The sequence below is a fragment of the Podarcis raffonei genome, chromosome 2 (assembly GCF_027172205.1).
Source record: "Podarcis raffonei isolate rPodRaf1 chromosome 2, rPodRaf1.pri, whole genome shotgun sequence".
Classification (NCBI taxonomy): domain Eukaryota; kingdom Metazoa; phylum Chordata; class Lepidosauria; order Squamata; family Lacertidae; genus Podarcis; species Podarcis raffonei.
This window is the reverse complement of record NC_070603.1, coordinates 118,124,977-118,194,581: the sequence shown is the minus strand read 5'-3', so window position 1 is coordinate 118,194,581 and position 69,605 is coordinate 118,124,977. Positions and strand designations below refer to the sequence as shown.

The window sequence follows — 69,605 nt, the reverse complement described above, 5'->3', positions numbered from 1 at the left end:
GCCCTGCAGGGCCACCCAAGATGGACAGGTCATAGTGGAGAGTTTTGACCAAACGTGATCCACCTGGAGCAGGAACCGGCAAGCCACTCCAGTATCCCTGCCAAGAAACTCCATGGACAAAGACAACAGGCATATAAAAGTTATGACGCTGGAAGATGAGCCCCTCAGGTCGGAAGGCGTCCAACATGCTACTGAGGAAGAGCGGAGGACAAGTACAAGTAGATTCAGAGCTGATGAAGCAGCTGGCCAAAGCCGAAAGGATGCTCAGTTGCGGATATGCCTGGAAGCGAAAGGAAAGTCCAATGCTGTAAAGAAAAATATGTAAAGAAAAGGAAATGCAAGAAAGCAAAGTGGCTGTCCAACGAGGCCTTACAAATAGCGGGGGAGAGAAGGCAAGCAAAATGCGAGGGAGATAGTGAAAGATGCAGGAAATTGAATGCAGATTTCCAAAAAATAGCAAGGAGAGACAAGAAGGCCTTCTTAAACGAGCAATGCAAAGAAATAGAGGAAAACAATAGAATGGGAAAAACCAGAGATCTGTTCAAGAAAATTGGAAATATGAAAGGAACATTTCGTACAAAGATTTCCATAATAAAAGACAAAAGTGGAAAGGACCTAACAGAAGCAGGAGACATCAAGAAGAGGTGGCAAGAATACACAGAGGAACTATACCAGAAAGAAATGGATGTCTCGTATATCCCAGGTAGTGTGGTTGCTGACCTTGAGCCAGACATCCTGGAGAGTGAAGTCAAATGGGCCTTAGAAAGCACTGCTAATAACAAGGCCAGTGGAAGTGATAGTATTCCAGCTGAACTATTTAAAATTTTAAAAGATGATGCTGTTAAAGTGCTACACTCAATATGCCAGCAAATTTGGAAAACTCAGCAGTGGCCAGAGGATTGGAGAAGATCAGTCTACATTCCAATCCCAAAGAAGGGAAGTGCCAAAGAATGCTCCAACTACCGCACAATTGCACTCATTTCACACGCTAGCAAGGTTATGCTTAAAATTCTACAAGGCAGGCTTAAGCAGTATGTGGACCAAGAACTTCCAGAAGTGCAAGCTGGATTTCGAAGGGGCTGAGGAACCAGAGACCAAATTGCAAACATGTGCTGGATTATGGAGAAAGCTAGAGAGTTCCAGAAAGACATCTACTTCTGCTTCATTGACTATGCAAAAGCCTTTGACTATGTCGACCACAGCAAACTATGGCAAGTTCTTAAAGAAATGGGAGTGCCTGATCACCTCATCTGTCTCCTGAGAAATCTCTATGTGGGACAAGAAGCTACAGTTAGAACTGGATATGGAACAACTCATTGGTTCAAAATTGGGAAAGGAGTACGGCAAGGCTGTATATTGTCACCCTGCTTATTTAACTTATATGCAGAATTCATCATGCGAAAGGCTGGGCTGGATGAATCCCAAGCCGGAATTAAGATTGCCGGAAGAAATATCAACAACCTCAGATATGCAGATGACACAACCTTGATGGAAGAAAGTGAGGAGGAATTAAAGAACCTTTTAATGAGGGTGAAAAAGGAGAGCGCAAAATATGGTCTGAAGCTCAACATCAAAAAAACGAAGATCATGGCCACTGGGACTCTCAAGAGTCTCCTCCTGAACCATAATTCAAAAGCATCAATTCTTCGGCGATCAGCCTCTTTATGGTCCAGCTCTCACTTCCATACATCACCACAGGGAAAGCCATAGCTTTTACTATACGGACCTTTATTGACAAGGTGATGTCTCTGCTTTTTAAGATGCTGTCTAGGTTTGTCATTGCTTTTCTCCCAAGAAGCAGGCGTCTTTTAATTTCGTGGCTGCTGTCACCATCTGCAGTGATCATGGAGCCCAAGACGCCTTCTGACCTGAGGGGCTCATCTTCCAGCATCATAACTTTTATATGCCTGTTGTCTTTGTCCATGGAGTTTTCTTGGCAGGGATACTGGAGTGGCTTGCCGGTTCCTGCTCCAGGTGGATCACGTTTGGTCAAAATTCTCCACTATGATCTATCCATCTTGGGTACCCTGCACAGCATAGTTCATAGCTTCTCTGAGTTATTCAAGCCCCTTCGCCACGGCAAGGCAGTGATCCATGAAGGGGCCTTTAGGCTGTAGCTCTCTGCAAAATAGAAGTCAATAGAAACAGCAATGGAGAGGGCCTCCCCTCAAAATAAAGGTTTACTTCTTTAGTAACTGGAGATTTCATGTCTATGAAAAATCAGAAGTGTCGTCCCTGTGGAATTCTCACTATTCTCTTCCTCATGTTTTGAAGGCTGAGCACCTTCCACACTCAGACCTCCTCTTTTCCTGCAGAAATTAACAGAAACGGAGAGGCTGAAGGCCGTGGAGAAGTTCAGAGAACTGCGCCGGTTCCTGGAAGAACAAGAAAAACGTCTGCTGACTCACGTGGAAGAGGTGGAGAAGGAGATTGCAGGGAGAAGGGATGAGCAGCTGGCCAGACTCTCCAGGAAACTCTCCTCTCTTGAGAGGATCATCCAGGAGATGGAGGAGAAGCGTCAGCAGCCAGCGAGTGAACTCCTGCAGGTAAGACGGAGGCAGGAACAGCCCAAGGCTCCAGGAAAAGGCTGCCCCTTTCATGTATGCAAGGAGTGCAGGGGCTGAGATGATGGAGCCTCTAGTCAGGTTTGTAATGGACTGGAAGACCCAAGAGACCTGGGATGCTGAACTCACCTGAATGCAGAGTAGAGATTCATCTGTGTTCTTGATGGAACGGGAGGTGATCTTCCGCTCTTTGCTGATGCTTTGTCTCCAAATGCCTTTCAGCTGTGGGGGGCTTCGTCTAGGATGCGTTCAGGCCTCCTTCTGACATGAGCCAGTCTTTTGACCAAGCTTCTCTTCCCGTTTCCTGCACAACTTCTGGGTTGATCTCCTTCCCCATGGATACAGATTGGCCCAAAATGGTGCTCAGTCACAGTGACCAAAGAGCAAGAGAGGGACTCATCCAGACTGCTGCTTGTCCCACCCCTTTCCTCCAGGAAAACCCACTGTTTACTGCTGAATTAGAGCAAACCAGGTTTTCTCTGGATTGACGTTTGCTTTGATGTTGCACTAAGGAGCAGGTTTTTCCTGGGGGAAAGCGGCAGGCCAAAGATAAAACCACTTGGACTTGTGTTTTCTGGGCACAGGAAAAGCAGAAGTGTGGATGAGCCCAAAGAAACACGGAATTGTTTTATTACCCCCTGGGAGGCATTTTATGCTGCAGGTGCTTTTTTTACTTCCAGATGGAAAATAGTATTTGAAATTTGGGGAGTGGGACAGTGCCCTGGCAGGATTATCCTGTAGGCTTACGTTTGTCTGAATAGCACAATGCAAACTGGATTAAAGTTATTAAAATATGGAAATGTGGAGAACTTGAAATCGGAACAATTAATAATTTCAGATTGGAAAAATAAAAGCTGTGAGAAACGAAAACTGGCTGATTCCGCCATCCCTACCCCAAACCTTGGCATGGTGCCAGGGAGACTGACATCTGAGGGGCAGGGTCTGAGGGGGTCTTCCTAGTGTGGCCTGTGGTGTGCAGTGAATTCCCTTCTCTTTTTCCCTCTAGGATGTGAGAAGGACCTTGCAGAGGTAAGTGGATCTGGCTCATTTCCATTAGCATCACTCTTTGAAGCTGAGATGCAAGAACCTCAGACATGGCCCTCCAGGGGCTGCAGGGGGGAGACTGGAGGACTCACTCCCTGCAGCACCTCACAGGTAAAAGTAGAGCCCCCTCTTCTGAACTTGTAGCCCCCCAATTCTCTCTCTAAGGTTCAAGGTCAACTGCCTCCTCCCTCTCTCCCCACATCACTTCACAAAGGGATGGGGGCTCTTTTCTTTCTCTTGCACTTTCTGTTCATGGACTTTTTGGTAATTTCAAACATCTAGAAGAGAAAGTCCCAAAGGTGCTTCGGAAGAGCTTAGGATGTACCAACAGATTTCAATGTCCAACTAGAAGCCCCCCAACTCTGCAGACTCAGCCCCTTTGAGGCACTGAGGGAGGGAAGGTCTGTTGGTCTAGAATGGGAGGGTTCTTTTTCTTGGGAGCGTTTCCAGCATGAGAGGCTGAAGGTGGTCTTGAGTGGGGGGTGAAAGTCTAGTTGTTGATGCCTCTGGAGGGAGAGTCCAATTGGGCATGGAGTTGTGCCCTTCCTGGGTGAGAGAGGGGGTGAAGGGAGGGTGGAGGTGGTTCTCCTTGACCACTGGGCAGTTTTGGACATCACTCACATCCTCTGGAGAAGCTCAGGGAGGGAGGGGTTGCAGGCATTCCACCTCAGGGGTTTGCTTCTTAAGTCCTGGGACCTTCCCAGAAAGTTGTTATGGGGCAGCATTTTTGGAAGCCATGGGGGCCCTCCGGTGGTGTCGCTTGGGGTTACATCTTGTCCCTTGTGCTGTTTAGCATCCTTACGAAGCCACTGACCAGGGCTTGGAGGTGGGTGTCAAGAGATGAAGCTGAATCCTGAAAATTACCTGGTGGGAAATGAACTTCAACTTTGTTCATGTTATTGAGATCTCCTCCAATAATCAGGGAGATGGGGCCACAACGGGGCCATTCATTGTTTTTCTTTTCACCAGGTATGAGAAAAGAGAGAGTCGAGAGAAGCCACTGGCTTTCCCTCCAGAGCTGAGGAACAGGATCTTGGAATCCTGTGATCTAAATCACCTTGTGGAGGATGCAATGAAACAATTTAAAGGTAATGAAAAATGGCTGCCAGGATTTCACCCTGGGAATTCTGTTTCTTCTTCAGAACTGAACATGTTGTTGTTGTTGTTTAGTCGTTTAGTCGTGTCCGACTCTTCATGACCCCATGGACCAGAGCACGCCAGGCACCTCTGTCCTCCACTACCTCCCGCAGGCTCTTATTATTATTATGTTTATTAACTGCACATACCAGGCTCTTATTGCATGGAATTGAGCAATCCCAGGTTACCTTCCTTCTTGGTGCTCCAGCCTTCATTTCCTGTCCCCCAGAATGGCCCATGTATATTGTGATGCTGGATCCTGTAAAGAAAGCCTGAACCAGAGTGTAGAGCAAAGTCAGGATTTTTTCCTCCCATGTGCATCTGTTTACAGTTATACAAAACCTCCTTTTCCTTGTGGTTCCCTGTCTGCACAATCTGGGGTTGTCCTTTTGGAGGTTCTCCTTCTCTGAATGGAGTCAAAGGGCATTGAGAAGCCCCCAGTTCCCCCTCTGCCTCCTGCTCAGGCTTGTTTCTCAGCTGTGGAGCCAAGACCTGAGCCGTCTCCTCCTCAGACGTCCCCCTGCAGCTGCCATATCTAGGGGGTCAGCCTTCAAGATCTCCTGAGAGTTCCCCCATTGAGAGTGGAAGCAAGAGCACATGAGCCTCAAAGGGCACAATTATGCTTGTTAACAACCTTAAAGATTTGTAGAAGGTTTGTGAGGAAGGGTTTCCTTTTGCCTGAGAGCTCTGCCAATCCTTCCTCACCAAACTATGCTTCTCCTTATGTTTCACAATTTTGGCTTTAATGATCCCCCCCCCACTTGGGGAAGATGTTAAGGCTGCCTCCATCTCCCCTTTAAAGCTTTAGTTATTTTCATAGATTCTTCCTATGATTTTCTTGTTTTTAATTATTTTTTGTACAGTTTAATTAATATTTAATAATTGTGCTTGAATTTAAGGATGCCACGTTATGAAGTGTTACTTTTGTATGGAGATTTATTTCAGGTGGAAGAGTGTTGCCCTTACACTTTATATCTTTCTGCTTCCTCAGATGCTCTGTTATACAGAAAACCGATTCAGAAAGGTAAATTTCCAGGGGAGGAACAATTTCACAGGAGGGATGGGGACTGATATTTCATGGGTGTTGAGCAGTCTGTTCTGCAGACTTTGGGACCCCCATCAATGGCGTCACTCTGGGTAACAGTCCTCTAGTGGTGTTTGGGTTCTTTGTCTGTCCCATGAATGAACTGGGAGGGAGGTTGAAGCCTTGGATTGGGGGCAAAGCGTGTCCCTGCGAAGAACCTGCACACCACTGGTAAATTTCACATGGAGACCCCAATTCACAGGATGGGAGGGACTAGTATTTCATGGGGGTCAAGAGTCTCTTCTGTACAGCTTGACTCTGGCCCTGCTGTTTGTACCACAAAGGCAGAGAGGGTGGACTTGAAGGTGCGGAAGGGGGGGAGAGAAACTGCCCAGAAGGTTCAGATAAAAGAGGGAAGAGTTTCATTCCTGCCTAGAGAGAGTTGGGTTGCTTTTCCATGTGACCTTTTTCTCAGACAGGTCCTCTATTTTCATGATTAAAATTTCTCCCCTGGGCGGATTTTTAAAATTTGGCAAAATGTCTCAAGTTGCTTGGTTTGGTTTACAGTAACCCGTGAAAATATTTCTAGTGCATTAGACTCAGATCTAAGGCACCCAGCTAAGCTAGCCTAGAGCAGAGAATCGCAACAGAGCAGCATCTTAAGCTAGCCACATCCTGTATAAAACCCTTCTCTTGTGGCTGAACTAAAAGGACGCTGGCTCAGCTACAAGATCTTGGAGGAGGAATCTGGGAGGCCAAGAGTTAACACCCCCCTGCCCTTAAGGAAAGTCCATATGTACGGCAACCCCACACTTGCCTGTCATGACTGTCTAAGCTCCTAACTGGTAACTTTTTGAGTTATTCCCTCTTCCCTCCATGGAATTAGTCTTATGTTATATATTACATCCAAAAGAGAAGCATGGAATAAGCAGTCCTTTGTAAAATTGCTGTGCCACCTGCCTTTTATTTTCCCCAGACTTCCAAGATGGTGGGGAGGAAGGCAAAGACAGGCCAAGTGGGTGAGAGCGATGGAGAGCAGGAATAAACAGGCTCCCCACTTAGCACTATTTTCACTTTAGGCACAAGGGCCCAGAACGTGATCCCCGTGAAAGTGAGGGGAGGCTTATATGTGGTTTTATGTTGTATTTTTATGCTGTGAACCACCCTGAGACCTATGGATGAAGGGCAGTATGCAAATATTATTATTATTATTATTATTATTATTATTATTATTATTATTATTACAGGGGGGTCCTCATATCCCAACCCAAAGCTCCCCAAAGGCCAATCCTCTCCTGCCTCCTCCAATTCTCCTCTCTTTCTCCTTAGATAACACGGAAAAGCTGATTAAAAGGTTTCCTGGGTGGTTTTTCCTCTTAGAAAATGCCTGGGTTGAGAGGAGGGCAGGAATAATACACATCGGATATAAGAAAGTGAAGGGAACTTATTTAAAAACCAACAAGGAAGATATTTATTCTGATGAGAATCTGCAAGGAGGAGTCTCAGTCTAGCATGCAATGCAAAGAAATCCCCTTGATCTGAAAGGGAATCTGGGTTTTTTGGGTGTTATTTATTTATTTATCAAGGTGTCCATTTCTGTCACTCGGCTGACTCTGCATATTCTTCCCTTTCCCTCATTTTCTCCCCAACAGCAAATGTCACTCTGGATCCAGACACAGCCCATCCTGAACTCATCCTGTCCGAGGATCAGAAAAGCCTGAGATGGGGAGACAAACCTCAAGCCCTGCCTGATAATCCTGAGAGATTCAGTGACCGGCCTTGTGTGTTGGGACGTGAGGGATTCACAGCAGGCAGACATTTCTGGGAAGTCACTGTGGGAAGTGGGGGATGGTGGGCTTTGGGGGTCGCCAGGAAGTCTGTGGAGAGAAAGGGCAGCTTCTCCTTAAGCTTTGTCGACTTCTGTCCTGAGAGAGGGATCTGGGCTGTGGGGAAGTGGGAAAGCGAGTACTGTGCCTGCACCTTCCCTGATGACTCTCCTCTGTCCCTGAGTGAGAAGCCCAGGAGGATCCGGGTGACTCTGGACTATGAAGGGGGACGTGTGTCTTTTTCTGACGCTGACTCAGGAGCCGAACTCTACACGTTCTCAGGTGCCTCGTTTTCTGGAGAGACCCTCCTCGCTTTCTTTGATCTGTGGGAAAATAAAACCCACCTCAGTATCTCCTGAGGAGACTAAATCTGCCTCTCAGGCCCAGCAGGAGTTTCTCTCCAGACCAGAGTGACTGACATAAAAAAGAGCAGGTTGGGCAGTTTTCCAAGGGCCATTTGAGAGGATTCATTCCAGTCAAAATCAGCAGAAATAACCAAACAAAAATGGGTTGCTCTTGCTTTGCATTTTCCTTCCTTTTCCCAGAATTCCCTCTGCAGCTTCTTAAAGAGACAGTCACACTTTTAGGAGTCCTAATAAATTTTCTCACCTTCAATCTTGTTTTCCATTTGAGATGTCTGATTTGGCAGAGGACCAGACTCTTAATCCCAGGGTTGTGGGTCTGAGCCCCACGTTGGGCAACTGTTTCCTGCACTGCAGGGGGTGGGACTAGATGACCCTCAGGGTCCCTCACAACTCTGTAATTCTAGGAAACCTTCCTCTCCCCACAAGACCTTATGCAGTTGTGAAAATGCATGCATCGTTGGAGTAATAGATGAGTATAAAATGAACCCCTTGACCCATGTCAGGTAGGATAGCTTCTTGCTCTAGAGGCTTCAGACGGCAAGAAAAATAAAAAGAAATTGAACAGGGCATCATCTTCAAATGCCCTCTGCAAATACAGCCTCGCTATCTCCACACATTGTCAATGCAACCTTATTGCATTGAGTGGGGCTTCTGCTCAGTTAAATGTGTTTTGAGTGGATGCATTAATGTTCCTTATTTACAGGCTGGATTCTGTCTATCGGGGGCATCAAATGGGGTGTCCTCTGGATAATGCTGGACTCCAACTCCCCTCTGACCCATCCAGCATGGCCAGGGGTCAGAGAGGATGAGAGTTGCAATCTGGCAGCTTCCAGAAGGTGCCCCATGGGCTGTGCTGCCCCATACATTATGCAGGGCACCTTCCCTTTACTCCTCAGCCCCGCCCCAAATACACAGTGCTCCCCCAAGGAGCGTCATTTCGGCAGCAGGTGCATCTGATTTCTATCCTGGGATACTAACAGCTGGAATAACACATGCCTGTGGAATTGACCCCTCTCAAAGATCAGGCAGGACTCACTCTGGCTCCACTATCAGGGCCACTGACTACTGACTGGTGCAGCCTGCTCTCCTTTCCCTGCGTTTCCCACGGGGTGGTAGCACATGATGGAATAAATAAACCTTCCCCCCCCCCCTGCCTAAGGGCTGCCTCCCCTTGCTCCATCCCCTACATGATGTTGGCCTCCTTTGTGTGTCATCATAAGTTCCCTGTGAGCCTCCACTCTCACCACGTGGAAAGACACAAAAGTGTCCCATTTGGTCCAGCGCCCAAGAGGGGCCACCCAGACGCCTGTGCAAAACCTGCAAGGAGGACCAGAGAGCAAAAGCAGCCTTGCCCCCCCTGCAGCCTCCAGCAAACCGATCTTTACAAGCATGGGAGCCAAATTGAATAAAAACATTATTGGCAAGGGGAGCAGATAATCCCCTCCACCTTCAGCTTGGTTTTATCCCTCGCCCTCGGTCCCCTCCAGCACCTTCCCCTGCTCCCTGGCGGTGGCACGCACCCCTTGCCCCGGGCACCCTGAGCTGGGGGTCTGGCCCAATGCCCACCCCCACTGCTGACAGGCAACACCACGCAGCCCCTTCCACACCACCCTTGGTCAAAAAAGCAGCCCTCATTACAAATGGGAGGGGCCAAAGGCCACGCTGGGAACCCCAGGGAGAAGCTGACTGGAGTGGCCATTTTGACTAGAATGGACAATGCCCCCCAAAACACACTCACACACACACAAATGTTGGCTGTGTCCCTAACACATTTCTCTTGCATTGGCAGTCAGAATGCAGAAAAACAATGGGAGCACTAAGCATGTTCAAGAATGCTGTTTGAAGGCGCACAACACAGTGCGACTTAAACTGACAGAATGGATGAAACATCAGGGCTTAGACTGGACCCTTTTTAAAGTAGGCCATGCTGGGAATAGGCATACATAGAACTCAACAAATGCCAATATTGCATGAGGTTGCAGAGCAGAGAGAGAGAAACCAATAAGGGTTATTCTGTCACTGTGGCTCAGAGCTGCCTTGGGCTCTTATGCAACTGTCACCTGGTAACAGTCACTCCATCACTGTTTCTATCCCAACTGGTCATTATAACTTTAAGAACTAGTACCTGAGCTTGTTCCTTTCCTCCTCCCTCCTCATTCCCCTTTCCTTTTATGTCACCTATTTTAGCTTGTTTTTCATTGATCTGTGAAACTGCATTCTTATTTCACCACAAACAGATGCTTATGTTCAAAGAAAGTGGTTTGAGAAGCACATTCACACTAAATCAAGCATTGCTGCAACCAGCAAGATTTCAAACCGTAGTGATGCGTGGAGAAGAGAAACAAACTGCTCTGACTGTAAAAACACAGTTTAAATCATGGCAAGGTGTTGTGAGGAGGTGCTAGCAACATGGGTCCCTAGTGCTGGTGAAATGGCTTATTCCCCCCTCACCCCACTTTTTATCCCCAAAACAGCTCAGTGAGGTTGACTGGTATCAGGAAGAGCAACTGGTCCAGGGGACTCTGAATTCCTAAAGCTAAAAAGGGACTTGAACCCAACTCTCCCCAAGCCCAAGTTTCTAGGCATATAGTTGTCCCCCCCCTCTCTGCCGCCCAAAGTCAACGAGGGCCAGCTGAAAAAAGTTATGCATTTACCTGCTTGCACATATTGTTGCTGTTTAGTCGTGTCCGACTCTTCGTGACCCCCTGGACCAGAGCACGCCAGGCACTCCTGTCTTCCACTGCCTCCCACAGTTTGGTCAAACTCATGTTAGTAGCTTTGAGAACACTGTCCAACCATCTTGTCCTCTGTCATCCCCTTCTCCTTGTGCCCTCCATCTTTCCCAGCATCAGGGTCTTTTCCAGGGAGTCTTCTCTTCTCATGAGGTGGCCAAAGTACTGGAGCCTTAGCTTCAGGATCTGCCCTTCCAGTGAGCACTCAGGGCTGATTTCCTTCAGAATGGAGAGGTTTGATCTTCTTGCAGTCCATGGGACCCACCTTATTTTGGTGACAGTAAGTTGTTTTAAATTTCTTTTAATTACTGTCTTTAATGGTTGTAACCGGGGGGTAAAGGGCTAATTCATAGCAAGAATAAGAATAAGTGGGGAGCTTTATCCTCCAAGTTACACTCCAAATTTAATTTCTTAACATGCTAAGCAACTGGGAGCTGCTTCTCTCGCCCAGTGGAGCAAGCAGTTTGCATTCTTTTCTCCATTTTCTCTCTGCTCAAATCACAAAGGCTTCGTTTTCTGTTGTTCTCTTAAGTTGCACAAATGGTCGGAGATTCTCCCACCATTGGGGCTTTAGCATGGCTCTAACACCGATCAGATGTTTGGAAGCTGTCGCTGGATGGTTACGTGGGAGCCGGTTGAAGTTAAATCCTTCGAAGACAGAGGTCCTCTGGCTGGGACAGGATGATATGGGATTGAAGGGGCAACTCCCATCTCTTGCGGGGGTGCAATTAGTGCCAGCACCGTCCATTATGAGTTTGGGTGTAATCTTCGATAGCTCCTGTTGTGACGTGGGGTTTGTGATTTCAGCTCTCTTGACATAATATGCTGGAGACAGTTCTGTAGTAACACTTCTTTATTAAAGCAAACAAGACTGAGAACTGAGGAGGGGAGAGCTACATTTATAGGGACAGGGAAAGGATACATTTTGGAGGGAACAATATCAGGCAATCACAGTCCTGCCTTTTGGAGGAAACCAGTAAGACAGAGGATCCAAATACAGCAGCTTAAATGAACCAATAGTAGCTGTCCCCTCTGGAACCAAAAGGCAGTTACTTTACCCTAATGCAAATACAGACAATAATAATACAGATACAAAATCCTTTGACTCAATACACAACACCCCTCCCCCCCAGTGAGCACCGCAGACGTAATCTCTCAGGTACTGTGGGGTCCTACAACTTCTACTTGATCTCCTGACAACAGGTGTTGCCGGTTCTGGATTGGATGTTACCTGTGGTAGGGGGGGGTGCTATAGGGGTTTCGTCAGAAACAGATGGAGTCCCAGACATCGCAGGGTCCCCTACCTGTACCTCGTCATCCTGAGGACTAGCAGACCCTGGTTCATTTGCTGAAGCCCCTGGTGACTGCACCTCTGGGCCATTTTCACTCTGGTCTTGCAGCTCTGCGTCGTTAGCCAGGGATGAATTATCTGACCCCTCCCTGCTGAGCGCCCGGCGCCTCAGCTAATCTATATGTCTCTTCCAAACTTGCCCATTTTCCAAGGTCACATAATAGGACACAGGTCCACTAGTCCGGGTGACCACACCAGCCACCCACCGCGAACCTCGTGAATAGTTCCTCACCCAGACCAGATCTTCAGGGGCAAGATACCTTGTTGTGTCAGTCTCAGCCTGGGGGGTTGCTCTTGAATTACGGTTTGGCATTTTATCCGGGTGGACATAATCCAGCACCGTTACCAGTCTTCTACCCAAGAGCAGCTCAGCTGGCGACTTGCCCGTCGCAGTACACGGCGTCGCATGCTGCAAAAATAACATTCGCGCAATGCGAGCTGACCAGTTACCCTCCATTAAGCGCACAATGGATTCTTTGGCTGTTCTTACCATGCGCTCAGCCTGCCCATTGGAGGATGGGTGAAAGGGCGCGGATGTGACCCCTCTTATGAAGTTATCAGCCAAGAATGCCCTGAATTCTTGGGATACAAAAGCTGCCCCATTATCTGATACAATGGTCTCAGGTAACCCGTGGGTTGTAAACAGCTGCCTCAACACCTTGATTACGGCAGCTGATGCCATGCTAGGGACCATCGCCACTTCTAACCACTTGAAATATGCATCGACGATAACCAAAAAGACCTTCCCCTGGAATGGCCCAGCAAAATCTAAGTGCAGCCGGCTCCAGGGAGATCTGGACTGCTCCCACCAGTGAACTGGTGCTCTGGCCACTTCTGGCCGCACCTCTTGGCATGCGTTGCATGTTCGTACCCATTGTTCTATGTTCTGGTCCATTCCAGGCCACCACACATAACATCGGGCTAGCGACTTCATCCTGACCATTCCCGGGTGTCCCATGTGAAGCGTCTCAAGAACCCTGTTTCTCAGTGGTGCTGGGATGATCACCCTATCTCCCCACAGGAGACAACCCTTATGCATGGACAACTCGTGCTGCCTTGTCGCATAAGGCCTGAATTTGTCTTCATGCGGACCACCTGGCCACCCCCTCCCCACCCAAGTGAGCACACGGGAGAGAACAGCATCTTTCCTCGTTTTCTCAGCTATATCAGTAGCCGTTACAGGAGCCCCCGGAAGTGTTTCCAGCATCATTATGTGCTCCGCTGGAGCAGGATCCTCATTGCTCCCGCCAGGAAGAGGCAATCGACTCAGCGCATCAGCGTGGCACAACCGTTTCCCTGGCACATGGGTCAAGGTGTACTGGAACCCGTTCAGGAATATAGACCAACGCAACATTCTGGGGGAGAGAATTTGTGGCGTTTGTTTGTTCAGGTTGAACAACCCTAACAGTGGTTTGTGGTCCGTTTCAATGGAGAAATGGCGACCATACACATAATCATGGAACTTTTTGATTCCTGCCACAATTGCAAGCGCCTCTTTGTCAATTTGAGCATAGTTGCGCTCCGTGGGCGACAACGTACGGGAATAAAAAGAGATGGGCTTTTCCGACCCATCCGGTTCCCTATGACTCAGCACCGCCCCCAGGCCGTATTGAGAGGCATCACATGCCAGGACCAGCGGCTTCGACTCATCATAATGAGCAAGAACGCTCCTGCTACTCAGCATTCCGCGCAAGGAGTCAAAAGCCTTCTGCTGCCCCTGCCCCCATCGCCACACATTCTTTTTCTGCAACAGTCGATGTAATGGTTCAGCTACCGAAGCTTTTTGGGGTAAGAACGAATGATAAAAGTTAATAAGTCCCAGGAATGACTGCAACTCCGTCTTGTTCTGTGGTCGTGGTGCCTCGATGATGGCCTTAATCTTAGCATCTGTGGGGTGGATGCCTGATGCATCAATTTTAAACCCCAAGAAATCCACAGTTGGCACCCCAAAACTGCATTTTTCCTTTTTCAGTTGCAACCCCACCTCCTTGAACTTGAGCAACACTGCACGGACACGCGCAACCAGTTCCTGTGGGTCTTTTCCAGCAATCAAAACGTCATCAAAAAATGGCAAGACCCCCGGCAGACCTCTTAACAGGCGTTCCATGAGCCCTTGAAAAATCCCTGGGGCCACACAAACTCCAAATTGTAATCTGTTAACTCTGAACGCCCCTTTATGTGTGACAATAGTCTGTGCTTCCGCTGATTGTGGGGTTACTGGCAGCTGTTGGTAAGCTTGTGCCAGGTCAATTTTGGCGAACACCTTGCCCCCAGCCAGTTTAGCCAACAGATGTGATACGACTGGAATGGGGTATGAGTTTCCCCTGAGTGCCTTATTGATAGTACATTTGTAATCTGCACAGATCCTGACTTCCCCATTTGCTTTAAGGGGCGTGACGATTGGAGTCTCCCACTTAGCAGAGTCCACGGGTGAGAGAACTCCCTGCTTGACCAATTTATCCAGCTCTGCTTCGATCTTGGGTTGCAGTGCAAATGGCACTCGCCTTGGTTTGAGTCGGATTGGGGCCACCCCAGGGTCCAATTCGAAGTCAACTGGGGGCCCTTTATAACAACCCAGTTTTCCATTAAAGAGACCAGCAAATTCTTTGCATAATGCCTCGCTCATCTCAGGGCAGGTTTGGATTGAATTAAGCCCTGATATACTCAGTCCCAGGGCGGGGAACCAGTCAGTGCCCAGGAGACTGGGGCGACTGCCCTTCGCAATCACCAGTTTGAGTACCGCCTGTTTGTCCCGGAACTGTACTCTCACGGCACACATTCCCATGACATGGATGCGGCCCGCTGAGTATGACTGCAAAGTTGCCGGGAAGGGCTCCAGAGGGGGCAACTTACCCCTGGGGAAGAATGTCCTCGCGGTCTGGTCCGACACGATAGTGAATCCAGATCCGGAGTCCACCTCCATGTCGCACAGCGGACCCTCAATCTTCACCTTGACGTGTGCCTTGCCTTGCGCTGGAAACTGCACGACCCTCCCGTTGATCTCCGTTACGTAGTGGCAGTCCTTTAGAACATGGTTTGCCGTGGGCGGTCTACGATGCTCCAGTCTAGGTGCTCCTGTCGCTCCCAACGCCGCCGATCTACAGACCCTGGCGATGTGACCTGTCTTCCCGCACGTCCGGCACATAGCATCCCGGAAACGACAACTCTTCCGCTCATGGTTTCCGCCACAACCAGGGCACCTGCCTCGGTGATCTTTGTGCACTGTGCAGGCCTGACGCACTGACTCGACCCCACGGACTGGGCTTTGGCTCGGAGTAGCCTCTAGCTCGTCCATGGCATGCGCAACTTCTATCTGTGGCTTAGGGGCCTTGCGACTGGCATCAAGCTCCTCTCTTTCATAATTCTCCGTGTCGGTGGCCTCCTTCAAGGCTGAAGCAAGGGTAACCTCTTCTTTAGCCACGATGCGTCTTCTGGCTTTCTTGATGCTCAGACCACCGATAAACCGATCCAGGAGAGTCTCTTCCAGATCTCGGAAGTCGCAGTGCTGAGCGAGCTTCCGCAGTTCAGCTAGGAATGCAGATACAGACTCCCCAGCATGCTGCTGCCTCTTATGAAACTCCAACCGCCGGGCCATCTTGGTCTCAGTAGGCGCCAAATGGCTTGTCAGGCAGGCAAGAATATCTTTGAGAGGTGTCTCACTTAGCTTCGCTGGAGCAAGCAATGCCTTGGCCAGCTTGAAGGTCTCAGGCCCACAGTAGATCAGGAATGTGGCCCTTCTTTTGCTGGCATCGGTGATCCCTTGAGCCACTGCGAAGAACTCGAAGCGTTCGACGTAGTCTTCCCACGTGTGGGGCTCTGATGGCCGGAAGGGCTCCAATACCCTTGGACTCTCCATTGTCCTGTGGGCAGGGTCGTCTTCTCAGCTGGCCAGTGAGTCTTGTTCTTAGCTACAATCCGGACTCTGAGGCAGGGCTGCGTTTAACCGCTCCTCAGCATTCCGGATCCCACCTTCGTTGCCAGTTGTTGTGACGTGGGGTTTGTGATTTCAGCTCTCTTGACATAATATGCTGGAGACAGTTCTGTAGTAACACTTCTTTATTAAAGCAAACAAGACTGAGAACTGAGGAGGGGAGAGCTACATTTATAGGGACAGGGAAAGGATACATTTTGGAGGGAACAATATCAGGCAATCACAGTCCTGCCTTTTGGAGGAAACCAGTAAGACAGAGGATCCAAATACAGCAGCTTAAATGAACCAATAGTAGCTGTACCCTCTGGAACCAAAAGGCAGTTACTTTACCCTAATGCAAATACAGACAATAATAATACAGATATAAAATCCTTTGACTCAATACACAACAGCTCCCTCTCCATGGAGGCGCAGATTGCAGCTATAACAAAGGCGGCATTTTTTCATCTCCGCCAAGCTAAGCAGTTGGCTCCTTATCTCTCTCGCCCTGACCTAGCCACTGTGATCCACGTGACGGTCACTGCAACAAAAATGGATTATTGTAACTCGCTCTACGTGGGGCTGCCCTTGAGACTGACCCAGAAACTGCAGCATGTGCAGAATGCCGCGGCGTGACTCCTTACGGGGTCCTCGCTGTGAGATCACATTCACCCGGTGCTATACTAGCTGCACTGGCTCCCGGTGGAGTACAGGATCAGGTTTAAGGTGCTGGTTTTAACCTTTAAAGGCCTATATGGCTTAGGACCCTTGTACCTACGGGACCGCCTCTCCTGGTATGTCCCACAGAGGAACTTACGGTCTTCAAATAAAAACATCCTGAAGGTCGCAGGCCACAAAGAGGTTAGGCTGGCCTCAACTAGAGCCAGGGCTTTTTCGGCTGTGGCTCCAATCTGGTGGAACGCTCTGTCACAAGAGACTAGGGCCCTGCGGGATTTGACATCTTTCCGCAGGGCCTGCAAGACAGAGCTGTTCCACCAGGCCTTTGGTCAGGGCACAGCCTGACTCCCTCCTTTGGCAATCATTACAGAACTTAAGCTTATGGTTGCCATCAATTTGATTTTAATTAATTTGTATAATGGAATGTTTTTAGAATGTTGCACTATTTTATTGTTGTTAGCCGCCCTGAGCCCGGCTTCAGCTGGGGAGGGCGGGATATAAATAAAATTTATTATTATTATTATTATGTTATTGCTCTATTGCCATCTGAAGGGGCCCTCTTGTGCAAGAAGCAACAGTGGAGTCTTATGGACCGTCCAAGTGTCTGTATTTTCCATGGACAGACCTGGATTTACTGAAGCCGCCCCAGTTTTGGATTTGATCCCAGAATGTTCCGCTTTTCCCTGGGACGTCCCTCTTTCCGTCAGATAAATGTTGGAGGGTACGCTGGTGCTGTGTGTCCTTTGTCTCTTAACAGAGTGGGTTCTCTGGAGGGCAGCAGTTTTCTTTAGGTGCTTCTCACCACCTGCCCCAGAAACGGATCCATCCTCTCTCTCCCCTGAGCGGCTTTGCTGTGGATGCTCCAGTCTGTGCTGACCCTACAGAGCATTTCGCACTCGGAACTCCAGGAAACATTGTCCCTTTCTTCTCGTCCTCTCACTGAGGATCTTGAAGGGACCGATTCCCTTCGCTGTCAACACTCGTCTAACCTTCACCTGCTGGAGAGACGAGAACACCCCCCCAAAAAACAACTAATTTTCCGGTCTAGAAAAATACAAAACTAAAAAGAGAGGAAATGAATACTCTAAAAGACCTTGTAGGAAATCTCTCAAAGGGACAGAGAACACCACAGAACTGTCTGAGCTCTGGACATCTCCTTTTGCCTGCTTGTTGAATCAGAGAATCTGTGACTCCAATACTCACCTGCCCTCCCAGCAGCGGGCAAGCTGAGAAGCAGAGCTCACTCCCTTAGCTCTGCTGTAACAGACCAGAGCCATCAGGCCTCTTGCAGAAATTCCTTCAGTGGGAGAGATAGGAAGTCGGGCGAATTTCACCAGTTTCACTGCCCCTGAACTCCCTGAACGGATACATAGCAATGTTCAAAACCCTGCTTCCTACCATAGTGCTGTGAGGTGTTGGGGTGAAATCGCTGAGGCAGTTTCACCCCAGCGCTGCAAGCAAGCCGGAGAAGCATCAGGGAGCCTCAGCTGGGGGGCGGGAGCACTTTAAGGGAGTCCCCAGCTCGCCGTCAGCTTGCAGAGTGGGATGGCAGATTCACTCAGTGGTATATCGCTGGTGAAACCGCCACCACTCCTAAGCTGGAGGGTGTCAAGAGCGGCTATGATTTCATCTGTGATATATTGCTGAGTGAAGCTACCATTGCAGTCTGCCCCTTCTGCCGGTCCTGGGCGATGTATCGATGCACCCAGGCCTACTGCTGAGGAGGATTAGACCTGAGGTACAGAGAGTTGGTGGCGCTGTGGGTTAAACCACTGAGCCTAGGACTTGCCGATCAGAAGGTCGGTGGTTCGAATCCCCGCGACCGTTGCTCGGTCCCTGCTCCGGCCAACCTAGCAGTTCAAAAGCACGTCAAAGTGCAAGTAAATAAATAGGTACCGCTCCGGCGGGAAGGTAAACGGTGTTTCCATGCACTGCTCTGGTTTGCCAGAAGTGGCTTAGTCATGCTGGCCACAGGACCCGGAAGCTGTACGCCAGCTCCCTCGGCCAGTAAAGTGAGATGAGTGCCGCAACCACAGAGTCGGCCACGACTGGACCTAATGGTCAGGGGTCCCTTTGCCTTTATACAGAGAGTTTGTTAGGAAATGTAGAATCCAGACACAAGACTTATCCAGCAAACCAGCTTCTTCTTCATCTCTTTCCTGCTTGATCTCCGTGGCCAGCAGGCTCTGGTCAGTGTCTGATGCGGCCTGTCAATCCGCCGTGGAGACGTTCACTGCTGCCAACTCCTGAAATGGTGCTGACACCTGAAATAGCAACATGGAGTCGCTTTTGAGATGGCAGGGACAGGCCTTAGGAGGGTTGAGCTCTAGTGGTAACATTATGATCCTACACCAGTCTACTGAGAAGTAGACTCCTGAGTCTGTGGAAGCAGACATACCCCAAGTCAACCCCGCAGGTACCAAACAGGCCCATCTTATCCCAGTCAGCATCTGTGTTGGATCAAATCCGCACTTTGGACTATGCTGAAATGGAAAAAATTAACCGGAAAGCTCAGGAACCAAGAAGACAAAAACTTCAAGAAATAATGGGGGGGAGGGAATATAATTTATTTAGGAGACCACTGTAAGCAGATGAAAATATTAGTAGGATTTTAATATCGCTTGTAACGTAACAATCACTTTGGACAATATGGACAGATACAAAAATTAGATTATGGAATAATATGCAATTGAAAATGTTGACAATAAGCCCCATGGAAGGGATGGTGTGAAGTCTTGAGATTCAGAGAAATCTCTATATACGGATGTGCATTTGTTATAAATTTATATTTGCAAAACCAAATAAAAACGATTTCGGATCAAATCCGCACTTTCCTTTTAAAGCCCTCTTATGCCACTTTAAAGGGACGCGGGTGGCGCTGTGGGTTAAACCACAGAGCCTAGGACTTGCCGATCAGAAGGTCGGCGGTTGAAATCCCCGCGACGGGGTGAGCTCGGTCCCTGCTCCTGCCAACATAGCAGTTCGAAAGCACACCAAAAGTGCAAGTAGATAAATAGGTACCGCTCTGGCGGGAAGGTAAACGGTGTTTCCATGCGCTGCTCTGGTTCGCCAGAAGCGGCTTAGTCATGCTGGCCACATGACCTGGAAGTTGTACGCCGGCTCCCTTGGCCACTAAAGAGAGATGAGCGCCGGAATCCCAGAGTCGGCCACGACTGGACCTAATGGTCAGGGGTCCCTTTACCATTATGCCACTTTATACTTTTCCCCTCCTAAAGCTACAACTCTCAGAGCAGATTAATAATCAAACCCTCTTTCCAGGGAACTCTGGGAATTGTAGCTCTGCGAGGGGGATAAAGGCTGTTTCTTAACTACTCTCAGCACCTTTAACAAACTACAGCTCCCAGGATTCCTTGGGGGAAAGCCATGACTGTTTGAAATGGGATAAGGATGCTTTAAATATATAACGCAGATGGGAGTTTCACACATACCGACCGACAACCTCACCTCTTTCACTTGCCTCTGGGTCTCCTGCTGCACCCGAAGGAACCCCTTGGCCAGAGTCACCGCCCGGGAGCAGGTCCCTGCTCTGGATCTCCGGCGGAAGGACGGTCAGGAACTGCTCCAGGATCAGCAGCTCCAGGATCTGCTCCTTGGTGTGCCGCTCCACTTTCAGCCACTGGGAGCAAAGCTCCTGGAGTTGGCTGTAGGCCCCTCTGGGCCTCTCGGCCTCCTGGTAGCAGAAGCGCCTGAAGCGCTGGTGCTGCATTTCCCTCCTCAAGGCGTCCCTGCACAAGATGGCTGCCTTCACTTTCCCATAATCCTCTCTGTCTCCGGTCTCCAGCCTCTGAAAGGTCCGCTCCTCTGTAAAGACATCTATTATGGATCTGAACCTATATGTACAGTACTGTATTAATTCAGAATTTAAATAACATAAACACGCAGGGATGAAAAATTTGTATGAGTCACCCCATAACAGAGGCCTGTTTTATCCTTTTTCTTACACAGTGGTACAATCAGTCCTCTTGAACAAGTTGCACGACTGTAGGATGTATTTATAATGACTGAGTTGGATGAATAAATGTTTTAAATATATATTTTTTTCTTAATCATTATTCAGGGATTATTTAACAGCTTTATTCATGGATTGTGGCATCACATGGGCGAGAGCCTGGCACGTGCGTCGGTGGCACACTGTGGGTGCCATCCTGGAGAAGCCAGAGGGAGGCGATAATACTGAGCTAGGGAGAGCAATGTCCTGATGGGGTTCAAGGCAGCACCCAGCATTTGCTGCACAAGACTCCGGGTTTAATCTTCAGAAATGACAGCTGAAAGGATCCCAGGCCAAAGCTATGTAGATGCAGCAGACAAAGGAGCCCTGACTAACCTGGATTTCCTTTGGAGAAGTTGCTGAGGTTTTCTCAAGACAACCCCTGTGAAAGCAATGAGGAGAACTGCAGGGCTCAAGTGCCAGCCAGCTTTAAACCTATGTGAAAGCATTTATAAACCACTTAATTTCTTATTCTGGTTTTTTTTTTTAATCTCTTAAACGGTGCGCAATATAAAATCAGTAAACCACAGCATTGATAATACAACACAAATGGTGTAAAAGCATATGAAAACAAGGAAAACAAGGAAAAATTCAGGGAATTCCTCTCTTTTTTTAAGAATCTATGCCTAGCCACCTTCCCTGGAAGGAGTTAAAACCAATAAGAAGCTCTGGTTGCCAGAGAGGACTGAAAAGGGGGACTGTAAATAGTGCAAAGTCCCTTCCTGTTCTCCTTCCTTCACCCCCCCACTCTATGCCCGGGATCATCTACCTTTTGAATTTTTGTCCCTTCGGCTCTTGAGATGATGTGATGCTGCCTTAAGAAGTCTTTCCAGCAGATCTCAAGTGCAGGTAATTTTTCAAAAAATAATATTATTCTTTTTTAAAGGCTTGGGTGGGGGTGGGAGTGCCCTGTTCATTTTTGCGGGTGGGGAGGAGGAGAAGGAAAAGAAATTCGGGCCCCGCCCTCAACTCAGGCACTTCCCCTCTGGCGGATTTCTGAAAAGGCGTTTGGTGTTAAAAACTTAGCAAGGCGAGAGAAAGCACAACTGGAATGAGTGCAGTGGGTCCTAGTAAGGAGACATAAGGGGAAAAATATAGACGCACACACGGGGAGGGGGGCTTTTGTTGCACTAAGGGGGTGGGAGACCCCATACCTTCCTAGATCAAGAGTGATGAGGAGAAATTTTTTTTTATAATAATATTTTATTAAGTTTAACAATAGAGAAGGACATCACCAAACAAAGAACAATAGAAACATAAAAACAAGATTTCACAATACATAAAATACATAAAATACAATTAACCTAAAAAAGAAAAAAAAAAACACCAGTCAACACACAAAAGTAAAATAAGAAAAAACACAAATCACTCTTGTCTAGTTATTCAACATTAATTAACTTATTTTCCTGACTTCCTCACGTCTCCCTTTTTTGTATCCCTTTTTGACAGTTGGTTCAGCAAATTCATATCCTACCACTTTGTCCTTAAGTATCCTACCTCCCAAATTTATAATTTCAAACTTTTACTCTCGTCACTAAAACCCCTTCATTTCATTTCAATGTCATCAGCATTCATACATTTTACACTGCTTCTGTAAATAAATTTTAAATTTCTTCCAATCTTCTTCCACCAACTCTTCTCCCTGGTCTCGGATTCTGCCAGTCATCTCAGCCATTTCCATATAGTCGATTACTTGCATCTGCCATTCTTCCAAGGTGGGTAATTCTTGTGTCTTCCAATGCTTTGCAATGAGTATTCTTGCTGCTGCTGTAGCGTACATAAAAAAAGTTCTATCCTTCTTTGGCACCAATTGGCCAACTATGCCCAGGAGAAAGGCCTCTGGTTTCTTCACAAAAGTGTATTTGAATATCTTTTTCAATTCATTATAAATCATCTCCCAGAAAGCCTTGATCTGATGAGGAGAAATTTAAAAGCAGTTTATGGCAAGGGTATAACCACAGACTTCAAGATCCCTAGCTGCATTCAAACTATACATCTAAAGCACATTTTCTCCACCCCCATCCCTGAAACCTTGGAATAGTAGTTTGTTAAGGGTACTGAGAAATGTAATTCTGTGGGGGGGGGGGTGTTAAACTACAGTTCCCAGGATTATTTGTGGTTGTGTGTGTGTGTGTGTGCTTTAAATGTTCCAGAGGTCTGTTCTTAACCTGAAACTGTTCTTAACCTGAAGCACCACTTTAGCTAATGGGGTCTCCTGCTGCTGCTGCCGCGCCGCCGGAGCCTGATTTCTGTTCTCATCCTGAAGCAAAGTTCTTAACCTGAAGCACTATTTCTGGGTTAGCGGAGTCTGTAACCTGAAGCGTATGTAACCTGAAGCGTATGTAACCCAAGGTACCACGGTACACAGCTTGGGTGTCTCCAGACAAGGCACTTTATTGAGCATTCATCCCGATTCATTGGCAATTTAAAGAGCATTCATTTGAAGGTTAGATGATGTTGCATCAAAGCGGGAAGCGGGTTCAGCTGTAATTTTGCAACCTGAATTTACCAGTACAGTGGTACCTCGGGTTACATACACTGCAGGTTACAGACTCCGCTAACCCAGAAATAGTACCTCGGGTTAAGAACTTTGCTTCAGGATGAGAACAGAAATCGCACGGCTGTGGCATGGTGGCAGCGGGAGGCCCCATTAGCTAAAGTGGTGCTTCAGGTTAAGAACAGTTTCAGGTTAAGAATGGACCTCCGGAACGAATTAAGTACTTAACCCGAGGTTCCGCTGTATGTGATTAGAAGCCACCTGCAAAGTTCCTTGGTGCTGTTTCAGAGCTGTGGAAAGGGAACTGACAGGTAATCCTGGTACCGATTTCTGAGGACTGCCCCCCCTCCATGGACTTCCACTGTGCGGCTTAAGTTTTATCACCTTTTTTGCCAGCGAAACTGATGCTGGGTTGCCAAGTCACGTGACCGAGCTGAACAAGTTTAGGATCAGAGTAAGTTCCCCAGAGTAAGTCCCTCAGATTGCCCTGTTTCTTCAGGGTCTACGCTGGCATGAGCCCCGACTAAGATGGGATGGGAGACTTATGTCTGGCTGAGTCGGGAACCAGCTGGCTGAGCCAGAAATCCGCTGGAGCCTCAGCTGCTCAGCCCAGCAGATCTGAGCACAGGATTGTGCCCTGATTCAATAAAATTATGTTCACAAGATCAGAAGCACTAGAATGAAAGTTGAAAGCTTAGGTAATAAATGTTGGAAATGTAAAGAAAAAGAAGGAACGTTTTATCACATGTGGTGGAAATGTAAAAAAGTGAAAAACTTCTGGAAAATTATTTATAATGAGATGAAAAAAAAATTGAAATATACATTTATTAAGAAACCAGAAGCATTTTTACTTGGCATTGTAGGAGATGATATAAATAGAAAGGATTGTAAGTTGTTTTTATATGCAATGACTGCAGCAAGAATACTACTGGCACAAAACTGGAAGCAAGAAGAATTACCGATAAAAGAAGAATGGAGAATGAAACTGATGGACTATGCAGAATTAGATAAACTAACAGGAAGGATTTGAAACCTGCGGGACCAGAGATTCTCAGAGGACTGGAGTAAATTTACGGACTATTTGAAAAGTAATTGTGTGATGAACAGATTACGCTAGTAGGTTTGCAAGAAGTTTTGTAAGGTGAATTATTAGAAATATTGCAAAAAAAAAAGATAATGAGAAGAATTATATCTAATGGTAATATGAAATTAAGAAATGCATAATAAGTGATAAGTACGGAAAATCATCAGAGGTGTTGACGGAAGTCCAAAAAAATATTGTATAAGATGAGAAGTTCTGTTGTATGAATGTTAATTAATATGTTAAAAATTAATAAAAATGTATAAATAAAAAGAAAGTTGAAAGCTTAGTTTCTTTCCCTTTCCGACAGGAATAGGAGGAAATCCTTCAAATTTCCGGAAGAAGATGTGCAGTCCAAAGAGCCCTGCAGGCTGTTTGGAGTAGTTTTTTAGCGACATCCCCTACGCACTGAAAACGCATGGCAGAATCTGTGGCATTTGCGGAAAACAGTTGGCATGCACTGAAATCCTGCAGGAGGCGGAATTATTTGCTCTCTCCTTGCCCTGCGGTCCCAGGCTACGCTGGAGCAAAGGGGCCGGATCCCAAGGTGAAAATGGAGGAACAAGAATCGGCAAGCCCGGAGCTGGAGACGGGATCAGGGAGAGCAGGAGAACCCCCTGGCATCCTTCAAGCGGGGACCCTCACGCAGAGTCCCAGACAGGTGGCACCTCCGCAGCGCATGAAAGAGGAGCCGGAAGAGGGCCTGTCGTCTCAGCGCTGGGAATCCCAGTGGCAAGAGTTCCTCAAGACCGTGCAATGCCCTCAGCCTGGATGGGGGAGCCCACTTCTTCCACATCCTGCGCCAGCAGGCCGCACAACAGCTCCTCTGCTCCCTGGCAGCTTGGAAGGACGGCTTCAGAGCTTCAGGCATTTCTCCTACCAGGAAGCCGCAGGCCCACGGGAGACATACAGTCGGCTGCGGGAGCTTTGCTACCAGTGGCTGAAGCCGGAGAGGCACACCAAGGAGCAGATCCTGGAGCTGGTGATTCTGGAGCAGTTCCTGGCTGTCCTTCCCCAGGATATCCGGAGCCGGGTGATGGAACAAGGCCCAGAGACCTGTATCCAGGCTGTGACCCTGGCAGAGAGCTTACTGCCGAGACGGGAAGAAGGAGAGCAGTGGAGAGAGCAGGTGAGCCCCTTCCGGCGATGGGATGTCCCCGTTAGTGTCCGCCTTCTGCATGAAAAGCAGGTGTTCTAGTGCCGAGCTATGGCCCTTCTTGTTTGTTTTAATTTATTTAATCAATTTTTCGATACAAACATCAACCGCAAAAGATACATACCGTATTTTTTGCTCTATAAGATGCACCTGACCATAAGACGCACCTAGTTTTTAGAGGAGGAAAACAAGAGTAAAAAAAATGCTGAATCAAATGTTGTACTAAACTACAGTGGTACCTCTGGTTACGTACTTAATTCGTTCTGGAGGTCCGTTCTTAACCTGAAACTGTTCTTAAGCTGAAGCACCACTTTAGCTAATGGGGCCTCCTGCTGCCGCCACACCGCTGGAGCACGATTTCTGTTCTCATCCTGAAGCAAAGTTCTTAACTACCTGACTTTTAGAAGACATCGGAAGGCAGCCCTATTTAGGGAAGTTTTTAATGTTTGATGTTTTATCGTGTTTTTAATATTCTGTAGGGAGCCACCCAGAGTGGCTGGGAAAACCCAGCCAGAGGGAATAATAATAATAATAATAATAATAATAATAATAAATTATTATTATTTGTACCCCGCCCTTCTGGCTGGGTTTCCCCAGCCACTCTGGGCGGCTTCCAACAAAGATTAAAAGATTTAAAATAAATTAAAATGTCACACATTAAAAACTTCCCTAAACAGGGCTGCCTTCAGATGTCTTCTAAATGTCAGGTAGTTGTTTATCTCTTTGATGTCTGGTGGGAGGGCGTTCCACAGGGCGGGTGCCACTTCCAAGAAGGCCCTCTGCCTGGTTCCCTGTAGCTTTGCTTCTCGCAATGAGGGAACCACCAGAAGGCCCTTGGCGCTGGACCTCAGCGTCCGGGCAGAATGATGGTAATATAATTAATAAATAAGAATATAAGTAATAAATTGTTGTTGTTGTTGTTGTTGTTGTTGTGATACCTCAACTAAAACTTTCACTATTGTTTCCAGGGGACAGAGAGGCTGAAGCAGGAAGTGTCTGCGAATATCCCAGTGGAAGATGACGCAGTGCTGGAAATCACCCAGAGGCCGCTGTGCAGAGAGGTCAAGCAAGAGGTCAAGGAGGATGTCAGCTCGCTTGGTAAGTGTAAGCAGTCCATGGATTTTAGTTGCGGCTGTGGGGTGCTCGGTGGTGCTCTGTCTCCTGCTTGTGGGTTACTCGGGGGGGCATCTGGGTGGCCACTGTGAAAACAGGATGCTGGACTAGAGGGGTCATTGGCCTGATCCAGCAGGCTCTTCTGAAGCTCTTAAAAGTAAAGGGACCCCTGACCAAAAGGTCCAGTCGTGGCCGACTCTGGGGTTGCGGCTCTCATATCGCTCTATAGGCCGAGGGGCTTGGCAGGGGTCACTCACACACTGCTATCCCATGTTTCTTGATGATGTCAACTGCCAGGTCCAGGATTGTTGATAAGGCCCGGTGCCTCTGCAAGGAAAGAGAATCAGTGGGATCTGCAGCAAAAAGTTGCATCGTGGAACACTCCTGTTCAGGGTACATTCCATTCTCTGCCCCCATGTTTTCCATCCCACCAATCAGCAGCCAGCATTCTGTGCACACTGAGCATGCTCAGTCCTCAGAGAACTGTAGCTCTGAGGGGCATAGGGGGGTCTCCTCTCAGCACTCTTAACAAACTACAGTTCCCAGGATTCTTTGGGGGAAGCCATGACAGTTTAAAGTGGAATTAAAGGTAAAGGGACCTCTGACCATTAGGTCCAGTCGTGGCTGACTCTGGGGTTGCAGTGCTCATCTCGCTTTATTTGCCGAGGGAGCCGGCGTACAGCTTCCGGGTCATGTGGCCAGCATGACTAAGCCGCTTCTGGCGAACCAGAGCAGCGCACGGAAACACCGTTTACCTTCCCGCCAGAGTGGTACCTATTTATCTACTTGCACTTTGACGTGCTTTTGAACTGCTAGGTTGGCAGGAGCGGGGAGCGAGCAACGGGAGATCATCCCATCACGGGGATTCGAACCGCCAACCTTGTGATCGGCAAGCCCTAGGCTCTGTGGTTTAACCCACAGTGCCACCCGCATCCACAGCACCGCTCTTGTTGTTGTTGTTGTTTAGTCGTTTAGTCGTGTCCGACTCTTTGTGACCCCGTGGACCAGAGCACGCCAGGCACTCCTGTCTTCCACTGCCTCCCGCAGTTTGGTCAAACTCATGCTGGTAACCTCGAAAACACTATCCAACCATCTCGTCCTCTGTCGCCCCCTTCTCCTTGTGCCCTCCATCTTTCCCAGCATCAGTGTCTTCTCCAGGGAGTCTTCTCTTCTCATGAGGTGGCCAAAGTACTGGAGCCTCAGCTTCACGATCTGTCCTTCCAGTGAGCACTCAGGGCTGATTTCCTTAAGAATGGATGCGTTTGATCTTCTTGCAGTCCATGGGACTCTCAAGAGTCTTCCCCAGCACCATAATTCAAAAGCATCAATTCTTCGGCGATCAGCCTTCTTTATGTTCCAGCTCTCACTTCCATACATCACTACTGGGAAAAGCGCCGCTCTTAACAACTAATAAATCAGGACAATGTTTGGACAGTCCATTATAAATCCACTACTAAGGCACTAACCTACCTCACAGAATTGTTGTAAAGATAAAATAGGGAGGAAGAGAACCATATACAGTGGTACCTCTGGGTTAAGAACGTAATTCGTTCTGGAGGTCCGTTCTTAACCTGAAACTGTTCTTAACCTGAGGTACTACTTTAGCTAATGCGGCCTCCCGCTGCCGCTGCTGCGCAATTTCTGTTCTCATCCTGAAGCAAAGTTCTTAACCCGAGGTACTATTTCTGGGTTAGCGGAGTCTGTAACCTGAAGCGTATGTAACCTGAAACATCTGTAACCTGAGGTACCACTGTATGCCACCTTGAGCTCCTTGGAGGAGAAGATGGAATATGAATGCAATCAATCAATCATATTATTTATTGAATTTATACACTGCCCTATACCCGGAGGTCTCGGGGCGGTTCATGAAAAAGATCACAATATATAAAATAAAAATAAAAGCAATAACCCAATAATACATACAGGTGAAACTCGAAAAATTAGAATATTGTGGAAAAGTTCATTTTTGCACTGAGGCAGTAATTGATGCCAAAGGGGCCCAAACCAAGTACTGAGTACATGTGCATGCTTCTACTTCTCAGAGGTCCAATATTGCTCTATTTGCAATCCTTGTTTTGCTGATTTCATTTAATATTCTAATTTTCTGAGATGATTAATTTGGTGTTTTCATCAGCTGTATGCCATAAACATCACAATTGTAACAAATAAAGGCTTGACATATCTCGCTTTGCATGTCATGAGTCTATCTCATATATTAGTTTCACCTTTTAAGTTGCATTACTGAAATAAATGAACTTTTCCACAATATTCTAATTTTCTGAGTTTCACCTGTACACACACACCCAAAGAGCCACATTTTAAAAGGGTATAGGATGTTGATCAGGTCAACCAAAGGCCTGGTTAAAAAGGAACGTTTTTGCCCGCTGCCTAAAGCTTTATAATGAAATCTCCCCTGGGGGAGAGCATTCCACAGACACAGAACCACTGCAGAGAAGGCCCTGTTCTCGTGTTGCCATCCTCCGGACCTCTCAAGAAGGAGGCACACGAAGGAGGCCTCAGATCTGAGGGTCTGGGTAGGTTCATATGGAAAGAGGCGGTCCTTGGGTATTGCAGTTCTGATCCGTTTAAGGCTTTATAGGTCAAAACCAGCACTTTGAATTGGGCCCGGAAACTAATTGGTAGCCAGTGTAGTCGGACCAGGATCAGTATAATATGCTCAAAGCGTCTTGCTCCGGTGAGCAACCTGGCCGTAAACTAATCCGCCTTGTCTCTTGATTTCAGGAGCTGACGAATGGCCTGGTAAGGATGAGAGGGAGCCACATGGAGTGTTGATGGAAGTTGCTGATCATCAGGCAGTGGACGAAGACGATGGGGACGTGGATGGGCCAGAGTGGGAGCAAGGGAACAAAGTGGAGGAATGGCCAAACAAATCCATTGCTTATGAAGGCGGCCACTTCCACGAAATCACAGTGCATCAGAGAATCCACAGCAGGGAAAGGAGGAACAAGTGTGACGTGTGTGGGAAGGTGTTCAGAGACGAAGCTTACCTTAATAAGCACCAGAGAACCCACACTGGGGAGAAACCCTACGAATGCTCAGACTGTGGAAAGAGCTTCCGTTGGAGTTCAGACTTCCACAGGCACCAGAGAACCCACACGGGAGAAAAACCATACAAATGTGCCGACTGTGGGAAAAGTTTTCGCCGGAGCTCGAACCTCCATAGGCATCGGAGAATCCACACGGGGGAGAAATCGTACGAATGTTCGGAGTGCGGGAAAAGTTTCCGATGCAGCTCGGGCCTGATTAGCCACAGGCGAACCCACACCGGGGAGAAACCCTATGAATGTTCAGACTGTGGGAAAAGCTTCCGGCTGAGCTCAGACCTTATCAGCCACAAGAGAACCCACACCGGAGAGAAACCCTACGAATGCCCTGATTGCGAGAAATGCTTCCGTCGGAGCTCGCACCTTAATACCCACAAGAGAATCCACACGGGGCAGAAACCCTATAAATGCTCAGATTGTTCCAAAACCTTTTCAGACCGATCCAACCTTCTCAGCCACCTGAGAATCCACACCGGGCAAAAGCCGTACACGTGCTCGGATTGTACCAAGACGTTTTCCAATAAATCTAACCTTCTCAGCCATCAGAGAATCCACTCAGGAGAGAAGCTGTATGAATGCTTAGACTGTGGGAAAAGTTTCAGCGTGTGCCAGTACCTGACCAGGCACCAGAGGAGACACACGACAGAGAAGCTGCACGAGTGTGTGGATTGTGGGAAGAGGTTCAGTCAGAGCCAGTATCTTATCCGCCATCAAAAGCATTCACACAGGAGGAAAATGGGAGTTTGCACCGCAATAGACATACAATGAACTTTACAGGAGATGGGAACATTATCAATACTTGAATTGTCGGAAGAGATTGAACCTCAACACAAATCTTAATAAACACCAGAGATTCTACACAGAACTGGAAATCCTACGAATCTGTGTCACAGGGTAGTCTTCTTTTCATGCAACTCATATTCCTCATAGAGAATTCCCCGCCTTCCAGATATCTACGTACAGCTAGTTAGAGAGAAATATAAGCTTCTAAACAAACAGCGCAGGGCTGTTGTCCACATGGTTAGTGTTTCATGTAGCCCATTTGCCTCACTGGATACTGGAAAATCAGCCCTAGAAAGAACAGGTAGCTAGGTTCACCTTTTAGCAGTTGAAGTCTTAAAGCAGGGATAAGGAACCTGTGGTCCTTCATCTGCCGCTGGGCTCCCATCTCCCATCATGGTCCACCGGCCAGGAGTTGCAGTCCAGCAACATCTGGAGGGCTTCTGGATCCCATCCTTGCCTTACGGCAGGCATGTCCAACTCCCAAGAGACTGCGATCTACTCCCACTATTAAAAAGTTGTTGAGCTTTTTGGGGCTGGGCAGGATCACATGATCCACCGTGATCGACCAGGGACGCCCCGCAATCGACCAGTAGATCGCGATCGACTGGTCGGATGTATATTTTTCTTTGTTTGTGGTTGTTGCTGTTGTTTGTTTGTTTTGTGTGTTGTTGTTTTTTGAAAATTTAATAAAATATTATTTTTAAAAAAGGGATGTCAGTAATTATGTCCCATCTGCCATTTCCCTCACAGCGCTGCAGGGCCGGCCCACCCATGAGGCAAGGTGAGTTGATTGCTTCAGACAGCAGGATCCACAGGGGCAGCTGATCCAGCCTCCATCACGTGCTGCTACCTCGGTGACAGTGATGGCTGAGGCACACTCCTTGGAGGCCAAATCTTCCGCCTCCTTGGCAGCCGTCTGTGGCGATCACACAGGGCCCCCGGACGTTTGACGGTCTATTGACCCTGTGCCACCACTGTAATTGCTTTCTTTTCTGCCACCAACCCGTTTCTCCTCACGGGTAATCACGGAGTCCAGTCAGGTGTTAACGTTAACAAATAATCAAGTTTATTTTTAGGCATGAACAAGCTTATGGTTTCAGTTAATTTTTCTTGTCAATTTCTTAATCCTAGTTCCTTAACTGTCCTATGTGTTCCTAACAACTTCAAACTGATTATCCCAACTAACTATCTGACTCCACCTAACAATTCCTCTCATTCTCTCACCACACAACTCGACCAACCCACAGACTTATATCCTCCCTCCTCCTCCTTCAACTCCCAACACTCCACTGACTTTCACACAACTCCCACTCTCACTCTAACTCCTCCTATCAGTTTCTACTGGCCAATCACATCACACTCATTTTAACCCTTTCCTTATGACCCACCTAGGAGGCAAATGTCACACCGTCCCACAGTGCTGCCTCCACTGTGGCCTCTTGGTGAATAGGAGGCGCTGCTAGACTCCTCCCTAGGGCAGAAATGGCTGGGGGACCTCCTGGGATCTGCACCCACCTAGTGTGATTCATAGTGGGCCCCTTCCCCCCCCCCGAATAGCCTTTGATTCCCATTTCAACCATAAGGAAAGGTTGATTTGATTCCGCTCTTGTTCCTGATGTAGATCGCCCCTCACCCCTTCTTCCCTGGCAGGGAGGGGAGACACCATTTTGTGGTTCGCCTCAGGCGCCAAAATGTCTTTGGCCTGCCCTGCAGAGCTGCAATTTGCAGAGTGGTTTAAGAGTCAATCGCCCTCCCCAGGCAACTCTGAGAACTGGAGCTCAGTGAGGGAAGTAGGGCTTCTCCAACAACTCTCTGCCTCCTTCACTGCAGCTCCCAGGAGTTTTCCGGGGGGAAGCTGTGGATGTTTAAAGTGGTATCGGAGTGCTCTGAATGTAAGCACAGATTGGAGTCACACACGGAGACATTTCAAGGCTCCATTCAAGGTTTGAGATCAAACCTGCCTGAGATGGGCCATCTGTGGTCCTTGCTCTCATTCGGCCCACAGAAATAGGGTGGCAGAGAGAGCATGAGATAGTTCGTGCGGGAGCTTCAAAGAACTCTGCCCCAAAACCATCTGATTTATAGCTAACTAGCCTGTTCGCCTACGTGCCTTGCCCGGCTGCAGATTATTCATCAGCTAGCCACCTCTTCCCATGCCACACGTTCTCCAAACAATGTCTAACATCAAAAAAGGTCATTGTCACTTCCTTCCAACAGATTAAAGGCTGTTCTCAGCCATCAAAGAGCTGAACAAGAGATAGAAAGGGGAAGCAAACAGAGACAGGAAGGAATGACCATGCTAGATCAACTTAACTCCTCGAAATATAATTGTCTTCCAGATAGATCGCCCATTAACCAAATGCATCAGGTCTATGAGCATTTTGTCTTTCATCCAGGCTGGTGCACATTTTGTGATATGGAAGCTCTCTCTCCCAGGCTGCACTATCCTTGGAAGGCTGGGGTTGGGTGAACCTGTGGCCTATCAAATGGTGCTGGACTCCAACTCCCATCATCCCTGGCCATTGGCCATGCTGGCTGGGGCTGATGGGAGTTGGAGTCCAACTGAACCAGTGGAAAGCCACAGGTTCCCCATCCCTGTATTGCCTGGAATGTTTAATTTTGTGTCAACCATGTACAACCACGATCCCTTACTTGAATAAATGCGCTCTTGTGTAGTTTGAAGTGCTGGGGGAAATTCAGGGTGGAATGGTCCGTTTGGGAACAGGACAAAGCCTGCATCTTTAAAGAAAACTGCCTCATAATTCCTATACAATACTCAAAAGGAGTTTATTCTGCGGTAACCCAGAACTCATCTGGAGTCAGTCCTTTGGCTACCACACTTTTAAGGAGGATGGAGACAAATTGGAAGACGCTCAGAAGACAACGAGGATGCTTGAGGGATTGGAAACAAGCTCTGTGAGGAAAAGACAGGAATAGCATCTCCCCTATATATGTGAAGAGGGCAAAAACTTGTGCCACATCTGCAACATACATTTAAAGCACTATCATATCACACTATCATAGCTTCCCCCAAAGAATCCTGGCAAGTGTTGTTTGTTCAGTGTGTCGAGAATTGTTAGGAAAACCCTCATTTCTGTGAGGGAAATAGGGATTTCTCTCACACACAAGATGGCTCCCAAAAGGCCACCTATTCTCTCAGTGACCAGAGTGAAGAAGAAGAAGAGGAGTTTGGATTTGATATCCCGCCTTTCACTCCCTTTAAGGAGTCCCAAAGCGGCTAACAATCTCCTTTCCCTTCCTCCCCCACAACAAACACTCTGTGAGGTGAGTGGGGCTGAGAGACTTCAAAGAAGTGTGACCGGCCCAAGGTCACCCAGCAGCTGCATGTGGAGGAGCGGGGAAGCAAACCCGGTTCCCCAGATTACGAGACTACCGCTCTTAACCACTACACTACAAAGGAAGCAGAGAAGTCCCTCCCTCCTCCTTCAAACCATTGAGAAATGCTCCTCTTGACCAGAGCAAGCAGCTGGATTAGCAGACAGTGGAAAAAAGGAACAGGAGACATGACGGAAGCAGTGCCGGCTCACCCATTAGGCTTGGTGAGGCAGTCGCCTCAGGCGGCAAGCCGGAGATAAGCTGAGAGGGGTAGCGGATCTGGGCCCCCCCAGAAGTGCGCCACTTGCCGTCTCCTGTTGTGTGACCTGGGAAGAGTGGGGCCACCTCCTCTCCAGCATCATATTCTCTCCCTTTTCAGCACACAGGGGTTTCCGTGTTCCAGGGACTGGCTGGATGAGGAGCAGTGGAGGAAGCCGCCTGACCAAGAGTCCACCCCCCCCCCTCCATGGAAAGTGCAGAGGGAGAGGATTTGGCTCCTGGTGGTGGGAAACCGGCCACCATCCCAGAGGAGGGGATGAGCTGGGAAATACTGGAGGCAAGGAGCTCGAGGGATAGTGAAGAGGCATAATCAGACAGGTGCTGCAGCACAGGGCAGGGACAGGAGCTAGACTTAAAAATAAACAAAATAAAGAATTGTCCAGTAGCACCTTATAGACTAACCAAGTTTGTTCTGATGTAAGAACAAGAGACTGAGAGACTTCAGAGAAGTGTGACTGGCCCAAGGTCACTCAGCAGCTGCATGTGGAGGAGCGGAGACGCGAACCCGGTTCCCCAGATTACGAGACTACCACTCTTAACCACTACACCACACTGAGCAAGATGGTAGCCTCATGCGCCGCCTCAGACTATACTAGCAGCCATTTATTGTCTTTTCATTCACAGCCATCCACAATTTGCCGGCCATCACCACAGCTTGTGTCAGCAAATGCCATTTTTTAAATTGTGCAAGTCTTCCTTTCGCCTGCTCTGAATCTCCTGCTGTTCAGCTTCAACCTTGGGGTCCAAGCTGATGAGGGAGAAAAGCCTCTCCCTAGTCATTTTCTCTCTGCCAGTAGTGGCGGCTGGTGCTCATTAGGGCTATATTTGCACCATATATTTAAAAGACTATAATACCCAATGCTTTCTTTCTGGGGTGATGCAGGGGTATGCATACCCCTAAACATTTTGTGAATCTAACGGGAGAAGAAACTAAAATAATAAAAATTAGTTTCTTCTCCAGAGCGGTGAATCGTCAGTTCCGTTGCTACCCCTGATGGCAGCCTCATTTCCTGTCATGGTGTTTCCTGCGTCTCAGAGGGAAGCGAGCATTTAATGTGTGAAGTAGGAGTTGGAATCTAGCACGGTGATTGGTCAGTTTCATTGTTACCACCTCTGACGGCGGCTTCCTTTCCTTTCCCAGTGATTTTCTTGAGTCAAAATGAGAGTACCCCAAAACATTTTAAGAAAAAAAAGCTCTGATAATACCCCTTGGAAAAAAATTTAATGTAAAGAGTGAATGGGCAGCTTATGAAGAACTGTTGACAGAAGAACAATCGGAGGCCTCGGAAGCCGTGTCAGACATTCAGGTTCCAAATAACGTTCGCAAACCAGAGCATTCACTTATGGGTTTGCAGCGTTCGGGAGCCAAAACGTTCCAACTCACAAGGTGTTCAAGAACCAAGGTTCGACTGTAAGTGTGGTCCTCATATTGGGGAATCAAGCAGTTTGGGTCTGGGTCAGAATGATGCAAAACCCACATGACCCAAGGTACTGATGCACAGGTTAGGGCTCTTGATAAAGAAGGCCTGCACACAAAACAACAATCTATTTATTACCATGAAATAACATACAGTAATGCATGAAAAACCCATTTATTCATTTTTTTGCACCAACGGTTTGCTTCTGTAGCTGCTTCCCCGCCTGCAGTTGCTCTTGCAGCTGCAACTCTCCTCCGCACCCAAAATCCCATGACCCAGAGTGCCTTAGCACAATATATGCTCTGATCCCTTGCACGAATGTGTCGCTGGGTTCCATTGATATTGGTAGGGCGGAAGGCAGGGAGGCCGACAGTAGGTGGCGCCAGAGAGCCAGCGACAGGCACAGCCAACTAACGATGGCCTTGATCCCCTCTTACAGAGTTCTACAAGGGCCACACTGAGACCAAGGAGGAAGAAGCCGACAGACAGCGCCATCCCTTGGACTGGATGCAAGTGATAACGCATGTCAAGGATGGAGGTTGGTGGGATGGCGCCCCATTTGCCCTAAAAACAGGCCGGGGGTCTACTGACTGCGACGAGAAACCTGGTCAGGTTCACTTTGGCGTTACCGCCTGCGTTACTCAGCGAAGTACAGGAACAGGCCTGTGTGGAAATGTTATGGCTTCTTTCCTAGCTGGGCAGGATTCCTCGCCCCCATGCATAATACGATTAAATTGGTTACAGTGGTACCTCTGGTTATGTACTTAATTCGTTCCGGAGGTCCGTTCTTAACCTGAAACTGTTCTTAACCTGAGGTACCACTTTAGCTAATGGGGCCTCCCGCTGCTGCTGCCACATGATTTCTGTTCTCATCCTGAAGCAAAGTTCTTAACCCAAGGTACTATTTCTGGGTTAGCGGAGTCTGTAACCTGAAGCGTCTGTAACCCGAGGTAAAGGGACCCCAGACCATTAGGTCCAGTCGTGGCCGACTCTGGGGTTGCGGCGCTCATCTCGCTTTACTGGCCGAGGGAGCTGGCATACAGCTTCCAGGTCATGTGGCCAGCATGACTAAGCCGCTTCTGGCGAACCAGAACAGCGCACGGAAATGCTGTTTACCTTCCCGCCGAAGCACCACTTCAGCTAATGGGGCCTCACGCCGCCGCTGCGCGATTTCTGTTCTCATCCTGAAGCAAAGTTCTTAACCCGAGGTACTATTTCTGGGTTAGCGGAGTCTGTAACCTGAAGCGTATGTAACCCGAGGTACCACTGTACTAAATATTTCTGCTTCACACACTCCTCTAAAAACAGGCTCCACATTGTTTTTATAAAAGTCTGGTTTAAGAAACTGCATAGTACGCTCCTAAGCATAGCTGTCAACGTTTCCCCTTTTTTAAGGGAAATTCTCTTATTCCAAATAGGATTCCTTGCAAGAAAAGGGAAAAGTTGACAGCTGTGCTCCTAAGATTTCCTCTCTTTTTTTTGCATGGGATCTCTGCTGCTCAACTATGTCAGACCGGGGAGTAAAGCCGTTTCCATTCCCCACAGGAAGCACTCCCCACACCCCTCAAAAAAGCCCCCTAAAGACCAAAACAATTTAGGCTTGCAAAGCCTCCCGGTCTTTATGGGTTCTTTTATGGACCACGAGGTGCGCGCTGCAGGTGAAGCACCTCCCGCAGACGAGGCACATGTACGGCTTCTCCCCCGTGTGGATCCTCTGGTGCTGCATGAGGTGTGCGCTCTGGCTGAAGCTCTTCCCGCAGGTGCCGCACTTGTAGGGCTTCTCGCCCGTGTGGGTCCGCTCGTGCTTCACCACGTCCGAGCTGGTGGTGAAGCTTTTCCCGCACAGCGAGCACTTGTAGGGCTTCTCGCCCGTGTGGGTCCTCTTGTGCTTGACGAGGTCGGAGCTGGAGCGGAAGCTCTTTCCGCAGACGAGGCACTTGCAGGGCTTCTCGCCCGTGTGGGTCCTTTCATGCTGCGTGAGGATCATGCTCTGGCTGAAGCTCTTGCCGCAGTAGGAGCATTTGTACGGCCTCTCGCCCGTGTGGCTCCTCTGGTGCTTCACCAGGCCCGAGTTGGACGCGAAGCTCTCCCCGCACGTCAAGCAGGTGTAGGGCCTCTCGCCCGTGTGGGTCCGCTCGTGCTGGATGAGGTTCGAGCTGCGCTTGAAGCTCTTCTCGCAGAGGGAGCAGCTGAATGGCTTCTCCTCCGTGTGGGTCTTCTTGTGGTTGACGAAGTTCGAGCTGGTGCTGAAGCGCTTCCCGCAGTCGGGGCACTGGTAAGGCCTCTCGCCCGTGTGGGTCCTCTGGTGCGTCATGAGGTGGGCGTTGGAGCAGAAGCTCTTGCCGCACAGGAAGCACTTGTAGGGCTTCTCCTTCGTGTGGAAGCGCTCGTGGACGATCAGGTAGGAGCGCTGGTTGAAGCGCTTCTCGCACACCGAGCACTGGTACGGCTTCTCGCCCGTGTGGATCCGCTCATGCTTCACCAGGTCCGAACTCTGGTGGAAGCTGCGCCCGCAGTCGGAGCACTTGTAGGGCTTCTCCCCCGAGTGGTTCCTCTTCTGGTGGCTGATGAGGCTCGAGATGCTGCAGAAGCTCTTCCCGCATTCGGTGCAGATGTACGACGTCCCTTCGACTGAGCCGCCTTCGTCCAAGACGGGGAGGAGGCTCGGCGGGCCTTCCGGGAGGTGGCTGATCTCGCAGATGCCTTCCATGTCGTGAAAGCCGGAAAGGCCGTCGGGCGCCTCCAGCAAGGGCCCACATGCTTCCATGAGGTTGGGGGTTTTCGTCTCGGTGGCCTCCTCTTTGCTGTCACTCATTTGTTCTCCGGCGGTGGGAATTTCTTTGGAAAATACGTTTTTCAGGCTAAAAAAGGAAAACGAGAGTGAGAAGCGACCTAAACAGGACAAGTGAGTTTGACCATGGGTCCCTTAGTAGTAGTAGTAATAATAATAATAATAATAATAATAATAATAATAATAATAATAATAATAATAATTTATTATTTATACCCTGCCCATCTGGCTGGGCTTCCCCAGCCACTCTGGGCGGCTTTCAACAAAACACTAAAATACAATAACCTATTAAACATTAAAAGCTTCCCTAAACAGGGCTGCCTTTAGATGTCTTCTAAAAGTTTGGTAGTTATTTTTCTGTTTGACATCTGGTGGGAGGGCGTTCCACAGGGCGGGTGCCACTACCGAGAAGGCCCTCTGCCTGGTTCCCTGTAACTTGGCTTCTCACAGTGAGGGAACCGCCAGAAGGCCCTCGGAGCTGGACCTCAGTGTCCGGGCAGAACGATGGAGGTGGAGACGTTCCTTCAGGTATACAGGACCGAGGCCTCAATCTCAGTATTTCCCACACTGATTGGCAGTGGCTCTCCTGCAGGGTCAGATTAAGACCTCAGAGGCCCCTGAGCACTTAAATGATTTTGGTGCCCCCAAAGAGATTTAACTCAAAATAGAAACAATAGAATAAACAATAATACAGTGGTACCTTGGGTTACAGACGCTTCAGGTTACAGACTCCGCTAACCCAGAAATAGTACCTCGGGTTAAGAACTTTGCTTCAGGATGAGAACAGAAATCGTGTGGCAGCAGCAGCGGGAGGCCCCATTAGCTAAAGTGGTACCTCAGGTTAAGAACAGTTTCAGGTTAAGAAGGGACCTCCAGAATGAATTAAGTTCTTAACCAGAGGTACCACTGTAAACCTGAAGGCAGCCCTGTCCAGGGAAGCTTTTAATGTTTGATGTATTACAATATTTTAATATTTTTTTGGAAGCCGCCCAGAGTGGCTGGGGTATAAATAATCAATTATTATTATTATTATTATTATTATTAACTGAAAATAAAATTATATTTTTCAAAATGAAACGAAACAAGGGGAAAGATGGAGAACAATGTTTATTTTCGTATACTTCCACTTTATTTATATATATATTTTTAATCCCCTACTTTTTCTAGTTGCAAAGTCTTTGATCAGATCCTCCAAACTAGTCTTACATAACACATCTGCTTCTATACTTAAGGGTAGAGAAACGGCATCCATCCAGCCTGCCTTGTTGCCTAGCTGTGCAGTTGGGATTTTTAATATACTTCAATTGAGAAAATGGAACACTCAGCTGAGCAATTTGGGACCATTAATGTTAAAAATCTGACAATGGGAAATTTCTGTGATTCCCCTTTTCCCTTGATGCCCTGAGCACAGGCTTATTCTGCTTAATGGTTAATCCAGCCCTGTTCCCCTGGGTTCGAGGCAGGAAACATTCTCAGTCCTACCTCGAGATGTTGGGGATAGAACCAGGGACCTTCTACATCCAGTGGAGATGCTCCACCACAGCTATGGCCACTCTCCTTTTCCAGGAGCAAAAAACATGTACTACCTTCCTGTGCATCGGCCTGCTGTTCACCCCACCACCACAAAAACCAACCCAGTTCCTGTGCTTTTGAGGTAGCAAATCCTATTTGGCCTGGATAGATCCCAGGTACCGAAGGTAAAGGGACCCCTGACCATTAGGTCCAGTCATGGCCGACTCTGGGGTTGTGGCGCTCATCTTGCTTTACTGGCCAAGGGAGCCGGCATACAGCTTCCGGGTCATGTGGCCAGCATGACTAAGCCGCTTCTGGCGAACGAGAGCAGCGCACCTTCCTGCCGGAGCGGTACTTATTTATCTACTTGCACTTTGAGGTGCTTTCGAACTGCCAGGTTGGCAGGAGCTGGGACCGAGCAACGGGAGCTCACCCCATCACGGGGATTCGAACTGCCGACCTTCTGATCGGCAAGCCCTAGGCTCTGTGGTTTAGACCACAGCGCCACACGCGTCCCGATGGAATGACCCGATGGAATGACCCACATTAATTCACCCAGACACAAAAGATGCTCTTTTGAATATGCAACACTTGACATTGCAATGACCTCCGGAGCAAAGGATAAGTTACAAAAGGGCCATGGGAACTTGCTCACCAAAAACTTTCCCCAAGGCTGCCCCTTATACCTCATACACACTGCTCTGCAAGCTTCTCCCAAGGGGCTCTTTAAACCTGGGCTGACTCAAGTTTGTGGGGGGAAATAATAATAATAATAATAATAATAATAATAATAATAATAATAATTTCTTTATTTATACCCTGCCCATCTAACTGGGCTTCCCCAGCCACTCTGGGCAGCTCCCCTAAAAATATTTAAAACACAATAAAACATCAAACGTTAAAAGCTTCCCTAAACAGGGCTGCCTTCAGATGTCTTCTAAAAGTCAGAGAGTTGCTTATTTCCTTGACATCTGATGGGAGGGCGTTCCACAGGGCGGGTGCCACCACCGAGTAGGCCCTCTGCCTGGTTCCTGGAAACACCGTAGCTCAGGGCTGGAGTGTCTGCCTTATCCCGGGTGCGATTCCCGGTGCCTCTGGGCAAGAATGGGAAAAGCTGCTGCCCCAAACCCTGGAGAGCCTCTGCCAGTCAGTGTTGATTTTCCGACATGGAATAAGGCAGCTTCCGGTTTTGTTCCCGTGTCAGTGCTGTGCCGCCTTGTAACAGAGTTCTGGACCATTGGGCCATCCGACTGAGAACTGTCTGCACTGATTGGCAGAAGCTCTCTGAGGGTTTCAGGGAGAGCAGTATTATTGCTATTATTTAATTAATTAAATCCACATCCTTCCCTTTGTCTGAGGACCACATGGTAACTTAAGAGGCCACTGAGGCTCGAACCTGGCAGCTTCTGCTTGCCTCGTACAGAGAAACAGGAAGCTGTCATGTACCGGAGCTAGACCGCAGACTGTCTCGTCAGAGTGGTGCATGCTCTAGTTATCTCCCGCTTGGACTAATGCAATGCGCTCTACGTGGGGCTACCTTTGAAGGTGACCCGGAAACTGCAATTAATCCAGAATGCGGCAGCTAGACTGGTGACTGGGAGTGGCCGCCGGGACCACATTAACACTGGTCTTGAAAGACCTACATTGGCTCCCAGTACGTTTCCGAGCACAATTCAAAGTGTTGGTGTTGACCTTTAAAGCCCTAAACAGCCTCGGCCCAGTATACCTGAAGGAGCATCTCCACCCCCATCGTTCTGCCCGGACGCTGAGGTCCAGCGCCGAGCGCCTTCTGGCGATTCCCTCATTGCGAGAAGCAAAGCTACAGGGAACCAGGCAGAGGGCCTTCTCGGTAGTGGCGCCCGCCCTGTGGAACGCCCTCCCATCAGATGTCAAAGCGATAAACAACTATCTGACATTCAGAAGACATCTTAAGGCAGCCCTGTTCAGGGAAGTTTTTAATGTGTGACATTTTTGTGTATTTTGCTCTCTATGGAAGCCGCCCAGAGTGGATGGGGAAACACAGCCAGATGGGCGGGGTACAAATAATAAATTATTATTATTATTCACTGAGCTCAATATTGTCTACACTGATTGGCAGCTGCTCTCAGGGATTTCATTGCCAGCAGAGGTGCCAGGGATTTTGGACCTTTTGCATGCGAGACAGCTACTCTGCCAATGAGCACTGGCCCTGCATTTAAAAGGAGGAGGAAGAGGGTAGTAGGAGGGGTTCCTAACTTTTCCAACACAGCCTGCAGCTCTGCCTTTGGAGAGCATGCCGATCTGCAGGCGTCTTTGTCCCTGTGTGGCAAAAAAGCTCCACACCTGCTTTTTTCTTGCACATCCACATTTCTGCACATCCAGCCACCGTCCAAGAGCAAAATCAGGCTTTCGCACGCTGCCCAGTCCACTGGCAACCTTAAAAAGGCCTCCTTTGCCATAATCCTGGATTATGAAGGTTTCTCTTCTCCCACCTCCTGCCCTGTTCCAGACAGAGATCTAAATATTTGCGATCCAGCTTTTCCAGCCACCCAGGAAGGGAAGGGGAGTTTCCTATTGTCCCCCCCTCGCGGCACTACCTCGCCTTTTGTCTCTCCTCCTCCCCCACTGGAAAAAAGGGAAAAGAGAAGGAAGACTAAGCATGATTTTAAGGGAAGCAACTTTCCTACCTCCGCAAGCCCTCCCGACGCACCGCCGCCTGCAAGAGCGCAGCGCGCAGCAACACGCGCACAAAAGACGCGGCTCTGCTGAACAGCTCCTGCAACTGCCGATTTGCAAATGGGTTTTGCTGGAGCGATTGAAAAGGAGACAGAGAGAGAGGAAGGAACAGGAAGTGGCCGTCGCTGTTTATCGTCCCCCTTTGCAAAAAAAAGAGAGACATGAAAACAGAGTCTCTAGCAATCGTGGATTTTGGGCGACTCATTCCAAATGCGCAAGGGCGGAGAGGGAGAGAAAATAAATAAATTCCAAATTATCCGTGAAACTGCAAGGAGGTTTCTGGTGAAGAATTCTGGACAGCTCCCAAGCCTGCTGGCTTTTGCGGGCGGAGGGGGGTGATGTTTGGGGTGAGCCTAACAAAGGAAGATGCCATATGCAGAGTCAGAAAATTGGTCCATTTAGCGCAGTGTTGTCTACACTGACTGGCAGCGGCTGTCCAGGGTTCCAGGCAAGGCGCCTCTCCCAATCCTCTTTTTTTAAAAAAAATATATTTATACTATTCAGATATATGTACATTTCACTGATTTTACAATCATTTTGACATGTTTAATTGTTTTGCAATGTCTCTTGTATTTATTTCTTTATTTTTCCATGTAACATTTTTACAAATCAGTTTCATTTGCTGTGACATTAGGAAGGAAAGGGGGAAAGAGATGGAGGGGGGGAGATGGGGGGTATCATTTTGACATTTTAAATCTTGACTTCCTTCCCCCGCTTTCTGTGGTTCCTTTAATTTATTTTTATTTTAAATATCTTCTGCATATCCAAATTAACTTTTTTATTTATCTTCTTTAATCATATACAGTACTCTTAATGTAGCTGCAGGTTATTGCAATAATCCTGCCAGTGTTTTTATCTGTTTACAATTTATCTGTAAATATTAAATAAACCATTTCCATTTTTTTAATAAAAGTTTGTTTTCTTGATTACTTATTCTTCCTGTAAGTTTCGCCATTTCTGCACATTCCATAAGTTTTTGTATTCCTTTTTCCTTTGCTGGGACTTCTTTCCATTTTGGAGAAAGTAATATTCTTGCTTGTTGCCTTTGTCCATGGAGTTTTCTTGGCAGGGATACTGGAGTGGCTTGCCGGTTCCTGCTCCAGGTGGATCACGTTTGGTCAAAACTCTCCACTATGACCTGTCCATCTTGGGTGTCCCTGCACGGCATAGCTCATAGCTTCTCTGAGTTATTCAAGCCCCTTCGCCACGGCAAGGCAGTGATCCGTGAAGGAAAGTGGAAGACAGGAGTACCTCGCGTGCTCTGGTCCATGGGGCCACGAAGAGTCGGACACGACTAAACAACTAAACAACAACAACAACAATATTCTTGCCGCTGTTGTCACATACATGAATAAATTGCTATACAATTTAGGTAGTTCTGTCCCTATGATTCCCAAGAGTGCCTCTCTCATCCTACCAAGAGATGTTACTGGGGTCTGAAAGGGGAAGGCGAAGGGGTGACTTGGGAAACGTTTGTGATAGAACATAGGGTGGCATTCACCTAAGGCCACATTCATACTATATGCATTTAAAACACAATGATTATTACTATAAACAGTAATGGCTCCCCTCCCCTGCAAAAATCAAAATCTGGGAGTTGTAGTTTGCTAAGGGTGCTGACAGTTGCTAGGAGACCACTGTTCCCCTTGAAATAAAAAAATTAGGGTCTTCTATATATAATAATAATAAATGTTCATAACTGCATATATAAACCACATGTCTGAAACCCCACAGAAAATGTCCTGATAACATTTTGCCCCTCCCAAATTGACCTCAAATATCTCTCTACAAGGTCAAAGGAAAATGTAAACGCCTCCCCATTGTCTTTTTGTTCACAAATCCTGTCTTAAGTGTATGTCTGTGTATGAACAGGATGAGCCCGTGACCTGGCTCAGGAACTAAGTATCATTACAAAAGACTGGCCAGGCTCCCCAGGCAATCCAGTCAAGTGACCATTAACAGGTAACCTGCCAGACAGGAGATAAACAACGCACTCAGATTGTAGTACAATTTCTGTTGTAGACCGCCCTTTCTGTGATGTAGGTATGATGTATCTGTGGGGTGATCTTGAGCTACACCCCTTCTGTGATGTATGTATGATGTTTCTGGGGGGGTGTTTTGGACTCCAGGGCGGGCAATTTAAAATGTCTATATAAGGGCGGACACACCTTTGTTCGGGGTTCTCCTCCTTTCCTGCGTGTGAGGGGAGCACCCTGTTGCAACAGTTCAATAAAGACCAGGCTTACTAGCTGCTTTGCTTCTCAATATTCTCTGGTTGGCCTCTGTTATTTTCTCCGACGATGGAGAACCTACAAAGGACTCTATAAAGGCTCTTGTGTCCCCCATAAGGGAATAAGGGCAGTTTTTTGTTTATTACACCCTCATGGAGCTACAGCTCCCAAAATTCCCTGTGAAGCCGGATTTATTGTTAAATGGCTCTGAGGATTGTAGTGTGTACTTAGTCTATATCTGCCCAGATTTGTAAAGTTGGCAGGCCTTTGGTTGATCTGACTTACATCCTGTGCCCTTTTAAACTCTCTCTCTCTCTCTCTCTCTCTCTCTCTCTGTGTGTGTGTGTGTGTGTGTGTTTGAGGGGGCTATTGGGTTTTTGTTTTTATTTTGTATTAGGTATTTTGTGGTTTTATATCTTGATTTTATTCTGTGAACCGCCCTGCGACCCCTGGGTGTAGGGCGGTATATAAATTCAATAAATTATAATTAGCATTTGGGGGGGGATATACTTTTAACTGCTAGTTTTATTTAGAATTTGTTCCAGATCAATTTATTTTTAACGTTTGGCTTTTCCTCTCTCATGACACAGAAATTATAGAAAAGGAAAGGGGAATCCCTTGAATCTACTCTGCGCTCTGGTTGTCACAAAGGGTTAAGCTGAGAGAGTCGGGATTTCTAGAGCGGCACTTCGGACGGAAATTGTTCTGACTACTGAAGGCCCTCCTCTTCCTTTTCTCTCCCTTAGCGACTCTATGGTGCTTTTCTTTGCTGCAAAGTAGAGGCTGGGAAAAGAGATTTTTCAGCTCCGGGGAGGGAATCCGGTAAGTGAGAAGCGCCCTGAGGCAGGAGCAGAGAGCTGGCCTGGAATAGGAAGGTTTGCTTTAGGGATCTGCTGGATCAGACAGACCCCTCCCAGACCAGCCTCCTGCTCCCAACAGTGGGCAGCCAGACCTCTCTGGGATGCTCAGAGGCGGCGAGGCAGCAGCAAACCTCTTGCTGCTCTCTGCTTCCAGCACTTTGCAGGTAAACTGCTCCTGAACATGCAGGTTCCACGGAGCTGTGATGAGTTTTAGAACATCCTCTGTGGATTTCTCTATCTCCACCCCTTTTAAACATAAAGTCTATCAAGGACTATTCTTCATCATGGCTATGTTTTGCCTGTATCTTGCTTGATCAGTTTTCAGGGACATTATGTCAGGGGTGGTCAGAAGTCAGATGGGATGCTTTGCAGTACAGTGGTCCCACAGTTTAAGAACTTAATTCATCCTGGAGGTCTGTTCTTAACCTGAAGCACCACTTTAGCTAATGGGGCCTCCCGCTGCCGCCGCTGTGCAATTTCTGTTCTCATCCTGAAGCAAAGTTCTTAACCCAAGGTACTATTTCTGGGTTAGCGGAGTCTTTAACCTGAAGCGTCTGTAACCCGAGGTACCACTGTAGATCTAAGACACTGTAGACACTAAGTGTCTCTAAGGCTCTTTGATTGCCTGTTGATTAGAAATAGCAGCAACAACTCCTTCTCTCGCCCTGCAGAAATGAAAGGAACAGCTTCTGAATGTGAGAAAGCGCAGTGGGAAACCAGGACTGGACTCTTGAGTGAAAGGGCTGTAATCAGGGTGCCATCTGCACTGTGCATTTAGCACAAAGTAATTCCACTTTAAACTGTCATGGCTCCCCCCAAAGAATCCTGGGAACTGTAGTTTGTTAAGGGTGCTGAGATTGTTAGGAGACCCCCCTATTCCCCTCACAGCTACAGTTCCCAGAGGACTGAGCATGCTCAGTTTTTAACGGAATACTGACTGATGATTGGTGGGATGGAAAAACATGGGGGCAGAGAATGGAATGGAGTATCCTGAACAGGAGTGTTCCACGCTGCAACTTTTTGCTGCAGATCCCACTGATTCTCTTTCCTTGCAGAGGCACCGGGCCTTATAAACAACCCTGGACCTGGCAGTTGACATCACAGAGAAACATGGGATAGCAGTGTGTGAGTGATCCCTGCCAAGCCCCGGAGTTAAGAGAGGTGATGGCGTCCGAACGCAGGAATGCAGCTGTCTGGGCTGTCCCCCGAGATGCCCTGCTGGAGGACACAGTGAAGACGGAGGCCCAGGAGGAGGCATCGGAGTCTGAACCGGAGGAGGCTGCAGGAACAGGCCCCTTGGCCGTCCGCTCAGAGAGCCTCAAGGAATTGTGGGAAGGGACCATAACAGAGCACATTAAGCAGGAACCCGAGGAAGGGCCTCAGGAGGAGTGCTGGGGAGCTCAGTGTCAGGGGCTCCTGAAGGCTGTGCCGTCTCCGCAGCCTGAGCCAGGAAAGCTGCAGCTGGCCAGCAATGGCCCAAGGGACACACAGGCTTCCTTTGAGGGGCGACCAGACATTGGGCGAGGCAGGGTGATCCGCCACCTGCCTGGCCCTGGAGGAGACATCCCCCCGCCCACCCACAGCGTTTTGGCCCTGGACCGTGGGGAAGTGAAGAAGGAGGCTCCCAGCCAGAAGGTGGAGCGCCTGTGCTTCAGGCAGTTCCTCTACCAGGAGGCCGAGGGGCCACGAGATCTCTGTGGGATGCTGTGGAGGCTCTGCCATCGGTGGCTGCAGCCGGAGAGGCGCACCAAGGAGCAGATCCTGGAGCTGGTGATCCTGGAGCAGTTCCTGGCCGTCCTGCCCCCGGAGATGCAGAACTGGGTCAGGGAAGGCGGGCCGGAGACTTGCGGTCAGGCAGTCGGCCTGGCGGAGGATTTCCTGGAGAGGCAGCAAGAGAACGAGCCCGAAATAGAACAGGTGAGAGGGCAGAAGAGCAGTCCTGGGAAGAACAAAACGAACAGTGGCAAGGAGCCCAGAGGACTAGCCATTGGGGCAGTTTTTGCTGACTGTAAATATGCATTGGACTGACTGTTCCCTTAGATCAGGCATAGGCAAATTCAGCCCTCCAGATGTTTTGGGAAAACAATTCCCATCATCCCCGACCACTGGTCCTGCTAGCTGGGGATCATGGGAGTTGTAGGCCAAAAACATCTGGAGGGCCGAGTTTGCCTATGCCTGCCCTAGATGGTTCGAAGATGGGATCTGGCCAAATCAGCAGGGGTTGGCTTCATTGGCAAAGTAGAACCTCCAAGTTCTGAGGCAGTGTACCTTAGAACGCCACTTGCTGGGGGAAGACTAAGGATGGTGGGCAACACTCTCTCTGCCCTAATGGACCAGCTTCCACGGCTGTGAACAGGCAGTCAGTGTGGTCTCTGACCCTTCAGGGCTCTGTATCTGGCATCTTGAGAGAGAAGAGAGAGGCTATGTGGATGGTTTCCTGTGCTCCAGTCCCTGTCTTGAGATGGGCTGCCACATCCTGCCCCAGCTGGTTTAATGCATCCCCTTCAAAGACAGCACAGAAGACAGCCTTTGCCTGAAGAAGGTCTCCTTGAGATTCTGGAGAGCTGCTGCCAGTCAGTGTAGGCAATACTGTGAAAGATGGGCCAATGGCCTGACTCAGTCAAAGGCAGGGAGTCTTTGGCCCTCCAGATGTTGCTGGACTCCAACTCCCCTGACCCTTGGCCATGCTGGCTGGGGGCTGATGGGAATTAGAGTCCTGTAGCATCTGGAGAAGCTCCAGAGGTTCCCCACCCCTGAATATCAGGCGATTCGCACCCATTTCTTTGTCTTGTTCTTTCTGCTGTTTCAGGTCCTCTGGCCCTTCAAGGAGAAAGCAGATGATTCCCCTGAGGCCGACAGGGCTCTGTCAGACTCCGGCGAGTGGTCGCTCATCAGAGTGGTCAAGCAGGAGGATACAGCTGCTGATGCCCCTTGGCTGGGTAAGGAGTCTTTGGCTGGGGGGAGTTCTCTTGTGGAGCAAGTTATGGAAGTGAGGGGCCATCACAATAAAGGCTCTGGCCGGAGATCTAGTGCCCACCAATCTAACTGACCTTAGAGGTTCACTACCAATCAGGATCTCTGAAGCCACTCTTAGGGCTTGTGTGGGTTCCTGTAGGTGGTCCTTCAAATAACTGGGCCCCAAACCCCTTACAGTGGTACCTCGTAAGACGAATGCCTCGTAAGACGAAAAACTCGCAAGACGAAAGAGTTTTTCGTTTTTTGAGTTGCTTCGCAAGACGAATTTCCCTATGGGCTTGCTTCGCAAGACGAAAACGTCTTGCAAGTTTGTTTCCTTTTTCGTAAAACCATTAATACCCAGGGTGCATTGCTTGAAGAGGTGCAGTTGCGACTTGACTTCGAGGAGCAACTCATAGCACGCGGTGTGGTAGCCTTTTTTGAGGTTTTTGAAGACTTCAGTGATTTTTGAAGCTTTTCCAAAACTTCTTTTGCAGCCATTTGGTAAGTTAAACTTTTAAAACTTTTTTGGGGGGTTTTGGATTTTGGGTTGGGGTGTTTGGAATTCAAGGACTTGGTGTTGGGGAGGGGTTTGCAAGAATCTGGAAGCTTGTGTGTGTTTTTTCTGCATTTTTATGATTTTTTGTGACCAGTGGGGCACTCTGCTGTTGTTAAAAAAAAAGATTTCTGGGTTTGGATTTCTGTGTGGTGGGTGGCTGGGGGAATAGTTGGGGAGGGGTTTGCAAGAATCTGGAAGCTTGTGTGTTTTTTTCCTGCATTTTTATGATTTTTTGTGACCATTGGGGCACTCTGCTGTTGTTAAAAAAAAGATTTCTGGGTTTGAATTTCTGTGTGGTGGGTGGCTGGGGGGATAAAGTGGTGCCTCACAAGACGAAATTAATTCGTTCTGCGAGTTTTTTCGTCTAGCGAATTTTTCGTCTTGCGAAGCACGAAATCCCATAGGAATGCATTGAAAATCAATTAATGCGTTCCTATGGTCAAAAAAAGTCCAAACAAAGCCAAAGTTGGTACAACAAGAGTTTATTAACTGCTCTTTAAAGTCACACATACTGTAAAGAGCATTTCAAAAATTGAAGGAACAATAATTTAAGTTTCTAAATATGACAGAAAAACATTTTAAAATCAACAAAGTGTACAGTACATTTTCTAAGACTCTGGGGGACAACTCGAAGAAGGTTCCTCTTCCACTCTTTGCTTCTTGCTGAAGAACCTGTCCATGGTCTGCTGCTTCATCCGCCTTTTCAGCACCTCCCTGAAAGGCGACATGACCCTCGTATCAAAAGTGTTTGCAAGGTCATGTGTCAGGTCTTTGTCAGGGTGGTGCCGCTGTGCAAAAGCCTGCACATCTTTCCACTTCTGGCAAATGTCCCTCAGTTCTTTGGAGGACAGCCGTTCCTCAGTTGCTTCCTCCTCTTCCAGCGAGGCCTGCTCCTGCGCAGCCTCTGCCTGCAGTTCGACCAGCTCCTGGGTGGTCAGCTCGTGGTCGTGCTCCTCCACCAGCTCGCTGACGTCCTCCTCTGTGACCTCCAGGCCCATGGTCCTCCCCAAGGAAACAATGTCCTGCACCACTGTTGACTCTGGTGCATCAGAGTCACTTGGTGCCACACAGTCCGGCCACAGGCTGCGCCAAGCGCAATTCAAATTTCTCTGGCTGATCCCGTTCCAGGCCGTGGTGATCATCTTCAAGCAGGTGACGATGCCGAAGTGGTCCTTCCAGAATTCCCGCAGGGTGATGGTGGTGCAATCAGTCACCTCGAAGCATCGCCTGAAAAGCTCCTTGGTGTAGAGTTTTTTGAAATTGGCGATGACCTGCTGATCCATTGGCTGGAGCAGTGGTGTGGTGTTAGGCGGCAGGAACATGATGCTGATGAAGCTGAACTCCTCCAACAAGTCCTCCTCAAGGCCTTTAGGATGAGCAGGAGCATTGTCCATCAAAAGCAAAGCCTTCAGCGGCAGCTCGTTCTCCAGCAGGTACTGTTTGAAAGCAGGGCCAAAAGCAAGATTGACCCAGTCCACAAACAGCACACGTGTGACCCAAGCCTTACTGTTGGATCGCCACATGACACTCAGCTGCTCCTTGTTGACCTTGTGTTTCTTGAAGGCCCGTGGGTTCTCCGAGTGGTACACCAGAGATAAATAATTACCTGACATTCAGAAGACATCTTAAGGCAGCCCTGTTCAGGGAAGTTTTTAATATGTAACGCTGTACTGTTTTTAACACTGATTGGGAGCCGCCCAGAGTGGCTGGGGAAACTCAGCCAGATGGGCGGGGTATAAATAATAAATTATTATTATTATTATTACCAGCAGGGGCTTGATCTTCAGGTCACCGCTTGCGTTGGCACAGAAGAGCAGGGTCAGATGGTCCTTCATGGGCTTGTGGCCAGGCAACTTGGCCTCCTCCTATGTGATGAAAGTCCTTTTGGGCAACCTCTTCCAAAACAGCCCGGTCTCGTCGCAGTTGAAGACCTGCTGTGGAATGTAGCCCTCCGTCGTCACAACCTCCAGGAATTCCGCTGCAAAGTCTTCAGATCCAAAATATTCAAAAGCACCCAGCCACCCACCACACAGAAATTCAAACCCAAAATCCAAAAACCCCCCAAAAAGTTTTAAAAGTTTAACTTACCAAATGGCTGCAAAAGAAGTTTTGGGAAAGCTTCAAAAATCACCAAAGTCTTCAAAAAACTCAAAAAAGGCAACCACACCGCGTGCTATGAGTTGCTCCTAGAAGTCAAGTCGCAACTGCACCTCTTCAAGCAATGCACCCTGGGTATTAACGGTTTTACGAAAAAGGAAACAAACTTGCAAGACGTTTTCGTATTGCGAAGCATGCCCATAGGGAAATTCGTCTTGCGAAACACCTCAAAAAACGAAAAACTCTTTCGTCTAGCGAGTTTTTCGTCTTACGAGGCATTCGTCTTGCGGGGCACCACTGTAGTTGAGAAGGGGTTTGCAAGAATCTGGAAGCTTGTGTGTTTTCTAGGAGGTTTGGTGCTTTTGAATTTTTTGGATGTGAAGCACTGATTTATTTATTTTTTGGGTTTGCGAAGGTAGGAGCTGTTCTGCCATGGGGCCCAAGAAGACTGCTGCTGCAGAGGCCGGCGAGAGGAAGAAGGAGAAGGTTACGCTGGAAATGAAGAAGGAGATCATCCGGAAGCACGACGGTGGAATGCGTGTGACAGACCTCGCCAGGGAGTACGGGAGGAATCCGTCGACCATCGGGACCATCCTGAAGATGAGGGAGAAGATCCTTGCGACTGATGCAGCCAAGGGAGTCACCAGGATCGTGAAGAACCGCCCAGCTGTTCTGGAGGAGGTGGAGAAGTTGCTGCTCATCTGGTTAGAAGAGAAGCAGCGTGCAGGGGACACAGTGACTGAGGCCGTCATTTGTGAGAAGGCCAAGGCCTTGCACGCAGACCTCGTCCGGGAACAGCCAGGAACCTCAGGCGAGCCAGAAGTCTTCAAGGCAAGCAGAGGTTGGTTTGACCGGTTCAAGACGAGATCTGGAATCCACAGCGTGGTCAGGCATGGAGAGGCTGCCAGTTCTGATGTTCCTGCGGCTGAAGACTTTGCAGCGGAGTTCCTGGAGGTTGTGACGACGGAGGGCTACATTCCACAGCAGGTCTTCAACTGCGACAAAACCGGGCTGTTTTGGAAGAGGATGCCCAAAAGGACTTTCATCACTCAGGAGGAGGCCAAGTTGCCTGGCCACAAGCCCATGAAGGACCGTCTGACCCTGCTCTTCTGTGCCAACGCAAGCGGCGACCTGAAGATCAAGCCCCTGCTAGTGTACCACTCGGAGAACCCACGGGCCTTCAAGAAACACAAGGTCGACAAGGAGCAGCTGAGTGTCATGTGGCGATCCAACAGTAAGGCTTGGGTCACACGTGTGCTGTTTGTGGACTGGGTCAATCTTGCTTTTGGCCCTGCTGTCAAACAGTACCTGCTGGAGAACGAGCTGCCGCTGAAGGCTTTGCTTCTGATGGACAATGCTCCTGCTCATCCTAAAGGCCTTGAGGAGGACTTGTTGGAGGAGTTCAGCTTCATCAGCATCATGTTCCTACCGCCTAACACCACGCCACTGCTCCAGCCGATGGATCAGCAGGTCATCGCCAATTTCAAAAAACTCTACACCAAGGAGCTTTTCAGGCGATGCTTCGAAGTGACTGACTGCACCACCATCACCCTGCGGGAATTCTGGAAGGACCACTTCGACATCGTCACCTGCTTGAAGATGATCACCACGGCCTGGAACGGGACCAGCCAGAGAAATTTGAATTGCGCTTGGCGCAGCCTGTGGCCGGACTGTGTGGCACCAAGTGACTCTGATGCACCAGAGTCAACAGTGGTGCAGGACATTGTTTCCTTGGGGAGGACCATGGGCCTGGAGGTCACAGAGGAGGACGTCAGCGAGCTGGTGGAGGAGCACGACCACGAGCTGACCACCCAGGAGCTGGTCGAACTGCAGGCAGAGGCTGCGCAGGAGCAGGCCTCGCTGGAAGAGGAGTAAGCAACTGAGGAACGGCTGTCCTCCAAAGAACTGAGGGACATTTGCCAGAAGTGGAAAGATGTGCAGGCTTTTGCACAGCGGCACCACCCTGACAAGGACCTGACACATGACCTTGCGAACACTTTTGATACGAGGGTCATGTCGCCTTTCAGGGAGGTGCTGAAAAGGCGGATGAAGCAGCAGACCATGGACAGGTTCTTCAGCAAGAAGCGAAGAGTGGAAGAGGAACCTTCTTCGAGTTGTCCCCCAGAGTCTTAGAAAATGTATGTACAGTACTGTACACTTTGGTGATTTTTAAATGTTTTTCTGTCATGTTTAGAAACTTAAATTATTGTTCCTTCAATTTTTGAAATGCTCTTTACAGTATGTGTGACTTTAAAGAGCACTTAATAAACTCTTTTTGTACCAAAGTTGGCTTTGTTTGGACTTTTTTTGACCATAGGAACACATTAATTGATTTTCAATGCATTCCTATGGGAATCCGTGCTTCGCAAGACGAAAAATTTGCAAGACGAAAAAACTTGCAGAACGAATTAATTTCGTCTTGCGAGGCACCACTGTATTTGATTGTTATCCAGGCCCTCCTTTTTCCTTGGGGAAGGAAAATCTCTCTTTCTAAGGATCCCTTCCCCCCCCCCAACAGATGGTGAGGAGAAGAAGATTGTGCCAGTCAATTCTGAAGAAGCTGAACCACATTGGATGCTGCCAGGGAGAGCAGAACGGACTGTATCACGATATGCCGACTGGGGAGCAGCATCCGAAAACCAGCAGGAAACTCACCCCCATAATGAAGAAGGCAAATCCGTTCCTTTCCAGCTCCCTGCCATGCCAGTCCAGCAAAGGTTCCTCAAGGGTGAGACGTGCGCTGAGTGCGGAAAATCCTTTCGCTGCAAGGCAGAACTCACCGAACACCAGAGAATGCACTCAGGAGAGAAACCCTACATCTGCTCCGACTGTGGGAAGAGCTTCTGCAGGAGGAATGTCCTAGTTGCACATCAGAGAATCCACACTGGGGAGAAGCCCTTCAACTGCCCGGACTGCGGGAAAAACTTCAACCAGCGATCGCATCTTACGGCACATGAGAGAACCCACACGCAAGAGAAGCCCTTTGCTTGCCTGGACTGCGGACAGAGCTTTAGTAGGCGCACTGGGCTTGTGTCTCACCAGAGGATCCACACGGGAGAGAAGCCCTATCGCTGCCAAGACTGCGGGAAAAGTTTCAGGCAGAGATTCGATCTTATTCGACATCAGAGAATCCACACGGGCGAGAAGCCACACCAGTGCCCCGACTGCGCCAAAAGCTTCAGGAACAAATCTGCTTTCCTCGTGCACAGACGGATCCACACTGAGGAGAAACCGTACCCGTGCTCTGGGTGCGGGAAGAACTTCCGTCATCGCACCAACCTCCTCGCGCACGAAAGGATCCACACGGGAGAGAAGCCCTACAAGTGCGGAGAGTGCGGGAAGAGTTTTGGTGACGGGTCGTCCCTCATGAAACACAAGCGAGCTCACACGGGCGAGAAGCCGTACAAATGTGCCGAGTGTGGGAAATGCTTCTCTCAGAACGCCGGCCTGGTTCAGCACGAGAAGATCCACACGGGAGAAAAACCCTTCCAGTGCCCGGACTGTCCCAAAAGCTTCCGGGACAAGTCGGCCTTTGTCGTTCACCACAGGACGCACACGAGGGAGAAACCGTTTCACTGCTCGGTCTGTGAGAAGAACTTCAGCCATCGCTCCAACCTTCTCAAACATGAAAGAACCCACACTGGGGTGAAGCCATACAAGTGCCTGGAGTGCGGAAAGGGCTTCACTCAGAAGCCAAATCTCCTCGTACATGCGAGAAGCCATTTGAAACAGGAAGGGGAGATTGGCTAAGAGGGTGGGGAGAACTACCTCAAGGGCATCCCCGGTTGGAAAATAAAATAAGGTCCTGAGTTTTAGAGATCTCTATTTTGTTGCCATTTGCCACTGTTATTGAGTGGCAAAGAGGAAGGTCAGGAGAAGTATCTGCTTTTTATCTGTGGCATAAAAGGAAGGGGAGGGTGTCAGGCTGCGGTCAAATCTCATAGCAGATGGTGAGACCACCTTGAAAAGGTCCTTTCCGCATCATTCAGTAATTAAATTAAATTAAATTAAGAATACAGTCATACTTCGTTACATTCCCTTCATGTTACGTTCTTCCAGGATACGTCCCGTGGCGACCCGGAAGTACCAGAAAGGGTTACTTCCGGGTTTCGTCGCTCGCACATGTGCAGATGCACAAAATGATGTCACGTGCATGCGCAGAAGCAACGAATCACAACCTGCACGTGCCCAGACGTGCCACTGCAGGTTGCTCTCTTTTCATGTTGCGAATGGGCCTCCGGAATGGATTCCGTTTGCAACCAGAGGTGCCACTGTACAGCCGTACCTTGGATCTCAAACGCCTTGGCTCCCAAACTACCAAAACCTAGAAGTGAGCGTTCCGGCTTTCAAGCGATTTTTGGAAGCCGAATGTCTGGCATGGCTTCCACAGCTTCCGATTGGCTGCAGGACGGTCCTGCGGCCAATCGGAAGCCGCACCTTGGTTTTTGAACAGTTCCGAGGAGTCGAATGGACTCCCGGAACGTATTCTGTTCGAGAACCAAGGTACGACTTTATCAGGAAAGCCAAAGGTCTGTTTAGTCCAACATCAAGTTTTGCACAGCTCAGTTTAGTTTCTTCTACAAATGTCGCTGTCCCAGGAAGCTTTGCCCCAAAGCCACTCACAATGAACATTAACGTCTTCTCAGTATACATTACAGTTAATTTATTTTAAAACAAAAACAGAAACCTGCCCCTCTGCTGCAACAAATGTCAATGGTGTGGGGGAGGTGTCTTTATTCCATTATGTGCCACCACCTTGTGGGAAACGCAGGAAAGGACAGCAGGCTGCACCGGTCAGTAGTCAGTGGCCCTGATAGGGGAGCCAGAGTGAGTCCTGCCTGATCTTTGAGAGGGGTCAATTCCACAGGCATGTGTTATTCCAGCTGTTAGTATCCCAGGAGAGAAATCAGATGCACCTGGTGGCGAAATGACGCTCCTTGGGGGAGCACTGCGTATTTGGGGTGGGGCTCAGGAACACAGGGAAGGTGCCCTGCGAAATGTATGGGGCAGCACAGCCCATGGGGCCCCTTCCGGAGGCTGCCGAACTGCAGCTCCCATCCTCTCTGACCCATGGCCATGCTGGATGGGTCAGAGGGGAGTTGGAGTCCAGCATTATCCAGAGGACACCCCATTTGATGCCCCCGATATACAGAATCCAGCCTGTGAATAAGGAACATTAATGCATCCACTCAAAACACATTTAACTGGGCAGAAGCCCCACTCAATGCAATAAGGTTTACTTCTGACATTGTGCGGAGATGGCGAGGCTGTATTTGCAGAGGGCATTTGAAGATGATGCCCTGTTCAATTTCTTTTTCTCTCTCTTCCCATCTGAGGTCTCCAGAGCAAGGAGCTATCCTGCATGACGTGGGGGAAGGGGTTCAATTTTTGGTCATCTATTAATCCAATGATGCATGCATTTTCACAGCTGCATAAGGTCTTGTGGGGAGAGGAAGGTTTCCTAGAATTGCTGAGTTACGAGGGACTCTGAAGGTCATCTAGTCCCACCCCTTGCAGTGCAGGAAACTTTTGCCCAATGTGGGGCTCAGACCCACAACCCTGGGATCAAGAGTCTCATCCTCTGCCAAATCAGACATCTCAAAACGAAAACAAGATTGAAGGTGAGAAAATTTATTAGGACTCCTAATAAAAGTGTGACTGTCTCTTTAAGAAGTAAGCAGCAGAGGGAATTCTGGGAAAAGGAAGGAAAATGCAAAGCAAGAGCAACCCATTTTTGTTTTGTTATTTCTGCTGATTTTGACTGGAATGAATCCTCTCAAAGGGCCCTTGGAAAACTGCCCAACCTGCTCTTGGCAGGTAAATGTTTTTATGTCAGTCACTCTGGTCTGGAGAGAAACTCCTGCTGGGCCTGAGAGGCAGATTTAGTCTCCTCAGGAGATACTGAGGTGGGTTTTATTTCCCGACAGACGAAAGAAAGGGAGGAGGGTCTCTCCAGAGAACGAGGCTCCTGAGAACGTGTAGAGTTCAGCTCCTGAGTCAGCGTCAGAAAGAGACACACGTCCCCCTTCATAGTCCAGAGTCACCCGGATCCTCCTGGGCTTCTCCCTCAGGGACAGAGGAGAGTCATCAGGGAAGGTGCAGGCACAGTACTCGCTTTCCCACTTCCCCACAGCCCAGATCCCTCCCTCAGGGCTTAAGGGGAAGCCGCCCTTTCTCTCCACAGACTTCCTGGCGACCCCCAAAGCCCACCATCCCCCACTTCCCACAGTGACTTCCCAGAAATGTCTGCCTGCTGTGAATCCCTCACGTCCCAACACACAAATCTTGTGGCTAAATCTCTCAGGATTATCAGGCAGGGCTTGAGGTTTGTCTCCCCTTCTCACGCTTTTCTGATCCTCGGACAGGATGAGCCTGGGATGGGCTGTGTCTGGATCCAGAGTGACATTTGCTGTTGGGGAAAAGATGAGGGAAAGGGAAGAATAGGCAGAGTCAGCCGAGAGACAGAAATGGACACCTTGATAAATAAATAAAAAACACCCAAAAAACCCAGATTCCCTTTCAGATCAAGGGGATTTCTTTGCATCGCATGCTAGACTGAGACTCCTCCTTGCAGACTCTCATCAGAATAAATATCTTCCTTGATGGTTTTTAAATCAGTTCCCTTCACTTTCTTATATCCGATGTGTATTATTCCTGCCCTCCTCTCAACCCAGGCATTTTCTAAGAGGAAAAACCACCCAGGAAACCTTTTAATCAGCTTTTCCGTGTTATCTAAGGAGAAAGAGAGGAGAATTGGAGGAGGCAGGAGAGGATTGGCCTTTGGGGAGCTTTGGGTTGGGATATGAGGACCCCCCTGTAATAATAATAATAATAATAATAATAATAATAATAATAATAATTGCATACTGCCCTTCATCCATTGGTCTCAGGGTGGTTCACAGCATAAAAATACAACATTAAACAACATATAGGCCTCCCCTCACTTTTGTGGGGGTCACGTTCTGGGCCCTTGTGCCTACAAGTGAAAATTGTGTTAAATGGGGAGCCTGTTTATTCCTGCTCTCCATCGCTCTCACCCACTTGGCCTGTCTTTGCCTTCCTCCCCACCATCTTGGAAGTCTGGGGAAAATAAAAGGCAGGTGGCACAGCAATTTTACAAAGGACTGCTTATTCCATGCTTCTCTTTTGGATGTAATATATAACATAAGACTAGTTCCATGGAGGGAAGAGGGAATAACTCAAAAAGTTACCAGTCAGGGGCTAAGACAGTCACGATAGGCAAGTGTAGAGTTGCCGTATTTTGAAGAACAAAAAAGAGGACACATTTGCCAACTTCTACTCTTAACCATGGATCGCTATGACAACTCTCATTTTAAATACCCCTACTCTATGTAGGCTTTCAAAGCTGTGATATACTGCTAATAGCAATTTTCTTAACTTTCAACAACCAAATAATAATAATAAGAATAAAACATATTGCTCCCTTGCTTGCCACATGAAAGTATTTGGGCTCATGTTCCCATCTTTGTGAACGCAAGTGTGCACAGAACAATTTATTAAACTGTTAAACATGTACATATGGACTCTCCTTAAGGGCAGGGGGATGTTAACTCTTGCCCTCCCAGATTCCTCCTCCAAGATCTTGTAGCTGAGCCAGCGTCCTTTTAGTTCAGCCACAAGACAAGGGTTTTATACAGGATGTGGCCAGCTAAAGATGCTGCTCTGTTGCGATTCTCTGCTCCAGGCTAGCTTAGCTGGGTGCCTTAGATCTGAGTCAATGCACTAGAAATTTTTTCATGGGTTACTGTAAACCAAACCAAATAACTTGAGACATTTTGCCAAACTTGAAAAATCCACCCAGGGGAGAAATTTTAATCCTGAAAATAGAAGGCCAGTCTGAGAAAAAGAGGACATGTGGCAACCAGTCCTGAAAAAGGTCACATGGAAAAGCAACCCAACTCTCTCTAGGCAGGAATGAAACTCTTCCCTCTTTTATCTGAACCTTCTGGGCAATTTCTGTCCCTGCCTTCTGCACCTTCAAGTCCTCCCTCTCTGCCTTTGTGGTACCAACAGCAGGGCCAGAGTCAAGCTGCACAGAAGAGACTCTTGACCCCCATGAAACACTAGTCCCCCCTCCTGTGAATTGGGGTCTCCATGTGAAATTTACCTCTCTGAAGAAGTCTGAATGACTGAACATCTGAGGAAGCAAAAAGACAGGCTTAACAGGCTACAATGCAATAGCTAAAAAATAAATCTTTTGTTACAAAACATCACCATATCATAGCACCTGTTGTTTCCTTATTTCAATCAAAAGATTAAATCATGCAAAGACGACAACTGTAGGGCTAAGTAGCGATGTTAAATATTGTCCAAAAGATTATTCCTGAGAATGTAATATCACTAGGCCTAAGGAATTAAAACAACTACCGTATTTTTCGCTCTATAGGACGCACTTTCCCCCCTCAAAAAATCAAGGGGAAATGTGTGTGCGTCCTATGGAGTGAATGCAGGCTCCTTGGCTTCAGCAATAGCAACGCAAAGCCTCCGAAGCGCAGAGGGAGCGCTCCCTCCGCGCTCCAGAGGCTTCGCATTGCTTTTGAAGCCTGCAGAGCAAGACTCTCCTGGCTTCAGCAGAGAGGGAGGGCTGCGCAGCGCCCCTTCAGCCAAGTGGGAGGAGAAATGGAAGGGGCTCTGTTTCTCCTGCGGCTTCGCTGAAGGGGCGCTGAGCAGAGAGGGGGAGAATTTTTTTTCTTGTTCTCCCCCTCTAAAACAAGGTGCTCCGCTAGGGGCACCACGGAAGATGGCCGACAATACCATCTCTCCAGCTCACACGAGGTAATTTAGAAGCTGAGATGGGAGTAATCAGCCTCCCAAATTCTTCCCGGTGGAAGGTAAGATGCAGTCTCATCCGCGGCTGCCCACAAACCACCCCCGAGTTCGTAAAGAAGGAGGGGGTGGGGGCACTGGATGGAAAGCCCTCGAGAGAGCTCGGATCTCCTGGACGCTGTCTTCGTGAGCGCTCCCAGTTCCATTTCTTAAGATTAAAAATTGGATTTAAGATTGTACATGCTTTGGGCGAAGAAAGGGTATTTAATCTGCCAACTACAGCCACTGAGGTGCTAAGAGTGACAGAAGGAAGAAGATAACATCAAAGAATAACATCTAAGCTGGTATGTTGGAACGGAACGGAAAGGAGGGGATAAAACTTTTTCTTTTTCTACTACAATAATACCTAACAACGCCCCCCCCCCAGAAGAACCGTCTACACTACCTATAGCAAGTGAGATCAGAAAATATAAACTGTGTGGAAATAATAATACTAACTGAAGCCTTTGTTTTTTTAAATACTTGGAAGAAGATAAATGACTCTCCTGTGACGCACTATTTAATCGGGATCTGCCATTATGAGACAGACTGAGTTGCAGAGATTAATAGTCAGAGGGGGAGGCGAGCTCTTACTTTGTTATCATATCTGTACTTCAAGTCCGACTTGGCAAACCTTCCCTGGAAAGACTAATGTTTGGTGCAACCTGTCTGAGAAAATTAATGAGCAAATGCCTAGATTTTATTTCATCGGAACTGGGAAAAGATGGTGTCTGCCACCAGAGAAGGACTTTTGGATGGATTCGGCATAAACACCAGTGTGTGAGGACATACTGCAAGTAAAAGACTTACCAGCTGCAAAAAAAAAAAAAAGAGTCACACAAAGTTCACACAGAAGCATATTATTGCAAAACTCAGAGGCTATGAAAGAAAGAAGGATAACAACAGGAAGATTTAAAGAAGGGACTATTGGAAACTTAAGGCAGTAGAAATATGATGATTGGACCCCACTGAACTTGAAGCATGGGAACCCCCAATAAAATTTAAAAATTGGCAAAATATTTGGACTTTATGATATGTATTTGTACAATTTGGAATATTTAATGTGATTTGATTGGATTGTTAAAATGGAAAACTTAATAAAAAACTATTATTTAAAAAAACAAAACAAGGTGTGTCCTATGGTTGGGTGCTTCCAATAGAGCGAAAAATACGGTAACGTGTTTAGCTGTGATTCCTGCATTGCAGGGGGTTGGACTAGATGATCCTTGGGATCCTTTCACACTTCGCTATTCCATGATTATATGGAAAAATCAGAAATGGTAAACCATACTAGGAAATGGAGGAATACAATCATTCAAAATCCACAAATGAAATGGGGGTCTGAACTGGATGGATGAAGAAAGGTTTAACATCTGCCCCAAGTAAACTGGTGAGGAAAAGCTGTTGAAACTGGAATTTCCAAGCATGCTAACAAACCAAATTGCAGAGGAAGAAGCTGCAGAGCTTTACCCTGTAATTCCAAGAATCTCGTGCAATGAGAAGTCCTCCCTCATGGAATAGGGCTGATCTCATAAGAACTGTGGGAACTCTCAGGCGATGGGGATGGCTGAAGCACGAGAAATGGCTGGTGAGGTTGAAACTCTGAGGAAGAGGCGGCTCAGGCCTTGGCTCTGCTGCTGGGAGACCAGCCTGGCAGGAGGTGGAGGAGGGACTGGGTGCTTGCGGGTGCCCCTTTTAACACACTTATTCCTTATACACGAGAACTCGACAAGATGGACATTGGACTGACCCTGCAGGATTCTCCTTAAGGGCTTTTGTAACATATTGTAAGGCTCTGAGGCTTTTCCCCACAATCAAGCAGTATATAAATTTTATGAAAGAAAGCAAAATCAATAAAATTAAGGGGGAAAGCAGGATAATAGTCTATTGGCAGGAAAGGAACTCAGACTGGTGTGCAGGTTCTTCGCAGGGACAAGCTCTGCCCCCAGTCCAAGCCTTCAACCTCCTGCCCAGTTCATTCATAGGACATGGAAATAACCCAAACACCAGTAGAGGACTGTTACCCAAAGTTATGCCATTGATGGGGGTCCCAAAGTCTGCAGAACAGACGGTTCAAAACCCATGAAATATCAGTCCCCACCCCTCCTGTCAAATTGTTCCTCCCCTGGAAATTTACCTTCCTGAAGCTGTTCTTTGAGCAACAGAGCATCTGAGGAAGCAGAAAGATATAAAGTGTAAGGGCAACACTCTTCCACCAGAAATAAATCTCCATACAAAAGTAACATCCTTAAATTCAAGTACAATTATTATGTATTAATTAAATTGTACAAAAAATAATTATAAACATGAAAATCATAGGAAGAATCTATGAAAATAACTAAAGCTTTAAAACTCAGCAATCATAGTACGAAGATTGGGAAAGATTGTGGAAAACAGATTTAAAATTTACAGGTTGTTCCCTTTTAAAAGAAAACTACATGAAAATGATGTATAGATGGTACATTACACCAGTACAGATTGCAAAAAATGTACAAAACTGGGTCAAATATATGCTAGAAATGCAAGGAAAAAGAAGGGACTTTTTATCACATGTGGTGGGATTGTAGAGAAATTTTAAAAATTTGAGAAATGATGTATAATGAGTTGAAGAAAATGTTCAAATTAACATTTGTAAAAAAGCCAGAAGCATTTTTGTTAGGGATTGTAGGTAGAGACCTGCCAAGGAAAATGAAGAACATGCTTATGTATGCGAGAGTGGTGGCAAGAGTCTTAATAGCACAAGGATGGAAGAATGAAGAAACCCTGACAAAAGAACAGTGGCAAGGGAAACGGATCGAATATGCGGAATTGGCAAACTAACATACAAACTGTATGATAAGGACAACTGTGACTTTAAAGAAGAATGGGAAACTTTTACAAAGTATTTAAAGAAACAACAAAATGAACTGGACTCCTTGGCAGGTTTTGAATAAACATACACATTTTTTTTTATTGTTAACATAATAGATAGATAGCTTAAGGATCTTTACCATTTTATAAAATGCAGAGAATAATATGTGTTGGAAAACCAGAGAGAGGAGCTGAGGGAAGTCCGGGTGGGAGGGAGGGGGAAAATGGGGGGGGGGGAATGAGGATGATATGTTTTTGATCATTTGTTATGTTGAAACTTTTAATAAAAATCTTTTAAGAAAACAAACCAAAAAAACCCTCAGCAATCATAAAGCAAGCTTACAAATAAGAGAATAAAAATATTCAGCATGAATCCTGCTGGTCTCTGAACTTTGTCCCTAAATTGGGCTCTACATTGGAGGACTGGAGGGGAGGCAGAGCAATAGGAATCCCGTAAAAGGATGCAGAGGGGAGATGGAGGCAGCCTTAACATCTTCCCAAGTAAAGGGGGGGGGGAGAGAGAACAACTAAAAACAACATTGTGAAACGTAAGGAGAAGTGAAGTTTGATGAGGAAGGATTGGCAGAGCTCTCAGGCAAAAGAAAACCCTTCCTCACAAACCTTCTACAAATCTTTAAGGTTCTTAACAAGCATAATTGTGCCCTTTGGGGCTCATGTGCTCTTGCTTCCACTCTCAATGGGGGAACTCTCAGGAGATCTTGAAGGCTGAAGCCCTAGATATGGCAGCTGCAGGGGGACGTCTGAGGAGGAGACGGCTCAGGCCTTGGCTCCACGGCTGAGAAACAAGCCTGAGTAGGAGGCAGAGGGGGAACCAGGGCCTCTTAATGCCCTTTGACTCCATTCAGAGCAGGAGATCCTTCAAAAGGACAAACTCAGATTGTGCAGACAGGGAACCACAAGGAAAAGGAGGTTCTGTATAATTGTAAACAGATGCACATTGCAGGAAAAAATCCTGACTTTGCTCTACACTCTGGTTCAGGCTTTCTTTACAGGATCCAGCGTCACAATATACATGGGCCATTCTGGGGGACAGGAAATGAAGGCTGGAGCACCAAGAAGGAAGGTATCCTGGGGTTACTCAATTCCATGCAATAAGAGGATGGCATGTTCAGTTCTGAAGAAGTAACAGAATTCCCAGTGTGAAATCCTGGCAGCCAGTTTTCATTACCTTTCCATTGTTTCATTGTATTCTCCACAAGGTGATTCAGATCACAGGATTCCAAGATCCTGTTCCTCAGTTCTGGAGGGAAAGCCAGTGGTTTCTCTGGACTCTCTCTTTCCTCATACCTGGTGAAAAGAAAAACAATGAATGGCCCCATTGTGGCCCCATCTCCCTAATTCTTGCAGGCGATTTCAATAAGACGAACAAAGTGGAAGTTTATTTCCCAACAGGTTTATTTCCACCACAGATGAGACCTCAGTCCAAAACCCCTGAGGACGGCTGTCAGTGGCTTCGTAAGAATGCTAAACAGCACAAGGGACAAGATGTAACCCCAAGCGACACCACCGGAGGGCTCCCATGGCTTCAAACTATGCTGCCCCATAACAACTTTCTGGGAAGGTCCCAGGACTTAAGAACCAAACCCCTGAGGTGGAATGCAACCTCAACCCTCCCTTCACCCCCTCTCTCACCCAGGAAGGACACAACCCCATGGGACTCTCCCTCCAGAGGCAGGAAACAACTAGACCCGCCACTCTAGACTACCTTCAGCCTCTCACGGTGGAAACACTCCCAAGAAAAAGATCCCACCTATTCTAGACCAACAGACCTTCCCTCCCTAAGTGCCTCAAAGGAGCTGAGTTACCAGAGTTGAGGGGCTTCTAGTTGGACACTGAAATATGTCCTAAGCTCTTCCCAAGCATCTTTGGGACTTTCTCTTCTAGATGTTTGAAATTACCAAAAAGTCAATGAACAGAAAGTGTGAGGTGCTGCAGCGAGTGAGTCCTACAGTCTCCCCCTGCAGCCATTGGAGGGCCATGTTTGAGGTTCCTGCATCTCTGCTTCAAAGAATGGAAATGAGCCAGATCCACTTACCTCTGCAAGGTCCTTCTCACATCCTAGAGGGGAAAAGAGAAGGGAATTCACTGCACACCACAGGCCAAACTAGGAAGACCCCCTCAGACCCTGGGGCGGAGGAACAGCCTGGCCCTCTGACGTCAGTCTGCCTGACACATGCCAAGGTTTGGGATAGGAATGGCTGAATCAGCCAGTTTTCGTTTCTCACAACTTTTATTTTTCCAGTCTTAAAAACTTAATTGTTCTGATATCAAGTTCTCCACATTTCCACATCAGTTTGCCATTGTTTAAAATCCTTATGAAAATCCACCAGCATTTTAGGGAAATTTCACATTTGTGGGTTCAAGAGACGATTCACACCATCTCTAGTCTTAGATTATAATTTAGTAACTTTAATTTAGTTTGCATTGTGCAATTCAGATGTAAGTAAGCCTACAGGATAATCCTGCCAGGGCACTCTCTTCAATAGAAGTCCCAAAATTTCAAATTCTGTTTTCCATCTGGAAGTAAAAAAAGCACCTGCAGCATAAAATGCCGCCAAAGGGGTAATAAAACAGCTCAGTGTTTCTTTGGGCTTGTCCACACTTCTGCTTTTCCTGTGCCCAGAAAACACGAGTCCAAGTGGTTTTGCCTTTGCCCTGCCGCTTTCCCTCAGGAAAAACTTGCTCCTTGGTGCAACATCAAAGCAAACGTCAATCCAGAGAAAACCTGGCTGAGGTTTGCTCTAATTCAGCAGTAAAAAGAGGGTTTTCCTGGAGGAAAGGGCTGGGAGAAGCAGCAGTCTGGATGAGTCCCTCTGTCTTGCTCTTTGGTCACTGTGACTGAGCACCATTTTGGGCCGATCTGTATCCATGGGGAAGGGGATCAACCCAGAAGTTGTGGAGGGAACGGGAAGAGAAGCTTGGTCAAGAGACTGGCTCATGTCGGAAGGAGGCCTGAACGCATCCCAGACGAAGCGCCCACAGCTGAAAGGCGTTCGGAGACAAAGCATCAGCAAAGAGCAGAAGAGCACCTCCCGTTCCATCAAGAACACAGAAGAATCTCTACTCTGCATTCAGGTGAGTTCAGCATCCCAGGTCTCTTGGGTCTTCCTGTCCATTACAACCTGTCTAGAGGCTCCATCATCTGATCCCCTGCACTCCTTGCATACATGAAAGGGGCACAGACAGGATTGGAGGCAGCCTTTTCCTGGAGCCTTGGCCTGTTCCTGCCACCATCTTACCTGCAGGAGTTCACTCGCTGGCTGCTGACTCTTCTCCTCCATCTCCTGGATGATCCTCTCAAGAGAGGAGAGTTTCCTGGAGAGTCTGGCCAGCTGCTCATCCCTTCTCCCGGCAATCTCCTTCTCCACCTCTTCCACGTGAGTCAGCAGACGTTTTTCTTGTTCTTCCAGGAACTGGCGCAGTTCTCTGCACTTCTTCACGGCCTTCAGCCTCTCCATTTCTGTTAATTTCTGCAGGAAAAGAGGAGGTCTGAGTGTGGAAGGTGATCAGCCTTCAAAACATCAGGAAGAGAATAGTGAGAATTCCACAGGGAGGACACTTCTGATTTTTCAGAGACACGAAACCTCCAGTTACTAAAGAAGTAAACCTTTATTTTGAGGGGAGGCCCTCTCCATTGCTGTTCCTGGTGACTTCTATTTTGCAGAGGGATACAGCCTAAAGCAAGGAGCATTTTTTTCTAGCCATGGATATGTGGGATGTAAAAACGTTTTGCAGTCAAATACAAGAGTCCTACAATGCACATGCTGGGGAATGCTTTGTATCACTCAGGAGAAAACTTGCTAGTTCCTCCTGAGCTGGGACAGACTTCCTTTGCATGTGACTTAATGTGAATGTGGTCTGTTCTTGGGAGAGGAGCACACGGCCTCCATGTTCTGCTCTGTCTCTTCTGCATTGTGTGTTCCTAAGAGTTAGGAGAAGTGACTGCTCAGTCGCAGTCACTTGAGACTATTTCTCTTATGGGATAGTTCACATAGTTATATGTTGTTCTGTAAATTAAGTCTGCCTTCAGGAATCTCATTGTGAACTGGATGATTGTAAGTAAACTAGTTTTATGTTAACTTTAATCAGATGGCCGTTTCTATTCTTTTAGGAGGGATATAAAAAAGGGACACCAGGAATCCTAAATAGTGAGGCTCAGATGAGCCTGCAACTAGCTAACCGCTGTGTTATTTAAAAGGTGGAATGTTTAACAACTCTGCTAAGTTATAGAACTTGCTGAAGAAAGTTATGAAGGATATAATAAAATAATATATCTTCTCCTGCCTCCATAAACATCCCCACAGGATATTCCCTGCATGTTTTGGGGAATGGCATAACCAGAGTTCAGAGTTGTTCAGAGAATGTCCAGGAACATAAAACACCCTCAGTTTAGACTGGGACCATTGAGGTGTAAGGAAAGTAACAGAAAGAGAGGAGGATGAGGAGAAAGTGCAGAGTTTATCCCCATAGCTCCCTGAGTTTCCTAAAGATGAACAAGAGCGCACATTTAGAAAGACAACTCTTTAGTAATATTTATGGTAAATCAGGAGTTGAATTGACCTGCTTCCACCCTCTCAGCTCACAATTCCTGTCTTGTCCTTGACTGCTATTCACATAATAAACGACAATGGAAAATAAACTCAAATTAGCTGCATTCAAAAGTGAATTTACCTACCGTAATTTACTATTGCTGAAAAAATATGGAGAATGAAACAGAGCAATCTTTTGAAATTCACACCTCTGAATTTTTCATGGTTGAACAAGCCAGGTAATGTTCACAAAAAATGTATTTATGAAGATAAAGTACATTTCAAAATATTTATACAAGGAGGTAGCCACCCTAACATCTGATTTATTTTCAGAATGATAAATTAATAAACAGACTGATATGGAAAAAGGAGAAATGGGGAGAAGTTGAAATGGGCAGATTTCCCCATCCCTCCTCAGTCCTGACTTGACTCTTCAAGTGCTTGTTCCCTACCTAGTAATAAGAGTGGCACTTACCAGGAGGTGTTTCCATTCCTTGTCCAGGGCTGCTTGATGGGCCAGAATTTCCTCTCTCTCTTTCCTCAGAATCTCCAGGCGGCGACAGATCTCTGCCTAAAGAGAAAAGGGAAAACTCAGGTTTGACTGAGACACACAGAGAGGAGGTGAATAGTGTGCTGGCTTCTTGCGCCCACTGGCCTTGCTATAATAGGAAAGTAGTTTATTCGAGGAAATAAAAGTCCAGAGGTTTTCAACCTTTTTGGGTCCATGGCTCCCTGGACCCGCTACCTTTTTTCTGTGCCAGCCCTGTGGGGCTCAGGGACCCAGTTAGGTCACCCCTTGCTTACAGACTTCCATCTAGTCTTTGCAGATGCTACTCAGGGATATCAAGGGAGATCCCTTTGTCCCCCTGGAAGAGAGAAAGACTTAAACTCCCTCCTCCCAGCCATCCCAGGAGCCCTCAGGCTTCCCCTGGGCTGCTTTTTACATAATAAACAAGGATGTATTCATGCCAATTCATACTTTGGAGCTGAGAATTAAAAAGGAAACCTCCCAAGAAGAATCCACAGCTATTTCTCCCCCTCCACATCCAGGGATCTCCTACCTTGTATTCCTCGGAAGCCTCCTTCAGAGGAATCACCTCGTGATGTTTGTGCTCCTTTGATTTGTCACAAACCACACAAATGGGGGCTTCATCCTCCTTGCAGAAGAGCTTCAGGGGCTCCTGGTGCTCCTCGCAGACTCCTCCTTTCCCTCCTTCCTCCTTTCCCTCTTGAAGGCTGAGATTCTGGGCTATTTCTGCCACATTAGCCAGTTGCCTGTTGGAGACGAGGCTCCTTCTCTGGACTGTTTTTCTGCACTGAGGGCAGGAAGCCTCTGCCTCTGATTCCCCCCAGAACAGGACCAAGCAGGATCGGCAGAAGTTGTGCCCACACTCTGGGATGGTCACTGGATCCTTGAAGTAATCCAGGCAGATGGAGCAAGTGGCTTCATCACGGAGACGCTGGATGTGACCCCCTGCAGCAGCCATGGCTCCCTCGCACCAAAGATCCGAGTTAAGTTTCACTTTCTCAGTTTTCAGCCACTGGGAGTTTCCCTTCCTGGAAATGACTCAGTGATCACGTGCTCTTTATTTTATTTTTTAAAAAAAATGTCTCCAGGGCTTTGCAGTTCCTGAATGTTTTCTGAAGGAGCAGCAAATGCTTTTTGATTGTGTTGTAAGAATTTTGAGTTGAATAAAGGTTTCTTTTCCTCTGTATCAATAAGGGAATAAATATTTGCTATCAATAAAGTCTCCCCACTTCTCTGCCCCCCTGCATTGCTCCCTGTGATGCTCAAAACCACAGTATAGTCTGCTGTATTGCTTCCTTTTCCAGCCACTGTGAGATATTATAATTGTGTTCACCATCTCTGTACTAATGTTATTTCTTTAATGTTAGTTTTATGTTGTCTCCCTACTGAATGTAACTTTCTATCTCTGAACTAAATGTAACTTTTTAAGTGTAAAATGTACCCACTGTCTTGCAAAAGGAGAAAATAATGAAAACCTGTCAAATGTTCAAACCAGTGAATGCTTCTCTCTGTGAGGGAGCCTTCCCAGACCCGCTGAAAGAGGCGGTTATCAAACCGCTTCTTAAAAAAAATATCTTTAGATGCTGCCAATAGGACCAACTATCGCCCAGTCTCAAATCTTCCATTCTTGGGCAAGGTGATTGAGCGAGTGGTTGCTGAACAACTCCAGGCACGCTTGGAAGAAGCAGACCATTTGGATCCCTTCCAGTCGGGATTCAGGCCTCATCATGGGACTGAAACTGCCTTGGTCGCGCTGGTTGAT

General features: G+C 47.8%; 4 protein-coding genes across 6 annotated transcripts in view; 2 read left to right on the top strand and 2 right to left on the bottom strand.

The window, feature by feature from the left end:
• The window catches only part of LOC128409255 (zinc finger protein RFP-like), a 16,024-nt gene extending 8,004 nt beyond the window's left edge, over positions 1–8,020 (top strand). The window contains exons 3-7 of one of the 2 annotated variants that reach the window (XM_053379585.1): positions 2,316–2,546; positions 3,571–3,593; positions 4,578–4,696; positions 5,737–5,769; positions 7,422–8,020. In XM_053379585.1, the coding sequence (XP_053235560.1) occupies positions 2,316–2,546; positions 3,571–3,593; positions 4,578–4,696; positions 5,737–5,769; positions 7,422–7,954 (939 nt within the window). In that variant the 3' untranslated portion in view covers positions 7,955–8,020. The remainder of the gene's footprint in view (positions 1–2,315; positions 2,547–3,570; positions 3,594–4,577; positions 4,697–5,736; positions 5,770–7,421) is intronic. The other variant, XM_053379586.1, reaches the window with a different exon arrangement.
• Positions 8,021–21,362: 13,342 nt separating this feature from the next.
• Positions 21,363–54,899, top strand: LOC128408795 (uncharacterized). Its single transcript, XM_053378817.1, has 11 exons — positions 21,363–21,489; positions 24,529–25,347; positions 26,343–26,472; positions 29,230–30,317; positions 31,086–31,116; positions 35,808–36,033; positions 37,518–37,643; positions 45,557–45,641; positions 46,600–47,394; positions 48,287–48,416; positions 53,607–54,899. The coding sequence occupies exons 2-11, from the start codon at positions 24,637–24,639 to the stop codon at positions 54,836–54,838; spliced, it is 4,554 nt and encodes a 1,517-aa protein (XP_053234792.1). The 5' UTR covers positions 21,363–21,489; positions 24,529–24,636; the 3' UTR covers positions 54,839–54,899.
• LOC128409276 (zinc finger protein OZF-like) lies at positions 35,461–38,248 on the bottom strand. The gene has a single exon (XM_053379621.1). The coding sequence runs from the start codon at positions 38,181–38,183 to the stop codon at positions 36,963–36,965; it is 1,221 nt and encodes a 406-aa protein (XP_053235596.1). The 5' UTR covers positions 38,184–38,248; the 3' UTR covers positions 35,461–36,962.
• An 837-nt stretch (positions 54,900–55,736) lies between the features above and the next one.
• LOC128409268 (zinc finger protein RFP-like) lies at positions 55,737–69,250 on the bottom strand. 2 transcript variants are annotated; one of them, XM_053379607.1, is made up of 8 exons: positions 68,376–69,250; positions 67,790–67,885; positions 66,025–66,255; positions 64,821–64,843; positions 63,954–64,072; positions 62,052–62,084; positions 59,217–59,246; positions 55,737–57,497 (listed from the first exon to the last, which is right to left on the bottom strand). In XM_053379607.1, exons 1-8 carry the CDS (start codon positions 68,799–68,801, stop codon positions 56,980–56,982), a joined length of 1,476 nt encoding a protein of 491 aa, XP_053235582.1. In that variant the 5' UTR covers positions 68,802–69,250; the 3' UTR covers positions 55,737–56,979. The 2 variants fall into 2 exon arrangements, with proteins under 2 accessions (XP_053235582.1, XP_053235581.1); XM_053379606.1 differs by lacking the exons at positions 59,217–59,246; positions 62,052–62,084 and having other exon boundaries at positions 68,376–69,247.
• Positions 69,251–69,605: the final 355 nt, after the last annotated feature.

Excerpts from the sequence above, each read along its gene's own strand:
- LOC128409276 (XM_053379621.1), bottom strand. The coding sequence starts at position 38,183 with ATGAGTGACAGCAAAGAGGAGGCCACCGAGACGAAAACCCCCAACCTC.
- LOC128409268 (XM_053379607.1), bottom strand. The coding sequence starts at position 68,801 with ATGGCTGCTGCAGGGGGTCACATCCAGCGTCTCCGTGATGAAGCCACT. Across the intron at positions 62,085-63,953 it reads TACAATGAAACAATGGAAAG|ATGCTCTGTTGCTCAAAGAA; the intron begins GTAATGAAAACT and ends CTGCTTCCTCAG. Across the intron at positions 59,247-62,051 it reads CAAAGAACAGCTTCAGGAAG|ATGTTCAGTCATTCAGACTT; the intron begins GTAAATTTCCAG and ends TTGCTTCCTCAG.
- LOC128408795 (XM_053378817.1), top strand. The coding sequence starts at position 24,637 with ATGGCAGAATCTGTGGCATTTGCGGAAAACAGTTGGCATGCACTGAAA. Across the intron at positions 25,348-26,342 it reads GAGAGCAGTGGAGAGAGCAG|GGGACAGAGAGGCTGAAGCA; the intron begins GTGAGCCCCTTC and ends TATTGTTTCCAG. Across the intron at positions 37,644-45,556 it reads TTCCCGCAGTCGGGGCACTG|TGGGCAGCCAGACCTCTCTG; the intron begins GTAAGGCCTCTC and ends TGCTCCCAACAG.